Genomic DNA, 70574 nt, shown 5'->3' with positions numbered 1-70574 from the left:
AATCCCTCACCAAAAAAAAAGAAAAAAAGTCCTACTTTTCTCACGGGTCTGAAAGCAAGTGAAGGGATCAAAATTGATTAAAGACTTCTTGGTCATGAAAGAGCTTCTGATTTTAGAGTCTTCAAAAAAAAAAAAAAAAGAAAGAAAAAGAAAAGAAAAGAAAAAAAGCAATCTGTTGGAAATGAGAATAACTCTACAATGGAAGAACTACAATGCACTGAGATTCTGACAAACCAGAAATTTGTTTTCACAGTCACTGCAAATATACTCTTACTATTTAGAGCGCCCCGTGAAAATAGTCAAAGATATTCACCTAAATCTAAAGCAGTTAAAATTCAAATGTCTGTAGCTGTAGCTCACGCTCTCACGCTTCAAAGCATGTGACAGATTTGAAATCCTGAACCGAGAAAACTTAGCCCTGAGCTAAAATGGAAACGTGAGTTTCTAAGCTCCGACCTGAGGGAGGACCCCATGCCGCGCAGAGGAGATGAAACGCTACAAACAACATGACAATCTGAAACTCCCACCTGCATGGGGAGCGGGGTGGGTGGGTGAGGGGGTCTCGACTCAAAGTTCATCCTATATAACCAGGTCGAGACCCAGATAAAAACTGGCTGATAAAATGGCTAAATGAACCACTGAAGTGGTCCACAGTTTTCTAAAATTATGTTTACGAATGTGAAGTGTGTAAAAATTCCTCTTTTGTGTCTGTTTGCATGCTGTATGGTATGAACTGTGACATACCGCCAATGGGGTGGGGGGGGGGGGGGTCACACATTGTAAGTTCAGCCCCTCTGAGGCCATGGGAGGTTAACACAGTGGAAAATTACCCAGTCGCATGCAAATTTCATTCAAAAGTACCACCAAGAGCCAACATAACCAAAACTTACTTAGTGCATTCGAATTTAAACGGTCTGTGAATTCACTCATTTACATTAAACTGGAATTTGCCTTCAACAAAACATTAATTTTTCATTGTGGTAACAGAGGTAAAGCTATTTGAAACATTGTGCTCTCTCTCTCTCTCTCTCTTTCTTTCTTTCTTCCTTTCTTTCTTTCTTTCTTTCTTTCTTTCTTCTGTCTTTTTCTTCTCTGTGGATGTGAAACAGAGCATGAGTCCAGTTTATAACCAAGTCACTTGCTTGAGATAAAATTAATGAGAGAAAAATGGTTGACACAAAGAGAATGACGAAGGCACAGCTGGTTCATTGTCTTGTTTCTTTTATTTTTCCTCTGTGGCTATGCTTTATGAGGCCTGTGAATGTAAAGACAGCTTAACGGAAAGGTGACCTTTTCATTTACAACCACAACAAAAAACCAATTCAGAGATCAGGTGAAAGAACTGGCTCCTGCCCTTTGATGATTGATTGCAATCATGCTTCACCGGATTACTTACTGTAAAGTAACACCAACTTCAATGCAACACAGTCCTCAAACAGGGCACTGAAAGCCAATACAAAATGAAGAAGGGTATGTGTGGGTGTGTGTGTGCGCGCGTGCGTGCATGCGTGTGTGCTTGTGTGTGCTTGTGTGTGTGTGTGTGTGTGTGTGTGTGAGAGAGAGAATGAGTGAGTGAGCTGGGAATGAGATATGGGGGACAGCTGTAACAACCATTCTCTGCTTTCTTCCAGGTGCATCTTAGCCTTTCAATAAAAATTTTAATTAGTTTGTTACTTTTAAATTAGTTTATTATTGCGAGAAGCACAGCGTCAATACAGCATCCGTATTATTTTTAATGCGCTACGAAAAGCTCCATTCAGTTAAGCAACCGTGCCTCCCTTTACCCTGTTTACAGTAATTACAATACTGTCTGTGATGCTAAACGTTGGCAATCTAATTGTTTACCATCCTCACCTCAGCGGCTTTACACAGAGCACGTGAAATAATGAAGTTACACACTATTCTGGCTTTGCTTAAAATATGGCAGTAAAGTATCAGCCAGTTGAAAAGGGCTTGGCAGCCTGTTGTGAGTGCACAATCTCCCACAGGAACTGCTGTGGCCACTGTCCAAGATGCTCATTCTCCTAACAGAAACTTAGCACCTTGAAGATAACTCGATTAATGCAAACACATATTTCATTAACCTCAGGGTTAAAAAGCTTTGGCTTTTGAACAAACCTCTCTCCTAATCCCACGCACACGTGGCCCATTCAGAGGAATTCCGTCACATTCTGGATCGTTCCTCTGCTTTCAGAGAAAACACTTTGCGCTCACAGAATGACCAAAAGTTCAATTTCCTATTTATTTTATGCTTTACACTGCCAAAAGCAATCTTGCAATGACATCCTCAAGCTGAAAAACGCTGAAAAAAAATCTGCATGCTGGTACACAAGAAAGACTTTTTTTTTGGTATGTTTGTTTGTTTTCAAATACACGGGCGGTCTCCTTGCTCCATTCATCCCAAATTATTCAACGCCAAGACATAAAAAAAAAAAAAATTCAATTATTGCCTGTCAGTGTTTTATGTGTTCTCCCCATGCAATTAAACTTGAAATACCAACAATTTTTTTTTTCCACTGGATTCTGAAAACTAGAAAATTACAAGAGAAATTGCATGTGTGCCAATGGAGATAAGCAGAAAACTACACTCACCACACAGATTCAGCTGTACCAGTCATATGCCAATCACAATGCCGATACCCAACAAGAAAGTTAAAAATATCGTAAATGCCTGTTTGGTTCGTTCATTTACTGCTCCTGTGTTCCATTGTATGTTACACGTGACTAATCATGTTCCTTATGTCTTCAGCTGTTTGCCCTTGATGTTTCATGCTGAGGAAAAATGGAGAATTTCACCTCACAATCTCTTCAAACCAGACTGAGTGACTGTTAATTTGAAAAGACAGTGTCTCATTTATGTTGGATGTACTTGTCATTTAAATACTTTAGCGCACAGTTTTAAAGGAGCAATGCAAAAACTGTTATTTTGTTTTTAAAAAGTATAAAACAGCAACAAGCAAAAACTGTTTCGTAACCTTAGCGTGCGATAAAGAGAAAATGAGCGTGGATTTCTTTCTTTGGAGAGGAAAGTTACAAAGGGTGTCATGACCTTTCTAATAGGGTTTCTCTCTCTCTCTCTCTCTCTCTCTCTCTCTCTCTGTAAGCAACCTGCCTCTGTGTAAGAGTCTGTTTTCGCTTGCGTGCATTCCTTCACACTTTTTCACTCAGGCTTTTAAAAGGCGTCTATTCATCTGTAGCAATTGCAGCTGAAGCAGCCACAGCCTAAACACCCCCCCCCCTCCAAAAAAAGCTTTTGACAGAGAAGAACATGACCATTGAGAAGCTAGTAGTTAAACTCAATGTGGTACTTTTCCAAACAAGCACTCCAAACTAGAATGTTAATAATAACTTTTGACTTTTTTTTTAATTGTGTGTTCCTTAGCTCTGATGTAATAATGTCCTTATTTTCGTTCAGTTCTGTCCTTAGTTACGATTCTTCAGGGGGTAGTAGAATTAACAGAGCAGAATTATTTGATTTCTACTCAAAGAATCCAATAGCTGAAGTGGAGAAGATGTCTGCACTGTGCGTGATCAGGGCCAGAGAGGAACAGCAGCATAGATGGACAAAACCACACAGTACACTGAGTAGCACTTGAAGAGAAATGTGATCCTTGATTGGAAGAGAAGGTACAAAAGCTTTTGTCAGACACATGCTATCAGGTTCTCTTTCTACAGTGAGACATTGTTAGCTGACATGAAAAGAAGATGTATGCTTTATGTACCTTACTACAAATTTATTCTTAAGGGTAACTCACCACATTTTTACAAGGTTTGCAAAGATGACCAGCAATGTGACTAAGAGTAGACTGTAGGTGTCTGTAATATGATGACAGAATACTACATCAAATTTGAAATTCTAAAGGTGAGAAATTCCCTGAGAGGGCTGTAAATGTTATTTTCCAACAGTATTCCCTTCCTGTGCTCCTCTTATTTATAACATCTGTTGCCATGCTATGAATACCAAGTATAGTTATCTTCCAAACCCTCAAATTGTTTTTTTTTTTTTTGTCCTCATGTCCCAGATGCAGACGGACAAAGAGGAAAAGAGTGTCGAATGCCTTCATTACAGTGATTTGCATTGCAGGTACTGTTAACTTAAAATACAATTTGATTCCCTAATTTAAAAAAGTAAAGCAAAAGCATTGTGTAGGAACACCTTATTCAGTCAGCAGTTCAGGCTATTACTTAATTAAATCTGCATTTTATCTGACCCCATAACGGGTCACTAAATTTCCCAAAGCGTGTTTATGTCTGGTATTGTCAGTCCCTCAGGAAATGAGTCTTTATAATAAACACAAGCATAAAAGTGCCTTTAACTGGATCATATTTATGATTACCTGTACAGATATACTCAAATTCAGTATCTGATATACTTTCATAGCTTACATTATACTGACTGACTTTAAGACTTGGAACTCTTCTGAGACTCTCAGAGCTCCATTTATTTAGAGAGCATGTCAAGTCAAAAGCCACAGCGTATACCTGTGTAAAATGTTTGATCTGTATTTTAATTACTTAAATCATTGCATCAGTATACCATAAAGATTATAGCAGCTCAGAATCCTTAGGTCCAGGAATGACTATATGTACTCATAAGCAATGGCTGAACAAATAACATACAATTTTGGCAGAATTAGCAACACTTGACACCATGCCATGACCTCTGCATCTACACCCAGAATCTAGTCATTTATTATTCACTAGTCTAACGGTGTCTTATTTCATCTTGCTCCCTTTCTGACTCAAAATAAATGCAGCGAAAGAATATTGGTCATTTATGTGGAAATGAGTTTGCATGCTTTGTTTTCCATGTCTGCACATACATTATGACATCTAAAGAGTCGTTTAAGAGAAATACACAAGTAGATAATGGTGTAACTACTTTAGAAGTCCTACCTTTGCCGTAGTTGAAATGAAGTTTGATTGATTTTCCCTGGTTGATGTGAAGGTATGTGAACCAGATCGCGAACGTGAGCAGGACCAACAGCAAAAGGAGTTTGAATTGCTTCCGTATTTTCTTCACAGGGAACCGCAGCATCCTCGCAGCATCATCGTCCGCTCAAGAATCAAAGTGTGAGGCGTTTTATCGACCGCAGATGGAGGAGCAACAGTGCGCTCACAGAAAAAGAAAACTTCCAGACAGCGTCCAGCGCACCTGTCCCGAATCCAGTATCATTCCTCTCTGACGATGTTCAGACTCAACATTTTCGTGTTTTGCTTCGCAGCCTAACGTTTACCAGTCTACTTTACACGGCTTTGAACACAGTTTTGTAGTTAGTCAGCGTAGTTCAGTTGCGTACTGTATACAACTTAAACATAGGCTAGTTACTCCGGCATTTCATTAGAAGTAGTCGTTGACAGTAATGTTTTACAATTACGGAGATGAGTTGAATTTATGCCGCAGGATGGAGGTCCTCGGTTGACTTCTGAAGCAGCACGTATCGCACCCCTCTTCACAGTGAAATATAAGTCCCATTCCACTGTGAACACGATGCCACAATTCCAATAAGGTAATTGAGGGGAAAGACTAGAATGACGCTCCGCTGTAGGCTACTCGTAACTGCTTGCATTAGAATGAAGATGCGCAAAATAGCAGTGCGGTGATAATCTGATGAAATCCTCGCTCTGTGGCCTCACTGTCACCACAGCGCCGATTATTCTAACAGCCACTCTGATGAGGATCATCCCCTGGGTTTAACGCGTCCTCGCGAGCCATGCGTTTAACTTCTAACATTGTGCTTTTTACAGTTTAGTAAAGAACCCGCTTCCACCACTGCGCATTTTACAACACCAAATTAGGGTTATATCGATTGCGAAATCTGTGTCAGCTAAATCAAGTGATTACAGAACGCATTATCAAGTTGAACGCAAACTCGCCCTATAATAACTAACACAACTATAGACAGTAAACTAAAATGAGCATCACTCATCCATCATGCACAGTGTTGCGCTCTGGTGGCCAGCCACAGACATTTGTTTAAATGAGATCCCTCCTAAATAAATAAAATATTTCAGTTTTGTTAGAGATACCGAAATGACTCCCAAAAAACGTGACTTATACGCTTTTCTTTCTACACAGAATTTGGTGCAAAACGACAAGCAACTGAAGTTAACACTCTGCACACCAAACTGCTTTACAATTTGTTTGTTGAACACTAAAATCCAATTATTGATTCTATTGTTCATCAATGATTAGTCATTTCTGTGTAAAGCATCATAGGTTTAAATCTAGAACTTGTAGTCTGCTTGTTCAACTGACTCGAATTACATGGTCAACTATCTATACCAAACGGCAAGTGCGTTATCTGGTGCACTAATGCGCGAGGCAACCTCCTCAAAATGTAAGACCTGAACTCAGAACATCCTTGATCTATGGTCGCCAAGTGAGAACAGTGTGAGGCTACGGTATCTCAGTGCATCGTGACTCGAGACCTAGTGAAAGTGCATGTGCACCTATAACCGTATACGCCTTCTCAGTCTCTTTCAACTCAGAGATCAGATCTAAACATTAGGGCATTACGACGTCGCATACGTAGACCATATGAACAGACAATACTCTAACAATAATTTACTGAGGTTGAATGCTACCCGAGTGCTAGCATATAATGCAGGCTATTGGTTCCAGTCGTGCGCTTTTCAAACTGCCAATGTTCCTCCACACCAGATTTTCGTGATATGTATTTGGTGAGAATACCTCAAGTCCGTATTGAAGTTGACACGGAACTGATGAGATGTCTTTTGCTTCAAGTCCTAAAGATGACAAAGATTTTCGATCCAGTCCCGCAGTCCGCTCTGCTTTCGCTCTCCTCTCTCATCAATTGAGCATCCATAATGCTGCCGAGCAACCAAACTTGGGAGGAGCCGTAATGGGCAGTCCTACTATCCAACCGCCGGCTGACTTCCAGATGAGACCGGCGCAACAAATCATCATTGGAAGAGGCAGGATGACGAAATGCGTTCATTAACGTATTATCATACAGGGGCTTCAGAACAGCCACAGAGCAGTTACTTTATCCTTATTCTATTATCATAGCTTATTTTTGGTAGACGTGAAAATCTTAAATGCGATTGTAAACCAAATTCTTCACATAATGAATGAGACTAATAAGACTAATATCTCTTTAGGAGTAATGCATGGGACCGCTTGGTGCGGTGAACATGTCTTGTGTATGCGACCTTTGTGACCAGGTAGAAGAGAACAATGTTCAGTGAAATTATATAAATTATATAATTATACAAATTGTGTGTGTGTGTATTTAGTTATACTTCAGATTCATCTCAGTCACCTAAAGAATTACGTAATTACATTACTGTCATATTACTCTGACACTCTCAAGACTTTATTTCACATATATCACATATACTATGATTCTGTCTGGAAGAATGATGGCGTGTGGTAGTTCCGGTTCAACTACCAATTAAATGGGTGTAGAAAAACTCACAATGCCCCTCAAATAAGCGAGTTAAAACACAGGAATTTCTGTCGCACAGATTCAACAACTATCCAGTCCTAGAAGCCGTTCTACTGTCCTTTTCCTGTCTCATCAAATGAGCATCCATTATGCTGTCGAGCTCCTTTGCATTGCACTGTACTTCGTTTGTTCAGACCTTGCATAAACACCTAGGCCGATTTTCTCTCACCTTCAGTGGATCTTCTCCCAGTGCGCCGTCTGTCGGTTGTTAAATGAATCATTCGCAAGCACTCCTTGAATCCTGTGGGGATTTTGTTTGCTTTGTTATGTGTTGTTACCCTATTTTGTCAGATTTTGTAGATCGGAGAATGTATCCTGTTCATACATTTTTGTTTTACGTATTTTGTGCATAAAAAAACTCCCACTCAGAAGATTTTCCCTCTTGATTCATTTAATCGGTCTTAATCGGTACCTTGTGGCGATGTCATTCGTGATCGTACTCGTACGACAGTATTTAGCACGATAAAATCACAGGTGGACTGATGATTTTTTTTCAAAGTCGTTGCACTGCGATGTAATTAATATCACTGATGAAGTCACGCAGATTCACGTTTCAGTTGCACGTTGAATTCTATTTTACACATCAACAGAACACATTTTGAAGTAGCCCCGTACATCATTCCCACATTTCTATTTTAACTAAATGTTTTGGTATTTTGTTAATATCATGAAGTTCCTTCTGTAGCCTATTAGGCCAAAGCACATTTTGTAGTGCTTAGTCAAAGACGGATTATATAATCCAGCGAAAGTACACTGAAGATGAAAGGATGAAACTTTCATGCTACACTTTAAAGGTCCTTGTTAAATCATCTGATTAAGGCAAAGCTCATTTTATGTTGGGTCCTTTGTGTAGCCATTATATTCATGACCTTTACCTGCACATACTGATAACATATCACAGAGAGTGCTGCTGAAATTCACATCAGTTACATTACACAACTCACTCCTTAACATCTACAATGCTCTGAAAGTTACTATGATACTTTCAGTCATTTGGAGAAAACTGTATGAATCAGTCCCTCTTAGATGTCTCAACAAGTCATGACTGTCTCCATTTCAGTGGCTTTTACAAAACTGAAGCAAACTAAGTCATGCTGGGGAGAGGGGGCACCTCTGTCAGGAGACATTCTGGTAGCTCTGTCAACCTTCAGCACTGTCAGTCCTCACAGGGCATACTACTCTCTCCATCACCCTCAAAGACCAGGCATATGTGTACACTGTCTAAGGATGGATGAATGGGTAGATCGCAGAGAAACCCCAGCAGAGGAGGTTGAGACACAGTTTGATGACTCACTAATTAGAGGACGGTACATTAGCAAAAATGGAAATGGGAGAACGAGAGAGGGAAACAGAGAGAGAGAGAGAGAGAGAGACCCATGGCTAAGGCTGTTTTTTCTAAACTTAAAGCATATACCTTTTTTTCCATCAAAAATGATGTTAGCTTATTACAAAGAGAGTCTTCACTGCTTTTAGTGCTCTCTCTCTCTCTCTCTCTCTCTCTCTACCCAGCTCACAGGTGTAACATTACTCTAATCTTGCCAGCCTCCACTGAAATGTCAAGTGGATTAAGAAGACAGCCTTTTCATCCTTGCACCATTGAATCAGACACCGTTGCTTGTCCTTTGGCCAACAGGTGTCCGGCTGTTCCGCACAAGTATGAGTCATTTCCAGAGAGTCTATTAAATTTCTGTCTGAACATATTGCCACACTACATTTGAAATGAAGTAGAGAATAGGTAAAGGGAGAATGGAGTATTGAAAAAAAAAAATCACTTCTAATGAAAGCAGAGGTGAAAATGTTGTAAGATATTTCAAAACCGTTTATTACCCGAATATTAGTTGTAATTGCCCATAATCATATCAGCATTCTATTATGTACTCCTGTTCTGTATTTCTGTCCTCGGAGCAGCCGTGATCCAGCCAGATTACAGCCTCTACTTCGCACTTTCTTTGTCATGTCATATCACTGTTTCACTGAGTGTTGTCTCTTGTGATTGTGTGTACAGGCTATGTCATGTCCTTGATTTACACTGAGCTGGCCGTAAGACAGAGCAAGCGGTTTGTGCATCTTGCAGTGTTTGTTTCACTGACTTTGTTCTCCTTGAATGCCCTCCATTATATATATATATACAAACACACACACACACACACACACACACACACACACACACACACACACATATATATATATATATATATATATATATATATATATATTATTTATAAAACATATCTGGTTAGACAGGGAAAAGATATGAGGACAGTCAGGTCCGTTATGTTGAACAGTGTTGTGTAAGGTTGTTCTCATTTTATTCAGCTTTGGCCTCTATGAATTCATTCGGATGTTTTGATGTTTTTAACAAAACCACTTCAAAAGTGCAGTGAGAGACTAGACATAAAGCCAGAAAGTACATTCCGCACCGTATCAAACATGGATAATTGTTATAACCATATTTGTAGTATTACATCAGCACTGTTTCTAAATAAGGATGTGTTAAAAACATTTAACTACCCAAGAGAGTTTGGGGGCGGGGGGGTGAGGTCAGTTGTAATTATTTGCCTTTGTCTTGACTCCACCCACAATGTCCATCATCTATCATTAAATTCCCCTGTTCCTTTGAGGAACTCCAGAATATCTGCCTGCCTCAGGAATGAAATCCCCTTGCAACAGGTGATACTTCTAATTGCTCCCCCAAATAAGCCTGGGAAATGAATCTTTTTAAAGTCAGTGATCTCATTAAGAGCTCAGCATTTTAAGCATTTTTTTGGGGGGGAGGGGGGGGCTATTATATCATCATAAAAATAATTTTGTGGGTGGCACTTGTAATTTATAAGCTAAAGTCCAAGAATTGAATACAGCACTGATATTGTTCAATACAGTGCAATGTTTTTAGTGATTATTTTTGTTGTATTGTTATTCATGATATGATTTAATTCCTATGTATTCTTATGAATGTTGCCTCTAAAATGCATGTGTTCCTCGTCACAATGTAGCAGTGGTCATACACAGCACTAACTGTGTACTTACGATGAGCCACCCTAAGTGTGAATAAGATCCGACAGCACTGAAGAGCTCTGAAGATCCCATGAGACAGAACAAGGTCAGAAAACGTACAAAAAAAGCATCATAGTACATTATGGACCGTCCTATCCACAGAAGACCTCACCTTTGTCTGTGGTCCACATAGATATAATCCATCAAAATGGACAAACAGTTATTATTCTGAGAGAGCACTCGACTTCTTCATAGTCAAATAATTGACTATTTATCTAGAGATCTAGAGGTCATGGAAATTCTATGTGTAGTTAAGTGACAATGTTTGCGTGAATCTGTTATTGATATCAATGATCTCAAAAGATATCAAAGAAAAATAGCATTGTAGCATGATGTATACTTTCTAAACTCTAAGCTTCCAGCACAGTGATATGAGAATGTCAAACAGTGTCCAATAGCATCGAAATGGCCTCTGTATCATGACAATGGTAAAAACTTCCATTAGGATATTTAGTAGGAGATATCGAAGTATGATGCTGTCCTTGAATATTCCCTTTAGACCTTCTGAGTCCGCCGGACTTGATGAATGTGAGTGGGGTAAAACTGGGGTGGGTCATGAAAAGTCAAACTGACACAGGGGGATTCTCTAATAGCCAGACCTAGTCCTCCAAACTCACAACCTTATTTGTACAGTAACAACACTGAGCAGATGCTGTTGGGGATTCAATCCAGAGACTGAATGATCTTTTGAAGCACAAAACACATCAAAGTAAGCAGTATATTCTGGTGTGAAGACAAGCAGTTCTCTTTGAATCAGGTATGATCAAGTAGTTTTGTGCATGTGTATGTGTGTGTTATGTGCCTGTGTGTTTGTGCGTGTTTGAGTAAGAGAGAGAGACAGACGGACAGACAGACAGACAGACAGAAAATGAGAGAAAGAGCAAGCAAGTGAGACTGTTTTGTGCCTGAAGATACTCCACGAGAAATGAAATTGCTCTACTGTAGACAAGTGTGAAGTATTTTTAAAGATTATCTCAAAGAACATCCTTAACCTGGACTTTTGTGTCATTCCATTTCCAAGTTTTCTTTCTCACTCAAGTTCAAATGGAGATGAGAACACAGTTCAGGGAGACATTACCTCCCTATTACACTTTAACAAAAGGTTTTTCTCAAATTGTTAAGCTATAACCTATCAATTCTGGTTTGTGGACTGAAGGGCAAGGACACCAAGAATAAGATGATTGGAATTCTACTTCATATTTGAATTATGTTGACTGAATTGTATGCCACAGACCCTATGTGTTTCACTGTGATGAAAAACTTTTTTTTTTTTCATTGGAGAGCATTTTTTTTCTCTCACTGGTTTGATTAACTAATTTATTCTTTTCATTTGGGGGTTGTTTTTTTTCTGTTCAGCTGTGTGGTTCACTCATTTCCTCAGTTGTATTTACTGTCAGGGAAGAAACAGTTTGTATGTTTTGGTACACAGCAATTCTTTCTGTTAATCTCACTTTTGGCAACACATAATCATAAAATACACAGATGAATGCTTTTACCTCTTCCAACTCAAAGTGCCACCTCCCCCTTTAAGACGTTTGAAGCAAATGACTCTCTGACTGTTTGATGTCACTGTTGAGTGACATTCCAACTCATTTTTAATTGCTAGTTGCTGCTGAAGATTCAGTAATCAGCTTCTGAAATGGTGGTGGGGGGGGGGGGGGGGGGGCACAATTTTCACTTTCTTTTATTTACAACACACCACAGTCACCAGCGCAGCGGCTGAATGAACGTCTCAAAGACGGATTTACTCATGTATTAAAAAGAGGGATGAATCCATCTTTGTACAAATGCTTGTTTGTCTGTGTTCTTCTTGAAAAGCTCATCACTGAGAACAAGCATAAAATAGACAGAGAAGGTTAGAGGAGAAGATGAGTCATCCTCACACGCGCATAAGCCGCTGTATGAGAATAACCGAGAGCGAGTCATAGGCTTATGGATATGCCATTGCACGTTATCTATTTTTTCTCACCTATTCTCTTTGAAGCCCAGGAAGAACTGTAGTGCATAACAATAAAACCGAGCTTATGTGAGAAGTCATGAAAAAAAAAGAATAACATTTTTTTGTTGTTGTTGTTAGGAATGTAGGAATGTGAGCTGACATGACTCTTAGAATGTGCTTGTGTGTGCGCGCGTGTGTGTATACATATGTGTGAGTAAGCATCTTTGACCTTTTTCTTCTGTCTTTTTTGTCCTCTCCCAATGACCGTCAAACACAGATCTTTACAGAGGTCGGCTCTCAGAATGGACACGGCTGTGATTCAGAACAGTGAAAGTGTCATGGAGCTCCACTCAGGGTTCCACATGTCTTCCTCTTCTTCCTCTTCTTCTTCTTCTTCCACGACATTTACCATGACCTCCACCCAACTCCGTAAAGTCTCTCAGAACTCCAAGGTTGTAGATGGTAAGGACAAGTCTATATATATGCATGCAAGAGGTTTTTTTTTCTTACTTTAATGACAGAATAATGGATAGCAAACAGCATAAGGCTTCACCCAGCTTAAATGGCATGTCTCCATGACAACAGAGGATGACAAGAATGTTCCGACAACATTCCAGGGATGAGACAAGAAATCAAAGTGTTTTGCACATCTTGTTCTAAAAGCGCTCCACAAATGCTACTGGAAAACCTTCATTTTGAAATGGTGTGGGAGATGCTGAAAGCCAGACAAAACCAGACTAGCTATAGCATTAACCCTCATCATTACCAAGGTGCTGGGAACTTTTCCTGGACTGAGAATATTTCACAGGAGAAGCTAACTATCAAGACTGAAATGAGTCGTCTCTGCCGTATTGCCTCCCTGCAAACCTCAAAGACAAAACAGGAAATCTTCAGGAAACCTGAAGCAGGAACCCTGAATACTAGACGACGGGAGATAAATTATCACAGTCAAAAATATGTATTGAGAAAGTCATTGATTTATTGCAACAGAAACAAGTCAAATGATTGTCCTCCACTGCTGACATTGTGTCCTGCCCAGATGCGTTTTTAGAGGAATGTGTGGAATATATCTGTACCCATTTATACTTTCAAAGAAGTGCCACACACCACTGATCTCATGCATCACTTTTAAGGGCAGCTTTGAATTTTAGATCAAATGTAGCAGATACCCAGAATTTTTCTTTGCTTCAGCTTACCAGTTACATATGACAAGATAATAATTATATGGTAGCTCCCTTTCTTTCTTTCTTTTTTTCTTTCCTCTAACCAAAGCCCCCCCCCCCCTCTCTGAGAGTGACCACGGGCATGTGTATGTCTGTTATTTTGCCTTGTAGAGCATTCAGTTGTGCAGCATAAGACTTCTGCTGTAGTGGAATCATTTAAACTGGTGGAGAAGAGTTTGGAGATTCCTCCGGGAGAGTGTGTGCCGGTTTTTGAGGAAAGACCACGTCCCATCACTGCTCAGGAGGGTGAGGACCTCCTGCCTGTGAGCGGAGCTCTGCATTAACACAGTCATTACTATGGGGGCAAGCCACTTGTCTTTAAATATTTGATCTTTATTTCCCTGTTCGTAAGTGCACAGATCACGAATGAAAGACAAAGATCTCCAGACATTGTAATGTAGAGTTGGACTGAGTTATAACTGAGTAACTACTAATAATTTGCAAATGATCAAATTAAGAACAGGTACTGTGTGTAAACAAGTGTGTGTGTGTGTGTGTGTGTGTGTGTGTGTGTGTATGTTGTATCACCATGCAACTTTAGGGTGTTAAAAACTGTAGGACTTGACAGTAGACATTCTGGTCTTGTATGCATCCATCCTCAAATTGTCTTTTGGGGCTACGCTACCTACACTGCACTGCTGCTGCTGAGCCCTTCTGATGGAGCTATAGCAAGAGACCTTATGAATTATAGATTAGAAGAGCATCAGGACACACTGATGTTCGTCACGATATGAAACTGAAAAATAGTGTCCTTCAAGAACCAGTGTCCTCTCCTCTTGGGACACAGTAAGTCTAAGATGCTGCACATAAGAAGTGTCTGAACCCTGCACTGCTAAAATGCCTCGTTTTTCTGTGACCGGCTCAAACAATGTGGCTCTGCCTCTTGACATAGGGTTATACAAAACGTTATCATTTCCTCAAAATCGTTTTCGCTTAACAGCTTATAAACTTTATACATTTTTTCTCAGGTGATAAGGCCTCTTTCAAGGTCAAAGTGTCTGGGATGCCTGAACCCACAGTGACCTGGAAAAGAGAAAGTGGGAAACCGTTAACAGAAGGAGCTAATACTTACTTTGACAGTATCAATAAACGACATGTGCTGAAGGTAAGATTTCCAGGATACATGTTCTGATTGGATGAGCCAGACTGAAGAAACTATGACACCTTTAGAACCGCGTTTGACGTAGGTCCCCACAGGACTGCACAGTTTTTTTCTGCCTCGGCTCTAAGGAACCTTATTCAGTGAACAAGCCACTGTTGATCTATAAAAAAAAAAAAAAAGTGATGTTAAAAACAAGATCCAGAGCATTCACTTTAAACTTTTTCATGGAATTTTATTCAAAACCCTTCATTTGCATCAATGTTGAGTCACAAAGACTTTTGCATCAGTTCTGCAATGCATGGTTTTATCCATAGGGAATACCAAAAATGTGTTCTGTTCACATTAATGAATCAGAAAGAAACAAAGACCCAGTGATGACAATTCACTTGGAATTCTACACATTCCTTTAATCTATTCAACTCTAAGAGAACCTCAGAACTAGGACGTTCATCAGCGTGGTTTTTGATTAGGGATGCTATGCCAATTTGCTGCTTCAATTGTAGGATCTTTTTTTTCTTAATAGCTGTCAGCCTGGACCACAACCATTCATTATGCCTTAAACACATCCAACAACCATTTTGGGAGTTAAATGAATAGATTTAATGCTATTCACCATCCAAGCTAGAAACCTTTAAAGGAGCTTAGTTGCTGTTATTGAGTAATTAACATGCAGATGCTGACATACATGCCTCTCTCTGCCATCTGTTTTATGAGAGGGTCACACTTCAGTGCCTGCGGTATTAATCCCAAGATACTCTACTGCACCCTGCTGTCATTAAGCAGTATTGCAGCTGAATGGAGTACAGGTAGTCAATAAGGACTTTTAGATTTTTTGTGGTTTAGAGCCAATAACTGTTATTTCAGCTGTGGTTCAAAATTGCAGTACAAGTTGAAAAATCATTTGGTTAGGATCTGAAGAATCTGATTAATTTTAGAGTATCCAGTGGATACACACACAGAGAACCTTGAATGGACACCCACTCTTCCTCTCGATGTCTCAAAAATAACAGATCTATGCAACCCTGTCATCAGTTGATGTCATTATATTCCCTCTCTCTCTCTCTCTCTCTCTCATTCAGATCAAAAACCTGACTTTGGAAGATGCTGATGTGTATCAGTGCATTGCCTCCAATGATCATGGAGATGTCATCTACTCTGTTTCACTCATCATAGCTGAAAGTATGTCCATATGCCTAACTGTGTGAAATTTGTATCAAATGTCTCTGTTTGTTTGTTTTAAGCTCTCTTATTTCATTTCGCTGTTTTCATTAAAAAATGACATGATGGTTTATTGATTATGTTATGTAAGTCATCATTTAATTCCGTGTAGAATATATCACTCAGAATTTCCCTCCTCCTGGGACAGTGTCTATTTGTAATTCTTTTGTTTGTTTGTTTGTTTGTTTTTTCTTTTAAGATCCAACGATGGACTTCAAAAAAATTTTGAGGAAGCGGTAAATGTCCATGTGAAAAATCCACATCATTAATCAATACTCCAATGGCAAGATACAGCGGCACCTAAACCGTCCCAGACCTAAGAAAACGATATGCTTTTGCCAACAGGAGTATTGCGGCGAGTAAGAAAGAGAAGCCTCCGACAGAGGAGGAAATGCTGAGGATCCTATCCGGGGCTGATAAGAAGGACTACGAACGCATTTGTGCCGAGCACGGGTTCACTGACTTCAGAGGCATCCTCAAGAAACTCAAGGAGATGAAAAAGAAAGTAGATGTGGAGGTAAGAAACACACAGAAACGGATTGGTCTTTGACTGCTTTAAGAGGTATATCCAGGAGAAATAATCCAGGAGAAATATAAATAACCGATAGACGCTGTATTTGCATTTCTATGAAACAGTGTGGGAGTATGCTATTCCATGTTTCACTACGTTTTTATCAATGTATGTTGCCACACAGATGGTTAAAGTTCTGAAGCCCTTGGAAGACGTAACTGCCAAGGCAGACTCCACTGTTGTGTTTGACACAATTTTGGAGTTAAAAGACCCAAACACCAGGATGATTTGGCTGCAGGTAAATTTACTATATTTCTATAGTCAAGAAGAAGTAATGTTATATTTAAGTTAGAATTTAAGTCAAATTATTCATTAAAAATATTTCAAAAGCAGTAAAATTAAATTATATTATTTAATCTGTGCTAAAATTCAGATTTTTATTTTTGTATGCAATGTGTTCTGTCATCAGTACTTAAGCAAACATGCATTTGTGGCTGCAATCTGTTGTTTCCCTCCCAGGACACAGTACCATTGAGGATTCAGTACTCCCTTGGGAAATATGAGGCCAAACAGCTGGGAACTAAACACATGTTATGCATCTCTAGTGTTAGCTTGAAAGACTGTGGCACGTACACACTACAGGTTGGAGACAAGACCTTATCCGCCAAGCTCACTGTCATAGGCAAGTACGCCCTTAAGTGTTTTTTATTGTACTGCGCTCTTCAAAAGACACCACAGTGAGGATTACTCCTAACATAAGATCCTCTGACAGCCCCCCCCCAGCCCACCCCTTCAGTCTGATCTCTGATTCTTTTTCCTCTGATCCTTTCTCTGTCCAGATGAGCCCTTGAAGTTCCTGTCCGAGCTGAAGCCCATGCGTGTGACGGAGAGGCAGACGGCCATGTTCGAGGTGCGTCTCTCCAAAAAGACAGATGCTCCTCTGGTGTGGAAGTTTGGAGGGAAGGAGCTGAAGAGGAATGAGAAGTTTGACGTGTCTGTGTCTGAGGATGGGCTCACTTACGTTTTAAAAGTCAAGGACGTTCGTCCCACTGATACTGGCGACTACACTATAAGCATCGGAGACCTTACCACCACCGCTCCACTCTTTATTGAACGTGAGAATCCGCATCCATATTTTCATTAAACGCGGCCTCTATTGTCGTTATTTTTTTTTTATTAATTGAACTATCATAGATCAGTTATTAGTCAACCTGAGCACGTGCATATATATCTATGTTTATCCAATGACAGGAGAAAATTTTGTTTGCTTGTAGTCTCTAATTGTAGCCTCTGTATATAATCTCAGAGATAATGCACCCATCCTATCTCAGTGGGAAACTCAGTGGGAATTGACTTTTCAAGCTTTTGTTCCCTCTTAGGTATTCCAATCAAATTTGTAAGTCACCTTAAGAACATTCATGCAAGGGAAAAGGGTAAAGCATGTCTAGAAGCAGAGATGAGCACTAAGGATGTCTATGTGAAATGGCTGAAAGATGGGCGGGACATCACTAATGACCCCCGGTATGTCTTCCTGAGAGAGGGAAAGAGGGCAGAGGTTATCATAGAGGACTGCGACCTGGCAGACAGTGGTGAATACGCTATAGTCTGCACACAGGACAATGATGCCAAGGAGTACGTCAGCTCTGCCAACCTCACAGTGGATGGTAAGGAGTTCCGCACATTCCATTATGTGGATATGTGAGATGTTTTTCATCTAATTGCTTTACTTTCAAGATGAATTCCAACTAAATGCTGCCTGACAGGAAATTTGATTGACTAAACCAGTTAAGCAGAATTATCATATTACACTCCAAAAACGCAGGCTATTCCAGACTGTATCATTTTTTTCAGAGTATGCTTCTCATTATAAAATTACGTCCAGAGTGTTGCAGCAGCAAAAAGAACACATACTTAACCTTATCTCCTGAGGGGTATTCCAGAAAGCGGGTTTAGTGAAAACTCAGAGTTAGTTAACTCAGTGTAAGTAGAAAACCTCCTAATAGAGGAGCCCTATGGCTTCATTCTCCTAGCAGAACAAAGTGATAGAGCCCTTCTATTAGGAGATGTACGACTTGCCCTGGGTTAACTAACTCTGAGTCTTCACTAAACCCCCTTTCTGGAATACCCCCCTGGTCTTCCATTCATCTAATATGGTGTGTGTTTATTTTTTGGGTTATAGAACGCTTTGCTACAGTGAAGAGTGGCATGGCAGATGTTCAGTGTCCAACAGGTTCAGGTGCAGAGCTGTGCGTTGTTCTAAATGATGAGAAAGTAGATGGAGTTTGGTTTAAAGATGGAATAGTGGTAAGGTGATTTTCAATCTAGCAGTTTACCATGTAGTTTTAACATGTCTCCAGATCTCCAAATTCATAATGTGCAACTATTTTTCTAGGTTTCTGAGCTGAGTGGAGTGCAGGTGGTGAAACAAGGCGCGGTGCATAAGCTAATCTTCAGTGGAATTGGCACGGAGCACGAGGGGAAATACACCTTCAGGGCCAAAGGGGCTGAAAGCGAAGCCATACTCACTGTTGCTGGTGAGCATTATCCCACAACATCACTTAAAACCTTAACATGTAGGGAAGCCCGGTTCAAACCTACTTACTGAAACATATTTCTGCAGATCCTCCCACTATTGATCCCACCACACTGGAGATACTGTCTACCGAGCCTGTTACAGTGAAAGCGGGGCAAACTGCCACCATAAAGATCCCCTTCAGTGGAAAGCCAGTGCCCAAAGTGACATGGTATAGGGACGGCATTGAGGTGGTGGAGGATGGGCGTACCGTGGTGGAACGGGCTGAGGACTCCACCACGCTGGTGCTGAGTAAATGTGTGAGAGAGGATAGTGGTGCAGTGATGCTGAAACTGAAGAGCGACTGTGGCTCGGCCACAGCTAGCTTGCAACTCCTCGTGGTTGGTAAGTTCTCGAAAAAAAAAAAAAAAAAAAATCAGGAGTAGCATGACATCTTCTAAAAGTTCTGCAGTAAGATGAAACTCTAATATTGGTTTGTTTGTTCTCTTTAGTTCCCCTTTTCATTTGGTTCCCTTTGTTCTCTTTAGTTCCATTTTTCATTAGTTAGTTAGTTCCCCTTTTCATTTAGTACCCTTTGTTCTCTTTAGCTCCCTTTTTCATTGGTTAGTTTTATAATCTATATGTACACTGGCAGATTTAAACTTTTGGCATAATCTTGTCTTTGATTTTTCAAGAGCTGTACATACACACATGATAAGTGCAGCATTTTAAACCCGGACACAGTGAAGGTGACCGAGGTTGCTCTTTCTCATCTCAGATCGCCCCAAACCCCCTCAGGGTAAAGTGGAGTTCCTGGAGCGCAGTGGTAACTGCATTACCTTGAAGTGGAAACCTCCTCGTGACGATGGAGGGATGCAAGTGACTAGTTATGCCATTGAGAGACGTATTGCAGGGAAGAAGTCCTGGTTCAAAGTTGGGGAGGTGGATGGCAACGTTACCAAGTTTAGTGATGACAAGGTACAAGAAGGCAAAGCCTACCAGTATCGCATCAGGGCAGTCAACACGCAAGGCTTGAGTGAGCCTCTAGAGACTGAAGATGCATATGCTGGAGAACCAGTGGGTGAGTATCACAATTGTGAAAAAAACCCAAAAACACATATGTGAGTCCACACATCCAAAGATGGAGGCAGCTGCTAGAGAGAGCATAAATTTTCAGGATAGACCATCATCATGTATCCTGATTAATGTGACATCAGATGGAAAAATTTCACACTTTCCTTAAACAGCTTGTATGCGTGTCTCTTCTGTACATGGGGTGGACCATCCTCCGAGAGGTTTTGAGTCCTGATCTAATCTACAGTTAGATTTTTTATTTTAGAGATTTTTGGCTCCATATAATCTAAGAGCTTAGTCTAAGGACCTTGGTTAGTTGAATTATGTAAGACTGCATAGGGTTGGAATAAAAGCCTGCCTATACAATGGTCTTCCAGTTACACCACTGTTTACCTCTGAGCAACTTTATGACTATTCCAAAATTGTTAAGCTGATGATAAAAATGAATTTAAGAGGATCAAGTATGATGTAATTTTCATCTGTCATTTTAATCTCAGAGCCTCCTGGGATGACCTCACAGCCACAGATCACAGATGTGACCAAAGATATGATCACAGTAACATGGGCTCCACCAGCTCAGGATGGAGGTGCTCCTGTGTTAGGGTATATAGTGGAGAGGAGAAAGAAAGGAGGCAATATGTGGGTGCCCGTCAGTAAAGAGCTGATCCAAGGTGAGGGTTTTCTTCAGTTGTACCTTTCTGTTTGTTCTCAGCAAAAAGCCACTAGAATAAATCAGACACCATAATGTTGCTGGGATGCATAGCTAAGGAGCAGTAAGGAATCTGAAGGGATTAGTCTTAGACTAAATTACATGTATACGTTTTAGACAGAGAGTTTTCATTCAGGGCGGCACGGTGGCGCAGTGGGTTTGCCTCATAGCAAGAAGGTCTCTGGTTCGATTCCTGGCCAGGGTCCCTTTTGTGTGGAGTTTGCATGTTTTCCCTGTGTCTGTGGGTTTCCTCTGGGAGCTCTGGTTTCCTCCCACAGTCCAAAGACATGCAGGTTAGGTGAATTGGAGACACTAAATTGCTCCTAGGTGTGAGTGTGTTTGTCTGTGCGTCTGCCCTGTGATGGACTGGCGACCTGTCCAGGGTGTTTCCCTGCCTTTTGCCCTATGAGCGCTAGGATAGGCTCCAGCACCCCCCGTGACCCTAATCAGGATAAGCAGCTTAGATAATGAGTGAGTTTTCATTGAATGGACAGCAATTTAGTTCATAACAAATGCTTAGTATTTGTCTAAGAAAAAAAATGGTCCAAAGAACTGACAAACAGCAAAATTAAAAAAAAAACTAAAAAAAAAGCTTAAAATGCTTGCGAGTAAATTCTTTGAACCTTTACTTCTCCTGACCTTTCTCCAGACACAAAATGTACTGTTGATGGGCTGGTTGAGGACATGGAGTATGAGTTCAGAGTTACTGGTGTAAACAGAGCTGGACAAGGGATTCCAAGTTCAGTCTCCAATTCAGTTCTGGCAAAAGATCCAATCCGTGAGTTTGGTCATTTTCTGCCTTGTAGTTTTTGTTCAGAAACATTGGTTTTTACAGTTTGTTGTTAAGTTTTTTTCTGTCATTTTCATTTTTATTCTTTGTTCTCTCTTTCTCTTTCTCTGTGAAGGTGCTCCGGGCCTTGTGAAGAACCTGCACGTGAAAGATTCTTCCAACTCGTCTATCTCGTTGGGTTGGTCTCCTCCAGAGCAGGGTGACAAACCCTCAGGTTACATACTGGAGATACGTCCCGAAGATGCCAAGGAATGGTCCAAATGTTCCAAGCTTCCTATTGCTGGCATATCTTTCACTGTTAACGGCTTACAAGAACGCATGAAGTACTTCTTCCGCATTCGAGCTGTCAATGAGGGAGGCATTGGGGAACCCATAGAGCTGGACCAAGGAGTATTGGCCATGCCACCGCCAGGTGATATTTAAATGTTCTTTTGGCCAAAATACACTACAGAATTTAGGTGCTACCAAACTCAGGAGATGCTATCATCCCCAACGTAAACTCCCGCAATCGCTGGGCTTCCATTAACGTTCAATAATAAAATGTCTTTGAAATAATTTTTGTTCCTTCTGTGTGCAGTGCCTCCCAGGTTTGATCTGCAGGGCAAACTGAAGGGTCAGATGGTGCTGCGTGCTGGGACTGCACTTTGTCTCCATGTTACTTTCATGGTAAACTCAGCCCACCTTCTGGCACAATTCACTTATTCCGGGACAGATTAAAAAGTCAATTTTGCGCAAATGGAACTTTACAATCACAGTCAAGCAGCTGATGAGCTTCATAATCAACACAGCTAGAAGACATTGTGCCGGAATAAGAATTCTGGTTAAACCAAATGCAAAAAATAAGAAAAATGTCTAAAGCATTCAAAAAGTATCCAATGCTGTTACTCCTCATTCAGGGCTCACCTGCTCCAGAAATTACCTGGATGAAGGATGGTATCCCAACAAAGGGAAGAGAGGTTATTACAAAAGGAACAAAACACTCACAATTCCTCATAAGCTCCTCTCAGCGTTCGGATTCAGGAACATATCGCATCAACCTACGCAATGACTACGGGGAGGTCCACTATGATGTCAACGTTCGTGTTGCAGGCAGGAGCTCTCACTTTCTTACATGCATACTTTCTATTGTAAAAACGTCACATACCCAAAGGGACAACTACATGTTTAGTCTTATCCAAACTGCAGACTCACACTCCATTCAGTCTGGGATTTTTAATTTCAACTCCAATGTCTCAGCACGTGGAATGTGCTGTTTTGAAGATTCAGAATGAGACATTTCTTTTCCCTTTATTTCTTTGTCCTTGAATTGCTCTTCTTTTTCTCCCTGACTCAGATTACCCTCTGCCTCCTGAAAACCTGTGTCTGGTGGAGGAGGTTCCTGGTACAGTCACCCTGCACTGGGACCACACACCAGATTTGGAAAATGATGAGCAGACTCACTACGTCATTTTGAAGAGAGATACAAGCACAGCCACATGGTTCACAGCAGCAGAGCGTGTGTTCAGCAACAAGTACACAGTCACCGGTCTGCTGCCCGGACGCAAGTACTACTTCAGGGTTGTAGCTCGCAATAACATGGGAAACAGTGATCCTCTGGACTCAAAGGAGCCATTCAGCATTGCCAAAGAGAAAGGTGAGTGTGAATGGGGTAGAATGTAAAGAAGTGTGTCTATCCTAGATTTTGGGGTATGCAATCAAAAAGTAAATAAAAAGCTTTTTAGCTATTTTTTTTTATCATTATTATTCGAATGCTCTTCTCCTTACAGACAATTTCATCATGAGTGTGAATGAATACACTGCTAAGGAACGTTCAGTCAAGCCTGCGTTCATCTTGCCTTTGAAAGATCACGCAGTCAGGCAGGGCAATGACTGCACCATGAGCTGTGCTTTTGTGGGCACCCCAACCCCACAGGTGACCTGGTACAAGGGAGAGGTGAAGATTTCAGACAGTCCACGAATTTGGCAAACATCTTCCCATGGCGTGTGTACCCTTATCATCCCCTCCTGCGGCACTAAAGACAGTGGAGAATACACTCTGCTCTTAGAGAACCCACTGGGAGAGGCCAAGTGTAAATGCAACTTGGTCATCTTTGGTGCGTAGATCATGACAGGCAACATTCATTAAACTGTCATTTACAGGGGCGCTGAAACTTTGCTGCACAGGAGTGTAAGCAGCTGCAGCCATGTTCACCTTTTTCTTGTTCATTCCCTAAAAAACATCTCTCTGAATCATTCTGTGTTGCCTCTGGTTGAGTTTTCTTTTTTTTTTTTTTAATTAATGCTTATACAATAACTTGCAGTGGAGACTTCCGTCCACTAAGAACACTTTAGTGTTGCCTTTTGTTGACGCGAAAATATCTATCTTGTTCTTTTTGTGTTCAGACAAAGATGACAAAAGCTTGTTGGAGAGCCTGACAGAAGGTTCTGGAAAGGAGAAACATATCATCTGAGGAGAGTGTGAAGAAAATGCTGGCCCTTTCATCGTGCCCCTTAAGATACAATTATAGCTAAAGTTTAGGTATCACATTTGATAATAATCTGCTTTTGATCTGATGTGATTTTCATTGTCCTTGGAGTAAAGGTCAATATATTCCCCATCAGGTTGGGACATGTGCTACTTTGTCTTTAGTTCACTATTTTGACTTGTTCAGAAAGAATAAAGTTAAATGTACATGAATATACAATGGAGAATATAGAATAAAATCTATACAATTCTGACAGAAAAGTTTACATTCAAAAGAATGAATATTAACTTGAGGCAAAACACACCATGATAAGCATGATGATAAAAACACAAGTTTTATTTATTTATTTTTCTTTGACTGCTTTTTATTTTATATTCATGAAAAGGTCAGGACACGTTTCCCCCCAAATCATAGGTAGGTCATCATAATGACATTCATATTGACGTCTTATAGGTGACTCATCTGAGGAACTTGAAAATGTATATGAGGAACAAGGAAAACTTCTGTTATTTTTGATGAGGTGGCACATATGTCATGCATGAAACAGAAAGCATGTACAGACATGCTCAGTGTGAAAACATTTTAATGTACTAGATGGTCTCAGACTTGGTCACAAACTCAATGCGCAATGATAGGAAATCCAATCCAAATGCTGAATAAGAGTAAAAGAATTCTATCAAGTAAAAGAATAGAAGATACTGGATTTTAAAGCTGCAATTATTTTAATGAACACTAGAGGACAGACATGCTCTCACCCACTGTTTCTCCTTTATTAATTCATACCATGAGTCTCTTTGCAGTTTGGACTCATCAAAATTCATGTCACTTACACACAAGTCTTGTCCAGAGGTCCCAAATATGGCATCTTCCCCTTTAAGTGTCTCCCAGGAAGTCCAACACTATGCCAAACACAGTCCTCTCTGCCTGAGAGGAAAAACACTGCCGATTTTGTGTTGTCGTGGGCATGAAATTGAGAAATTTTCATGCTCTTTAACTGTCCTGAAACGAAAAAAAAAACCCGTCTGAAAAGCTCTATTAGGCACTGTTGTGAGGGTAAAAATCTGTTAAGGTCTTTTTGATGATTGAGTATCACTATTTCCGATTTCAATGCCAATTCTATTAGTTTTCGAATGTGGTAGACTGATAGGGTGCTTTACAATGGCAGGTCTTACTCTGTAATGTCCTGATAAATGAAAACCGAATGAGAAAACTGTTAGCACTTCCAGTGAACCGAACAGTCATTTCTTGGTATTTTAGTTGAAACACCTGTACCAAGGCAGTATGTAACGTACCAAATACTGTCCCCAGCTGTACCAACACTAGGCTTAAACATGAAAAATTTTCTATTACTAATTTTTCATTTGAGTATTAGAGTAAGATGATTTCCGGTTTCAGGATTCGACCACTATTCTTTCTCCCATGCAGCTGTTTGAATAACTATATTCATAAGGACTATGAAATTTCTATCAGCTCACAACTTGACTTGTGTGAAAGGCACAGCGCAAGCATGAGTCGAGCAGACAAAGAGCCTCTTAATTCAAGTCATATGACACACCGTCTCCAGTGAATCATTATTCATGCAGGGATGTCTGCGTCTCCATTCGACTCAAGAAAGGGACTGGGTGTTTTAATAACGTCTGAGAAAACAACACAGAGAACAGGTTTAGCTTGCATTGTTCTTGCATTTATTTCTCAAATAGACCAGTTCACATTCATAGCAGTTTCACTGTGGAAAAGGAATGAAATTGTCCTCATGTACATTACAGTAATATGGGAAATGAAATTATAATAGGAGGTTTTATCACTATAAGGCAAAATATTAAAACAGCAACAATTCAGCAAAACAGCATTCATTCACAACATAATGCCAACTGTCATATGCTATGGGCCATAATTTTTTTTTCTTTTTTTTAAAAAATTGCAACTTTATTAGTTTTAACATGACGATATAGGTAAACTCGTCTTTTAAAAACCAACGAATACTTCAAGAGAATAATTCCACAGTTTTCAAATGTCAACTTATTCTGTCCTAAAAAGTAGAGTCATGCCTGTCGGTTTCTGGTGCGTTTTACAGCGGAGAGATAGCTTATGAAATGAATGTCAACCATCATGGCAACCATCCCCTGTTTTGCTAATATTAAAAGACAGAGGTAACAAAAAGGATAAATGTGTCTATGTCCCTTTTTCTATCAAGCGTTTTACAGCAAAAACGTATTCTTTAAATCAGCTTTGATTGATCAACTGCACAAAATTTCCCAACATGTTGTATTTCATGAATATTGTCAAAACTGAACAAGAAACAGTTTAATAAAACAGCAAGAAACAGGTAAGCGAGAGGTAATATGAAGCAAACTGCAAAGGTAAAAGTGCATTTTGGCTAAACTAATCTTCTAAACTTTCAAGATTTTCAGCTCTGAACAGTAAGAGGTCTTTTAATTCTGCTCAATCTATTCAAAACTAACTATATCATCCATGAAATGTCAGAGAAAAACAAATATAACATCAGAGAAGAAAAAAAAAGTAATAATGCTAAGAATCCACATCCATTATCACTTGCAGGACAGAAAGAAGTTTTTCAGAGACATTATTCCAAATGTACTAAGAGCGTTTGCACTTGTTAACAACTCTAAGCACATGCAACACCTTAATATAGCCAATGGCAAGTGCTGCGACAATACCTTGACCAATCACAGATTGTGTCACAACTTTTTTTGCACAAGTTACAAATACTGCAAACACTAAGGTTCATAAAATCCTTAAGGTCTTTAACTGCGCAAAAACCCTCACGTTTCTCTCTTTTCGTACTGATACCTCACATTACAACTCAGCATTAGCACAGCACTGCCAAAACACTGTCATCAATACTGCATTCACCACGACCCTTTGTCCAAACACACAAAAGAGCAAACAACACAACTGTTGATGGGAGAGGTAAACTGATCAGTGGCACTGTAAAGTGAATAGGGTCATCTGTGTGAGAGTGATGGGATGAAAAGGGAATCTTCTTTGTGTTCTCTTCTGTCTCTTCAGCCACTTGGAGCTGAAGCCCATACAAAAGACTGGGTTTCAGTGAGGTAGCCGAAATGCACCTGTTATCCCCCCCCCAGCTACAGCTCACACTTAAACAAAAGGAGACTGAACAGAAAAACCTTTTTGTAATTGAGTCTACCCCCTAAGGGAAAATAAATGTGTTTTGGTTAATCTGTATAATGTAATATTGATGTGTGCTATCATATGACCGTGTCTGACTTATTTAGAGTGAGTTCTTTGGAGCTTAACTAACTATTGTACACATTAGACAAAAACATCTTTTGAAATTCTGAACACCACAGTATTCTGGCACGGGAAATGTTTGAGGAAAATAATCAAAGGGGATATTTAATACTATCTTTCAGAACAGCATTGCCCCAAAAGATTTTATCCATTCAACAACCATTCTGATATTATGATTACATCATTTCTGAATAAAAACCAGGGACAAGGACAGACATTTAAGCCCTCAAAAACTGAACCTGGATATACGCTTCATCTTTTGTCTTCTCTTCCTCTTATAAGTGGTACCATGGTGCATGTGATAGCCACAACGATACAATTTTTTTAATGACATCGCAAAAGACTAACGTGGTTTAGACTGGCTCAGCTGAAACAGTTTGCTGACACAGTGATTACTGAATAGAAAAGGGCATATGAAAGTGTGCATTAAGCACTGTACAAAATAGCTGCCTCAGGTTTGCATGCGGGTGAGTGCGTGCGCACGTGTGTGTGTGTGTGCGTGCGTGCGCGTGTGTGTGTGTGTGTGTGCGCACAGGAGTGGGAGGAGAGGGACTGATGCGAGAAGCATTAAAATGACTCCCTGTCAACCTCTGCCTGTGTTATGATGCAGCTGGTTCACACATATGTTTTTTTTATGCGTGGTCTCAGCACGTGGCCTGGTCTTAGTTGTTTAGACATGGCAGTTGAGTGATGCGCTCTGTTGTGTGTTTGCATTTATAAAACCCATTGTTACAGTGGTAGCTTAAGGGTCTGAGACTGAATGCACACAAGGCCCTGATGCTTTCCGCCATCGAGGTTCATTTTCCCCTCATTCTGCAACGAAAGGGTAGGAACACAATGATCCCTTACTGCAGGTCACAAAAATAGCAAGTACATGAAAACACCAGCAACAGCAACAGCAACACTTTGTGTGACAGCAACAAAGTCGGCTTTGTGTTGTTTTTTTTTCCTTCTTCTTTTTTTCCTCTCTGTCAGATGATTTGTCCCTTTATCATAGAGCCTCTGAGGTGACATTGTAAGAAAATTAATTAGACTGAGACTGAACTCAAAAAACAAAAACATTACTATTTTTTTGCTCACATAATAATACAGTCGGGCGGAGGGGGGGGGATACATTTTCAACACTCAAAAACATATTCATCTCAGCAAAACAAAAAACATAACTGAACAAAAAATGTTCACCTCACCCACCACTCTTTCTCCTCTGGAAATGTACTGAAAAGAAAATGAACTGACAGTATCATCTCAGGAGCTCCATATTTTATGATCAGCTCACAAATGAAAATTACAAACAGGCTACATCTGTTACCAGCATGAATCATTATGTGGTCATATAGCACGCATAGTGTTAGTCATGATATACAGAAAGATTACTTTGTCAGAACAGTGGCTTTGCTTCTTACATTTAGTGAAGGGCCCATTTTGGATATTTCAACACTGTCACTAGCACATGCTATAACGTCATATGATTTCTAACTTGCATATTAGAGATTTTAAGAGCATGAAGCAAATATAAAATGATGATTAAAAAAAAAAAGAAGCAGAAAACAATAACCTCATTAATATAAGTTATGGTTCAGTACGTGTGTGGAATTAATCAAGGGGAGCCTATGCTCTCCCCTGAAAGGGTTACGATCACTCAGTAGCACACAGAAGGAAAGCAGTTACGTTTCTCTGACAAGTAGTTGCTACTTAACGTCTTTGCCGCTCTCTATTTCTAACACAATCAGTATTAAAAAAAAAAAAAAAAAAAACACCTGAAACTTTGAAAGATACACTTAGGTTTGACCTGCAGTGATCTTGCAAAAGAGGTACTAAACATACAGCGTATCAGCACTGTTGTTTTGCATTGATTATTGATAGTGTATTCCCTTTTCTTTCCATGAGGGAATTTGGACCTGGTGTTGGTATGTGCTTTTCACAACAAGTGTGGATGCATTGGAAATAGTCACATGGTGTGTTTTAGCTAGCAATAAGGGCACCATAAACTCCTTCACGTACGGACAACACCATCTATGAAGGTGCGGTTAAACAGGCATGAGGGAATATTGTGGTTGTATTTGCGTTGGCCCAGATTAACGACAGAAAGTGATTAAAAAAAAAAAAAAAAAAACATTTCACATATCTCCAAAACAGGAGTAACATACAAAACAATTGACTGGACAATACTTAAGAGACCACAGACACACACCATGTGCACCGTTTTCCAAAACCACTGAAGTATTTAAATGATACCATCTGCTAAAGTCTAGAGCCTTTTTTGTCACAGCTCTGCTCCTTTAAAATACTCAGATGAGGGGGGAAAACCAGCTCCCAAATAATAAAGGAAAAGGAAAATGGAGCATACTGGAGTGTTAGTAATTACCTAGGGTACAGTCCAGTGACAAATCTCTCTCTCCTCATATTCCAGATGTATGTGCACAGTCTAAACTCCACAGGTGGCCACGGCACAAATGAGAAGGCATTGTGGTTATCTTGAGTGACGTAAGAGGGTTGTGGAACAGGTGGTGTGACTGTGGTAGACTCTTAATCCTTTAAATTAGACAGCAGCTTCCTCTTCAGTCCCCATTAGAAAACACAATGGTATGAGAAAAGTGCTAAAGATTTATCTTCTAAAACTGAGACAAAACAGAACACAGGCAGGATGGGTTAAGACTGACGGGTCAGGTAAGACCAGGTCAGGAGGTTGAATGAAATGGATGTTGGTCAGGAGAATTGAGACTACACACACACACACAAAAAAAATTAAAAAAATCCAGCGAGTATACTCTGACAGCAAATCAAGCCTGACAAAGCCTCAAACTATGGATTTCCCCCCTGTGATGATCATACCAGATGAATCACTGGCACCTGTGTTGAGAATGCTGGGATTAGGGGTATCCACGGTAACGAGGATGCAAGGCTGTTCCATTGTGTTGACAAAGGGACGAGGTGAAGGCGTTACCTCAGGCTCGCTTCCGAGCTACGTCAGCGTCTTGGCATTCCACGGCAGACAGGGCTATCAGCATCTGTGCGGCATAATAGGTGGCCATGATGATTGCTCTGGAATGAGGCACGGGGAAGCAAAACTTGTTGACAGCGATGGTGAGGTCAGAAACCATGAAGAGAACAGCTCCGAGGCAGGCCGACAGCTTGGTCCAGGTCCAAAGGTCGTTGGCCAGCTGCACTCCGGCGATGGCCCGCCAACCCATGAACCCAATGAGAGCAATGTATACCGCAACCAGGTAAGTGAAGGGACCAGACAGGTAGGGATACAGCAAGGTGTAGCAGAGTGCTGACGCAGAAGCGATGATCAGCCCGACTGACAGGTTGAGAGGTTTCATGCCGAAGGCAGAAGAATACAGGATGTGAGTGATGGCGAACATCAGCAGCCCTGGTCATGACACAACACAAAGCATGAACACAACACATTGACCATTCATAAGTCAGTAAAGTTTGAAGAAGTAAGTCTCTGACCTGTTTAGGTCATTTTTACAAGCATGGATATGACCGATTAGCATATGCCTTACAATGCACTGCAAGCAAACCAAGTCAGAAAGAAAGAGTGAGTATGTGATTATTAATCATAAGCCTCAACTGTGCTCTACTCTCCTACAAAAGAAAACAAAACAAAACATGTAATTTAGCTCTAAATGTTATTCACAATAAAATATCTTGTGGAAAGTGACAACAGACTCACACTGACAACTACACCATGCAGTAGAAAATTGGAAGGACAAGCTCACCATGGCTGAAGTATCCCTGCTCTTGCCAGATTAGGAATGCATCTCCGAGAGACGAGAAAATGAGCCCAGCCAAAATTTTTCTGGCACTGGAGTGAGCTCCCAAAAAGCTAATTCCATGGGCTAAGAGGAACACCCACAGGCAGAAGATGGGGAGACACTTGATGAGAGCGCTAAACCATGAGGGGCTGGAGGTGGGTAGCCAGAGGACAAAGTAGACACAAGTGGCCTTGAAGAAAGGCACCAGCTTCGGGCCTTCACTCTTCACCTACAGAGCAACAGAGCAGGAAAACAGATATTTGTTTGAGAAGAAAGAAACACACAAAAAAAGATTCACTGTTTATACAGACATGGAATTCTTACTGAACCATACATACTGATAATAGTGGATGTGTACAACATGTGACAAGGCTCATGTTCAGGGTTTGGTAAATAGTAGCTCATTGTTCTATTTACATTTAACTATTTTGGAGGGAGACCTAGTTCCTCCAATGACCCTGCTCTTGTTTTTATCTCTATTTTTCCTTCTTTTTTTTAAAGAGATATCGGAGAGAGAATTCCATGTCTTTGGTTCAAACTGAAGTTAATTTTAATTTGTATGTATATGTTCAAGTATCCACATGACTCTTTTCACATGACTGAACATCCTCCTTGTGTGTCTGGAATAAATTTAGAATCCATTTACATTAAAGATAGCAACAGGTGGATTCTAGACATTTCCATGGCCACATTTCAAGAGCCCATTCAGCAATGAAAAAGCGTACAGAGTTCTGCTGCCTTTAGGGAAATAAAACCCACAGTGTGTAAGAATTATGTGTTCAGTTCACAATGTTCCCTCTTTCAACTTCTCTCTAAGAGCAAACAGAGACAGGGCTTTCCAGCACAGGAGCCCTGCAGAGAGAAGGTTTAGCATTACCCGCAGTAATGTCTAACAACAATTCAACTGGATCCCGCAGGCTCACAAGACACAGGACAGCACAGTCAAAGAAGCCAGCAGCAGGGCTGCTTATATCCACAAATAATTCCAAAAGATAAAACATACAAACAAACAAAGACAGACGAATAAATTAAGAAAAAAAAAATCAACCTGGACAATCTGTATCATCTGACTGCTGTTGAACTTGTTTGCTTGTTTTACGTGAAGAGACTGTATGACACAGTCCTTATATCTAAACAGCAGATAAGACTCAAGTCATATGAAGCGGCCAGCTAGTGAGCAGATGGCGTTTGCTCCCGAATAGCATAAGTGCCTTTCAGTTTCTTTTTGCTCAGCCTTCTAGCTTAGTTGAAAATACATTCACAGGTCAAGACCCTTATATAGATTGAGCAAGGCTTAGAACCTTTTAGCCCTGGGTTAGTTTATCCCTAATGTAGAGCAGGGTTAGCACAGACTTCTCATGATTTAGCTAAGCATTCCAATAACGTGTTCTAGTTTTATCCGGATTCGTGCTAACATTAGATTGATGACTTCCAGCGCTTAAAAGCCCTCTGTAAACACTGTAAATCAGAAAAATATTGGTAGGCTAAAACTTGTGTCTAGGAGTGTTTTATTAACAACTTTGCTCATAAATCAACTTTAAAAGCCATGACTTCTGCTTGTTATAACACTCTCCCCTGGAAAGGATAATGTGTCAGCCAGTGGGAAACTCTAGCATTAATGTAAATGTTACAGCTCCGTGGGATATGTAATTCTGCAGTGCTATCTTTCCTCTTTAGCATTTCCCACGATACGACTCTGAACTTTGTACGGGACCATTGAGTCCAGTAGTCTTTCTGTCACTGCTCAATTCACAGTTCATATGAGTGTTTCATGTAATTTTAATTCCCTCTCCCCTGGTAAAGTAACTGAGACATGAAAGGTACCATCTGCTTAGCAAGGCAAATTACGTGATTTATCAGCGCATAGTATTTTTATTACTATTATTATTATTATAACAGTGTTTCCGTGCATGATACTGAAGCGCTTGTTCACTTTTTGTTTTATGAAACCACTGAGGAAACAGTCATAAAATAACACAATACTGTAACAGCTGCTGAGTGCGACAAAGAACATAGAACCTAAAAAGCGGCGAAAGCGACCGAATGTCCTCCGGTCTTGTCTAGCCGTGATGTCAACTTTCAGATATTCATTCTCAGTTTCATATAAAACAAATAACTAACAGTAACTGAAACGTAATATGAAGTAGATCTGTATTACATATGCTACTATAATACAGAGGATACAATGGTATTCCGTGTCGATATGGGTTCACTCCAGGATGGGGGAAGAGTGTCAACACTGCTTATCATATGAACAGCTTGCCTCTCATCAGAAGAGGGCTACTGAAAAGCACTAGATAGGGCCACAACGGTGCCGTAACAAAAATATGAACGAGTCTCTTGCGACTTTCATGGATTAACAGAATTTAAGTGGATTCTGTCGCAATTTGAGTTTGCGATAATATAACGGTCATTTTCATCACGGATGTCCTTAGTCACCTCCTGCGTGGTTTAAGAGAACATAACCCACTTCGGAAGAGTAGTGCCACGCACGTTTTTTGTTTTGTTTTTGCTGAATTGAATATTACTGCAGCGGGGTAAAGTAAACATGGATGAGCTTGTGAAAATCACGTGCTCTCTGTTTCCCCACCTATTATAAACTCGATGATGTGTACTGACATAATCGTAGTATAATACACAAAGACGTGTAGTAGGAGTTAATCGAGCATAGCACAGACTCGTTGTTTTACTAAGTATTTTTAGAGAGGATTTCAACATGAAGCGATGCACCCGTCATATTAGTACCCATAAACTTAAATCAGACGATGAACCAAGGGATTGTAGGTAAAAATGACGATACAAGTTTCACTGACAATATGGCAGCATGTCTGAAATCTGAAAACTGATACACTACACTTTTTCAGTTTCCCTACATTTGAACAAAACATTAATTGGACACATACCACGGTGACAGGTGAAACCATCTCTGAGTCTGTAGTCTTATCGCCGTGCCGATGTTGAGAGTAAAGGAATTAAATTGATGAGAACAGAAAACTCAACACACTATTCACGTTTCTTTGTGCAGTGAATTGTTTTTGTCTTGTTTTGAGACTGGCATCATATAGGAGGTGGAGAAAATCAGCTGTAAAAATGGGTGGAGATAAAATCTGAGAGCACAGATAGGATGTGGTTAAAAAATTTTGTCCAATCATATTCGGAGAAATTCTTTAGCGAATTAATACCGCCCAGATGGGAGGAGTCTGCGTTATTTACAAACCACAGAACAGCTGTGGTTTTGTAGCCAGTCTTTATATGTTACAGCAAGCTCATTATTGCTGAAATTTGATAGCCAACATTCTGTCATCCTAGAGTTGAGTGCTGAATATTACCTTTTTGTTAATTAAAGTGTTAATGACACATAAATCTAGAGTGGATACATTGCGACATTATTTAACACTAGTGACATATGTCGTGTTTTCCTCTATGCCATACCGGTTGAAAGTTAGTAAATCAACAGATACATTAATCTGACACTGCTGATGGAATTGCTAACATTAAGAAAAATATATAAGCAGCTGATTTTCTAACAAAATTTATCAGTATTTCTCCACAGCGCCGTTTACTTCCAGAATTCTCGACAGACCGGATATGTCGTATTTAGTTGAACTGAATGACGTGGTTAAACGCAACAGTCCATAATACTGCCTAGCGGAAAATGTCTTCCGAAATTAGGTGGATATAGAACAAAATTTACTCAACCTAAGTCAATACGTACGTTTATAGTTGGATATCAGCTAATTGGTTAAACTCAATGTCGTTTGCCGTGAAAAGTCATATAATTAGCCAACTGGTCAGCTGTGACTAGTAGCTCGAGGTTCGACTTGCTAGTTCACTTATTTTCAGGCGACACTGAGCAAGACAAGTTTTAGCCTGTGTTACTGGATAAAAGTACATCGTGGGGTTTATATCGCAAGATGTCGACGGAAGCAACAGTACTTTATCGTTGTTAATTCCTACATTCTTTTCCACTGGACATAACCAGCTGCTTTTAACAAGACGGGGGCGTTAAGTGAGATTAGTGTACGTTAGCTTAATAGCTAGTAAATAGCATTGGCAGTTGCCCCCGGCGTCGTTCAACATGGACTTCGACAGTGTGCTATCCATTGCTTCCCAAAACCAAGGCCTCAGCAGCATACCGGTAGGTTTCGAACCTCGACCAGTGGTTTAAAAATAAACATTATGTATTCTGTGATGTAATTAGTGGTCTTATTAATGTATTTATCAAGTTTAATGAAAAGATAGGCTTCTTTGTGAAAGCTGAAAATAGTTGGCGACGGCTGCATTATTTGTGAGCTGTTCGTAGCTAAGTTAAAACTGCAGCTATGACGCTTGAGTTACATTCCGTTTTTAATGTCCCAGACAACGTGGTCACACTGTTAACGCATTGTCAGCTTGCTCCATTGCTCGTTCGCTAATTATTTTCGTAGATCTTGGGCTAACTTCTAATCTGACATGTGGTGTTCCTCCAGTTTAAATAAAAGGAACTGATGTGTTAAGATTAGGGCTCTAATGTAGAATTTCTGTCTGAAATATAACCATTCTATATATATACAATCCATATTTAAGTCGTGAATTGATGATAGTTGTTGTCAACGCAACATTTTTTTCCTTACTTCACAGAAAAGGTATAGCTTAAAGACTGGGCCTCCAAAAAAGGACCCTAAAGTGAAAGGTGTTGATTCAGCTGCTGTGCAGGCCTTCTTGAAAAAGCAAAAGATGGAACAGCTAAAAAAAGGTATGGCTGATTACAGTATCACTCACAAAGTTAAGCATCTGTTAGACTTTTCGTATTAATGTAACCATACCATTTCCAATTTCTGTTCTTTTCATCAGACATACAAAGTAAGAAACAGAAAGAAGTGCTTTTGGCAAAGAGAGTGGAACTCAAATCGGACCGAAAGGCTCGTGCAATGGCATCAAGGACCAAGGACAATTTCAAAGGTTACAATGGCATTCCAGTTGTAGATCAGCCCAAGAAGAGACAGTCAAAGGAAGAGATGTCAAGGCAGGAGGCGCAAGGAGGTGAGGCTTTTGATGAGGACAATTACGAATACGTGGCAACTGATTCTGAATCTGAGCCAGAGCCTGAGCCTCTTAAACCTCAGTCCCGTGGCGACATGCAAAGCAAAGCCCTTAGTAAGATGAAGAAGCCCAGTGCTCCAGCTAAGCCTGCCCCACCACCCATGAACTTTGCAGACCTTCTGAAGCTGGCACAGAAAAAGCAGTTTGAACCAGTTGAATTAAAACCAACAAAAAAGACAGAGGAGAGGCTTCGAACAGCGGATGAGTTGAGAGAGTTAGAAATAGAGCGAAAGGTTAAGAAACAGGACAAAGTGAAAGATTCTAAATCAGAAAGACATGTGAGCCAGAAAGAAAGTAGATCTCAGTCCAGCACAAATTCCCATAAGAAAACCACATCTGACAAGGACATTAGGGAAGGGAAATCGCATAAGACCTCTGTGGAGAAGCTCTCATCTAGTAGTGCCAGTAAGAAGCCAAAGCCCCATGTGCCTAGTGAAGGATCTCACAGTTCTGCCAAGCTGTCTCAGGGAGACAGACCCAAACCCAGCTCAAGCTCCTCAGGTGCCTTAAATGCTAAGGCTGGCATGAAAGGTGGCTCTCAGACTCCAGCCAAACAGTCTGTCCCTAAGCCAGGACAAAAGCCCGTCTCCACAGGTGGCCTTACTCAAAAGAAAGGTAACCCCTCATTACCTCAAGGAATATCAGAGTCCTCTAGGATAAGACATGGAACTACCCCGAATTCTGCAGCTGCAAAACCCGCAGGTTTGGGCCAAAGACCGATCAAGAGCTCTGGACCAATCAAATCAAATCATGTGAACTCAGAGAAGGGGAGACCTACGGCAACTCTAAAATCTGGAAAGGGAGAACCAGCACGACCTGGAAATAATTCCATGCCTCGACCAGGCGTCAACGGTTCTGTTCGCCCAATGCCCAGTGGTCCATCTAAGCATGGAAACATCCCACAGCCAAGACCAGGAAGTAGTTTACAGGTTCGACCACCACCTGCAGGCGCCAGGCCCCCTACCAATGGGCCCAGCCGGCCCATAGGTGGCATGCCTGGGCGGCCAGTGACCAGCTTGGCCTCAGGTCCCGGGAGACCCAAGTGCACTGTTGTCTCTGAGACCATTTCATCAAAGAACTTTGCTCCTAGACCTGGAATGGCTCCTAGACCTGGAATGGCCCCAAGACCTGGAATGGCCCCAAGACCACCAGGCCACAGACCTATGATGAGACCACCTGGTAAGGGTGATAAGATGCTCAGAGTGTTCAGGAAGGCTTTTTGTAATCTAGTGTTTACACATGACATTTTTACCAAAAGATATCAACCTTCTGAAGCCAAAGAGATATTGTATTAGCAAGTTAGGGTATTTACAGACTGACTGAAACATTGACCACCAAATAGTAGTTTTAGCAATCAGAATGGATATTTGCAAAGCTTAGCTGTTCATTAGACAAACATAAACAGTAATACAGTCGCAATAATTCCTTAAAGTTTAACATTAAATCTGAACTTTTTAGTATTATTCATTTGAAACGCATTTAGTTACTTGGAAGAGGTCATTAAATGGAGTTTGAACCAGAATGAACCTTTGCAAATGACATTGGATTTAATCTAACATTCAGTACTTGATTTCTTCCATTAACGAATAACTGATTTTGTGTCTGAATCTTGTGTGTGTGTATGTAGTAGGAAAAGAAAGCATTTATATTACCATATTGTTGCTGGGTGACCATGTTTACATTGTCTCATTTAATTTATTAAAGGGGATCCTCACTGACACATTTGCTGGGAGCTATGTATGGAGATGAAAAGCTTTCAACATAAATCCTTATTAACACATCATAGATTAGAGTAGCACATCTTATTGAAAAACATTACACAGTTTGACTGCAGCCAGTGACATATCAAATGAGTTAATATACAGAAATAGTACAAGCAATGGTTTGCATGCTGTAGATACATTGTACAGTGATATTCCGCTGATTTTGCTGAAGGACTGATTAAATTCCTTTTTTTCCCCTCATACATTTTTATTTTGTGTATCGATTTTGTAGGAACAATGCTGCCACCAATTACAAACCCATATAAACGGCAATATGAGGATGATGAAGAACATGACTCTGAAATGGATGACTTCATCGAGGACGAAGGGGAAGATCAAGATGAAATTTCAAAACATATCAGGGAAATCTTTGGTTATGACCGGACCAAGTAAGCTACTTTCCGTTTGTCAGCATACTTTGTACTTTGACAAAATCTTGTAATTGCATAGTAATATTGTATTATAATAATAGTACTAATTATTTTTATATTGATGGTTAGAATGGTTAACTGTGTAACTGACATGGATAAAGGATAAATGAAATGTAGTGTAAGTGTCTGTAAGGGAGCGTGTTTTAAGGGAAAAAACAAGTAAACGATCGCATCAGTAAGTAATGACATAACTGAAACACATTTCTGAATGCTACTTTGGGCCATCTTAAAGTTTTCCCTGGAAATTTCAACATAGAAAGGTAGACAAAGATTTACTAGGCAAAGTGAGACCTGTGACTGCTTATAAAAGGCAGTTCAAACAAACACCAAGGCCTTAGATTAATCCTCAGACAGTAAGGCTTATCAATCATCAACTGAAACAATGCAGTGAAAATTAGCAAGTGTGAAAAAAACAAAATGGGAAATAATGTCAATGAATAATGGCCCATTAATGCTCATCAATGATTATCTAAAACAAAGTGACAATTAGAAAAGAAAACTTAGACTGTGTCATGGAATAGTCCGGTCATTTTAATGTTCGCCCCATTGTTCCAGTTCAGAGTTTGCATTTCACACTGTTTTTATTGTTATTACGATGCTTTTATTCCAAACAACTGCCATGCAGGTCTTTGCTGGCACCTTATCATTTTCCCATGATGAAAATTAGCGTGCTCTGCAGCAAATAGCCTACTTGAAATCAAATGAGATATAAGCATTTGGAATGTTATCTGTCAGTAGTGAAAGTGAACATTTACTATTAACTGAGCTTATCATTTAAACTTCTGAAAAGAAGACAGTTGTTTCGGAAGTTTTTGTAAATGTTTCCAACTCCGTTTCGTTTAACTGTGTAAATGTCTAACTCTTCACATCCCTAGTATTGATGTCAGCGTTTTATTTTTTTAATTTATAAAGTGATTCATTGCGTTTTCCCAGATATAAAGACGAGAGTGACTATGCACTGAGATTCATGGAGAGCAGCTGGAGAGATCAGCAGAAAGAGGAGGCAAAGAGGTAAGTTAACGAAGCGATGGCGTAATCACCGGTGTGCAGGCGTGGTTTTGCTTTGATCCGTTTCAAATTTTTCACGTCGCGGTATTTTCACTCCTGTGCTTTTTCTGTGTATCTGTGTTTGGTGGCGCGTGTTGTCATGTTAGCCTGAGGCTGGCTGTGCGTGAGGATCAGGAGGAAGAGCGCCGTGAGCAAGAGGAGCTCCAACGGAAAATGGCCAAAAGGAGAAAATTGACATGATTTTGCTGAGGGGTCGACACTTAATACCTCACTTCCTCTGTGCATTTAGGGATGAAGCACTGTTTACCTTAACACATCTTTGTGTTTTTTTTTTTCTCCGCTTCAGTTTACGACTGGGTATCAAGGAAGACGAAGAGGAAATGCGTTTGGAGGAAGAGGAAAGAAAACAAAATTTAGCTATGAAAGCAAAACGCCGAAAACTTTAATGAAAACCCCCATGATATGAACTGTTAGAGAGAGCGAGAGAAAGCTAGTGGCTAAGGGTGATAAGAATGCCTCTTGCTACTATGAAATGGTGTTACATTATTTATTTTAAAATCCTTGGAGGAGGAGGTTTGCACTATCACGAGCCTATTTTTCATCGTGCAGATGCAGAGAATATAATATATGACAAATAACTGACTGCATTTTTTGTATCAGTAAAAAACTCTTGGCATTATGTTAATGTTATTGCCCTTACACCACAGGCAATGACAGCTTCGATATTTGTCCGTTACAAAACAGAGATCGGTTGTCTAATTTTATTATTTGTATTTAATTGATGACAGAGAAAACTGCCATTTTTTGCAATGTATTGCCTTTTTTCTTGTTAAAGTGATTTGACAGAGCCTGTTGTCCTGTGGTTTTTAATTTTTTTTTTCCATATATATACGTACGTATGTATGTATGTAATGTTTCATTCCTACATGCTCCATCTTCATTTTATTCTCATTTTTCTCATTAGTTTGCCTGTTAGATCAGAAAGCTTAGCATTGTCTTAAAAATCCTGTGTTTAGTTATTACTGGATGAGCATGTCCTTAATTTGGAACACTTTTATCTTCTGATTTCTATTGTTGCTTTAGTTTTGTTTTAGTTTTTATGATTAAAAAAAATACTCTTTGTAGATGGCTGTATGGTGAATTCATCATGAGTTGGTATAGATTAATTTCACCCCAGTTATATAAAGTTATATGGCAGAAAATGATCAAATAAATGGTCACGAAGTGAATTAACTAAGGCAAATTAAACAAAATGATTTTCAGCACATTCTGTAGAGCCACTTTATCGTATTTCTCACACACACTGCAATAAATCCAAAAGGTATGACTAAGCAGATGGTTCCGTCCCAGGTGGGTGACTCGGGTTTCTCATTGTCCCTCCTCACAAATGTTATGGCAGAGAAATGGAGTAAACACGTTAAACACAATCACATATTCATATTTATATACTGAAATAGCCAAACTATATGGAAGTAGGAATAATTTAAAAGACAAATTGCGATAATAATTATAACAGTAAATAAGTTCTCTGGAATGAATGGTTTACTTAGCCTGCGTTGAAAAGATAAGAATCTTTCCTTCATTTGACACAGTAAAACGGGCACAGTTAAAAAGGAGTGCGCCTAGTGCATTTCAAGTACATTATTTGAATAATTCACCGCAGGAATCTCTCTCTCTCTCTTTCTCTCTCTCTCCAGCATGTATCTGAGGAATCTAAAATGACTTTTAAAGCTGAAAGCTCCTGTCGGCTTGCCGTACCTGCATAGAGACTTCCTTGGTAGTTGCGGAAGTTTGTGTATTGTTGTTAAGTTAAAGCTCTGTGTGTAGGTCTCTCAGTATACTTAGTAGTTTTAGTCTTCACAGCAATTTGATTTAAGCAACTGATGGATTTGAGTTCGGAGTCCGTCAAACGAGTTCTTGGCAAGGTAAGCGTGTATATGTTTCATGTCATAAAACGGTAATAAAACAAGAAAAGCTTGCTGAAACAGTCTATTTATGTGAGTGTAGAATATCGGACTCTACGTGTAATTACCGGTTTAACCTGTCTTGTAAATGAAGTGGTCTGTACCATGGCGTTTGAGAGCGATGTAAAAGTTAATTTAGTGTTTTAATGAAGTTCTACGAAAGCCAGAATTGTTTTTAAAATGGACTTTTCTCGTTTTATAGTACAAATTTCATGATGTCGCTGTTGAGGAGCTCCAGAAAGTCCACCGTATTTACCCAGACATGAAGCCTGTGGTTGCCACATACGGTGAGTGATATTAACTTTACAGCAGCCACGGTGATATTCATGTCTAATAGATGTTCGGTAAGGATATAGACTTCATACAACTGACAAAACGACTCTAAGACGTAAACAGACTTGACTGAATTTTATCTGAGCCTTTCTTCGGCTTCTATGGATTTCCTTAATCTCACAGCATCGACAGTGTATAGCCTAATACTAGCGACGATTCCAGTAATGTTGGCAGTCAAATTTAAGTGACTTAATTATTTAACTGCTTTTCACCACACGTAGCATCTCTTTCACTATGAACTATACTTTCTGTTCGACAGTTTTTAACGATAGTTCTCAGAGGGACCTAGTGAAGCTGGTTGGCAACATTCCTGTAAGATACCAAGGTGGGTATATGTGGCACTACCGAAAATTGCCAAGTTACTGGATTGATGTTATTTTACACGGTAGTAGGTTATAACAGCAAACACAAGGAATGTATTGTATGTGTTTCAGTTTGTAATAAAGTTCCCTTCTTATGTTTGGAAAATGGTTATTGATTTACAGGGCAATCATACAATTTACCCATCCAGCTATGGCTGTTAGACTCCTTTCCCTTCACACCACCTATCTGCTACCTGCGACCCACCCCTAACATGGTCATTCGGGAGGGAAAGCATGTGAATCCAAAGGGCAGAATATACCTGCCTGGACTGCACAATTGGGACCATGTAAGAACTGTTTGTTTTTGAATAATGGAATATGTAAATGTATTAAATGACCAAGATAACATCTATACTTTTTCCATTTACTGCATTTACTGTCACATATAAGCTCTCATGTAATTTCATGGTCATAACTATGTTGACTAAAGACAGTGCATGACGGTTGTCTTTTCCCTTCCAGCCCAAGTCGTCAGTGAATGGACTGTTAGCGGAAATGATTTCAAAGTTTGAGGAAGATCCACCTCTGGCTTCTAAGCCAGGTGGAGATGGCAAAGACACCAGTGATCTTCTCGCTTTTGTATCAAACTTGCAAATCAGTGAAAGTAAGTCATTCACCGGCACATGTAAGAAAAACGATTAAAGCATGACTGTTTAAACATAACTCTCCTCTGTTGTATGCCTGTACTGATTTTGATGTTTTATATTTTCATGTTTAATGGTTTACCCCGTAATTTGTGAAGTGTTGTTGAATACATGTAGGTTATATTGAGGTTAACTGCTGACAAATCAAAATGAACTACTTTGAATACTTTGTTTAATGCACCCCAAGCTGGATAACTCACAAACAATTTTTCTTTAATAGGAGGAAATCGCTTAGATCAGCCCGTAAATAAAGTGACTGTCATTGGAGGTGGAGACCTAGGAATGGCCACTGTGATGTCTATCATGGCAAAGGTAGTTTTGAAGTTCTTTAACAAAGCCCCTTGCTCTGTAGAATGCACTTTGCTTGACATCTTAGATGACACATTTTCCATTGGTTTCTCTTTCCATTCAAGGGGAGTGTGGACAAACTGGTTTTGATTGACATACCAGAGAGCTCTACCAAAGGCGGAACAGTGGATTTGGAGATCTTCAGTTTGCCAAAGGTTGAAGTTTCTAAAGGTATATATTCTGTTAATGGGCGGCATTTTAACTTTGCATTGCATACACTAGCCGTTCTGTTGACATCAGTGAATATTCTGACAGTATAAAGTTGGAATATGCTTGGTTAGCAAAAAAGAATGTATCATTTTAGACAGCCATTTCATATATGTATTTGTCCTTTTTTTTATGTACAGGTAGTGAATCTCTTTCAAATGTCAAACCCATCCAAAAATAGAAACAAACAACTACACAGCAGCGTCACGATGACAATGACTGATGCTCTTAACAATGCATATTGTGTAACTTCTCACGCGAAAGCCTGAAACTGACGCAACATTTCTCGGTGGCTCTTGACAGACCTGTCTACCTCAGCTGGATCAAAAGTGGTGGTGGTGACAGCAAACGCCTGGAGCAATGAGCAGTCTTACGTTGGCGTGGTTCAGACTAACGTCGACATGTACAGAGGCATCATCCCAGCTCTGGCTCGCCTGAGTCCCCAGGCAGTGTTTCTCATTGCCTCTCAGCCAGGTCAGAGGATGCAACGTCCAGCTTCCGCTCAGCGCTAATTCGCATTTCATTTTTCTTTGTCATTCATGGATCTTGTCCGAGGTGTAATTAGGATAATCTGAAGAAGAATTTATGTCAGTCAGACAAGCTGTGATGATGTCGTGGCATGTAAACCCATAGCCCTCCAGCGACTGTACGGGTTATTAAAAACAAGATGTCCCCAGTCGGTAATCTGCTACTGCCGTACTAAGTGATTAGGTCTGCGCTGTATGTGTTCCCCTCTGACATTATTAAAGCCCTTTGTCTTTGAACAGTGGACGTCATGACCCATGTAGCGTGGAGGCAGAGTGGGTTGTCTCCAACGCATGTGATTGGTGCTGGATGTAACCTCGACTCTGAGCGTCTCACTCATGTTCTCAACATCACGCTTTTGAGTGGAAAGACAAGAAAACCGGCCTGGGTAATCGGAGAACTCTCAGACAAGAAGGGTGAGCTCTACCTAACTGATTGTACCTGATTTTTGTTTCTGCACCTTGTTTTAAAAGCCTACATATATAATATTGCGTGCTGGATTTGTGCTGGGTTGCCTTCCAGCCTTACACCAACACATTCCACTTATCTGCTCGGGCATGCAAAAATGCAAGAGCAAAAATGTGATATCCATAGGTTTGAGATTAAGAAACACTGCTTTTGTCTAAGGGTCTGCATCTAGTAAGTTGGAATATGTGTGGTGTAATATGTGAGTACTGTAAGTACTATCTGTGATTGTGTATTAGTGGCTGTGTGGAGTAACAGAGGGTCAGTCAGTGACCAGCATCAGCCTCCTGATTTAGTCCCAGTGTCTAGCTCCACCAGGCCTCTTGTAGACAGGTAAGCTACAACATCTCACACCATCACTTTAGCGAAATGAAACCAAAGTGGATCAAGCCTTTTTCCCTTGCATTTTGTTTCTTGTGGTTGTGTAGATATGAGTAATATTTATGGGAAAAAGATGAAGAAAACATGGACAAACAGAATCATGCAAACAACATTCATGTAAAATAGGTCTTGTTCTTGGACTTATGTAATGAGAGACCCTGTATGATGATGACTGGCTTAAAACGAGAGTAAGCCATGTGATGACTGAGGTACTATTCTGGTCCAACCCACAGGGCATTCGAGATGCTGAAGGGGCGAGGTCAGAGGTCTTGGTCGGTGGGACTGTCCATTGCAGACATCACTCAAACCATTCTGATGGACCTGAGAAAAACACACTCCATTTCCACTCTGGCACAGGTATGACTGTTATGCGTAGATGGTTATTCTCTAAAGATATGACATGAATGCCTAAAGATGGTCTTAATTTGTGTCCTAAAACAAAAGGTCAGCTTGGTTATGTTTCAGGATGTTTATGGAATAGACTGAAAATCAAGTAAAATGAATCCTAATTGTTTGATCAATGAGCCGTAGTTTCTTGAGTTACAAATGTGCTTTAAGCTTATTGCGTCGAGGTATCAGCTGACCAAGTGTGTGATTGTACTCGAGTGTTGTTGCTGTCCTCTGATTGTTTTTTTTTTTTTTAACCATGTTTTACAGGGCTGGGGAGGCATTGGGTCAGAGGTTTTCTTGAGTTTGCCTTGTGTACTCGGAGCCAACGGATCGACCCGCTTGGCTGGTGTGAACCTTAACACTGAGGATGATGCCAAGCTGAGAGAGAGTGTCACGTCTCTTAGCAACCTTTTCATGCAGCTCAGAATTTAGATCCCACCACCACAGAAACACCAAGTCTACTACTGCTTCTACTGCTTCTTACAAAAGAGCATGCAGCTTCAACCAGGGCTCAGTTCCAGTCTGTAAAGCACTTGACAATGGCAACTAATAGCTTTATTTTTTTGCTCAGTATAGTTAGTTTAGTAGGATAAAATCAATTGCCATTTCTTGAGCTTGAGCAAAAAACACTTGTGTGCCACACTAAATGACTGTTTCTGGACTGCAACTAAGGCCTTGATCTATAAAGAAGCAGTCTTTGCAAGCAGTAGTGTCCTGACTGACAGTTGATCAAACACATGACATGTATCGTTACAGCCTTTAATGATGGTTATGGGTGTGTCATTCATAATGTATGTATTCTTGTTCCTTTTTATATACTGGCAATAGTTACTGTTTATGCAGTAAAAAAATGATACTAAAAAGATGCATTGAGCTGTATTTTATGGATAGGAGGATAAATAATGAAATATCCATTTGCACTTTGACCTCATGGCAGATGTGTATCACAAAAAGATGAAGTGACTTTATGATTAATTTAAACAATAACTAAAATATAACAACCCCCCCCCCCCCCCGGACAAATATTTGATTTAAGCAGCAAATATCTCCGTTTGGTAGGTAACACTTTGTTTTATGCTGAATCATGATTTTTGCACAGTTCTGTACACTATATGTACTGTCATTTAACAACAAACTGTAACCAAAATGTTTACATTGCCTCTCGAGTTCCAAAGGTGGAGGGAGTAAAGAATGTCCTGATGTGAAATACTCACTACTGTGGAATATGCACTTATAGTTAGGCTTGTCTATTCCTGGCTTTTTTTCTTGTGCCTTTAAGAAATGGATTATGCATTACGATGTGTTGTAAACTAAACACTGAACATGAATGTTACTATTGTACTTCAGGTTAAAATGACCTTTAAAGGAGGAATGTGCAATCCAAAAGCAATAAAATCACTATTAAATGATCTTACACAGTGGCTTTGAACTGAAGTAGATGATGTATTTGACTGTGAAATGAACACAGACATGTTTAAAGATCTTTTTTAAGCACTCATCCACCACCTCATAGTCTGTCAGCATTACATCTTTACAAACTTAAAAGTAACACCTTTTTTCTGGAATAGTAACACTGGAAATGAACACAGTAACAGTTTAACCTGAGAGGCAAACAAACTCAGACATCTTAAATATTTCTGACAAATAATACAAAGTGCAAAACAAAAATATTATAATTTAATAGCGCTACATGACCTCAGAGAAAGATTTTTTTTAGTAACAATCTGACTCTTAGCTGCTCTGCCATACTTCTAAATGGACTGACTAAACAAGTACACTTTGCTGCATTTCCACTAGGTGGGGCTATTGTACAAAGGTGACACTTTAAACTTCTGTTTTTCACTTCAGTATTTCAGAACAGATTCTTCAAAACTAACATTGCAGAGCGGGTTGAGAAAATAGACATTTCAGAAGAGGTGCATGTTGATGATTTTTTATATATATATATATATATATATATATATATATATATATATATATATATATATATATATATATACACATACACACAAAACACCCCCCCCCACATTCAGGCATGGCACAACTTCTTTAAAAACTGTTTTTTTTCTCACTGTTCTGGGGACATATTAGAAAGCACTTTTTCCTAACATACTACTAAAATACCTGACTGAGCTTATGAAAGGCTTGATGAATACAAAAGTTGAATCAATGTGTTAATACAGGATTAAAACAGAAATGTACTGAAAACGACTGAAATAATTCCCTAGGACTACAATGAAAAAAAAAAAAGCTAGCGAGAAATGCTTTGTTAAAGGCAGGCACAAAATATCAATTATCAAACAAAATAAAAAACAGCTTGGAAAAAAAAACCCACACACAACACTCACAGCAAAATATAAAGAGCAATAATGTAAACATGGTGCATTGGCATGTAATAATGGGTGGGACCCAAGCATACACTGAGAACAAAACTGATTTTCTATAACCTATGCTTATTTTTCCCAAACATCGACAAATCATGCTCACTTTTCAGTGGTGCTTTACATAGGAAAAAAGCCAACTCTTTTCAAACGAGGAAAGCAGACTAAACAGATTGTATGGGGCTTTGTCTGTAATCAGACCTAGAACTGATGGATTTAACTTGAAAGAGCCGAATGATGTAAACAGCAGTGATAGTAATGTCAAAGAAGAAGCATGATCCCACACAATGCATTCAGGTAGAACATCTCCTGAGAACAAGTCATAGCAGAACTCCCTTATACAGCTGATACTGCAATTCTCTATCTCTTTCACACACACACAAGCATATGCATGCTCGCACACACACACACACACACACATACACACACACTTTCCATATGGCTTTGTATATTTACATTTACAAGTACAGATATCAAATCTGACGCTGAGATTAGATGTCTTGAAAAAGTTGCTGATGTCACATCACAAAAGTTTAGAAAAAAAAAAAGTGTATAGTTTCACTTAATAATAAAAAGTATATGGCTCATAAGGTACTATTTGAAGAACTCTAGCCTAACCTTCACAGGTAAGAACATGGCTTTGTTATTATTGCATCACAGCACAATACAGGCTGTGGTTTTGGAGTTTAGGAGGTCACAGACTTTGACGTCTGATGGTTGGGGACATGCATGCGGTAAAAGTCCTGTGGGACTGTGGACTGTCCAGCTGGTTTTAAGAGTTGGGCTCTCAGGGGCCGCCACTGGCCCTGTCCTTCTTTTCCCTCCCCACCACAGAGCTTCTCTGAACTGCCTGAGTAAATCTGGTTTAGTCGAGTCTTCTGTGGACGAGGGGACGGCACTGGGGAAGGGTTTGGGGAGAGTCTGTCGGCAAAGCTAGGTGGAGGTTGTGAGAACACAGAGTCAGAAGTAACCCAGCTGTCCGGTCCATTATACTCCGTCAGAGGTGGAGGGGGAGGAAGGGGGCCTGAATCTGGGGTGTAGAAGAACATAGGTGGAGGTGGAAGAGGGAGGACACTGGGGTCTTCCACTATCTCTGGAGGAGGAGGAGGTGGTGGAGGGAGCAGAACTGAGAATCTTTGGTTCTGAGGGAGAGTGGCGGCCATTTCCAGCAACTTTTCCACGTTCTGATCCTCCTCGATGTCCCCCTCGGACAGGTTGTCGTAATGGGAAGTATTGGAGGGCCGGCGGTCGCCGGTGGCTGGGGGCACGTAGAGATTAACAGGGAACTTGCTGAGCTGCCGGTGGGCTCTGTAAGACGACGGAGACGCGGTTGGGTCCTCCAGGATGAGATCCAGAGGCTGGGCTGGTGGCGGGTAGGGAGGTGGGTCCTCCTCTTGGGGTAAAAGGTCTTCCCCTGATGCTTGATCCAGAAAAGGAGGGGGTGGTGGTGGAAGCTCTGGCAGGTTCAGTGAGTGCACACTGGATACGTCTGTCTCTGGAGGCAGGTACGGAGGAGGCCAGTCACCTCCATCTCCTTGTGATAGCCTTTGCAGCCTTCCACCCTCTTGGGACAGGGTTTCCTGCTTAGCAGGCAGGGGCTCCGGAAGACACAGAGTTGGCAGCTGTTCATTCCTGCTCATTCTTGGGGTCCCACTGACAGAGCTTGTGTCTACAGGCCTAGGTAGGAGCAGATCACTCTGAGAGGGCTGAGCCTTGTTGTCTACTCGCTCCTGCTGTGGAGAGGGGACAGATGGCGTTGGGGTTTGGCTTTTACTCTTTGCATCCTCTCCGTGGGTCTGGGGAATGTCTTTGGTCGTTTGAGAGGGCGTAGGCTCCGAAGAACTAACTGGGATGAGTAACACTGGACGTTCAAGGCCAAGAGGATTCTTTGGAAATTCATCTGGTTTTGCTGGAAGGGAAATGCACATTATTTCTTTCACAATATCACAAAAAATACTGTCATGAACTTAACACCCAAACTCACTATGCTGCACATTTCTGTGGTCTGTAGTGACAGTCTTATGTTAATCCATCAAGGCCGGATGCAACATTTGCGTGATACCTTTAAGACCGTGTGTGTGAGGTTTGCATGATTCTCCCTTTAGAGCCAGACGCGATGTGAGCGCGTTTTAGATGATGTCATCGTTTTCAAGACCCGTGACCGATGAAATGCATTGATTTGCTGACATACACGTGAGGAGGGCGAAATGCTTTGTTTATTTTTAGCCCGTCTTAGCCTCTTAGTCTCTGCCTGGACCGAAAAAGTGTTTCTTAAGTTGCACTTCAGACAGTGAAAATGGCTGATGACCTGAGCAAAGGGAGAGACACTGATGCGCTCCCCTTGCTCAGGAAAACAAGCGAAGCATTTTGTGCTGGAAAAAAAACCCCAAAAAAACCTAAAACAAGCACTTCGCCTTGACCACGTGTATCTCAGCGAATCAGATGCATTTCATTCGTCACGGGTCTTGAAAACGATGATATCATCTAAAACACGCTCACATCGCATCCGACTCTAAAGGGAGACAGATGCAAACGTTGCACGCTGTCTTAAAGGGATCGCGCGAATGTTGCATCTGGCCTTAATGGGTTAAATGCACTGAACCAAATAGGGAATGTGCAGAATAATTACATAACGAACCTGGAGGAGGGAGATCCAGTTTCATTCTTCGTAGCTCTGTCATTGCTGCCTGGAGCTGCTCAATGACACTGTCATCATTCAGGCTGAAAGAGGAGGAAATTTTCTCCTGCAAAAACTCTCGCAGATCCTCCAGAGACATCTTCAGAAGACGCTCTGTGTACAGGCAGGTAGACAGGAGAGGACAAAAGTGGGAGAAAGGGTTGGATTAGGTGTCCGTGTTAAAGGATCTGAAATGTGTCATATCTCCTTGACAGTTTTGTGTTATTCTTGGCTATGTTACAGCTGTATTACATTCAGCATCCCCCAGTAGTGGCCCTACATATTTAGTGTAGAAAGAGGGCAGTCTACATTCCACCCTCTCTCTTTAGTGTAAATTTAAAGTATTTTCCAGAGCAAGGGTCTGTGCTTACTTTTGTGCAGTTTGAGGGCAGTATAGGCCATGGCAGTGAGGACTTTCTCTCCTTCCAATATGTAAATGTCCCAAAGACGCAGAGTAAGAGTGAAAGGAGTCTAATGGACAAGATTGGCACAGAGCTGTTAACTACAGACATACAAACCAAATACAAATGACACACTACAAAAAAAAAAAAAAAAAACCCCACATATAAAAAACTATAATAAAAAACAGAACCCCCCCCCAAAAAACCCACTTAAAGTAAACAAAATGTGATTTGAAAAGAGTAAGCATCGCTACTCGTTTAACATTTCTCTGAGATTATAAAAATTAAAAATGGCAAAAATGTAAACTGAGTGAGGGAAAAACAAGGAGGAAAAAGGACTGCCAAGTTGCTCTTTTATTTTCAGTGAGGTTTCAGATACGATTTAAAGTAAGCACTGTTTACTTTTGTTTGAGGTATGTTATGTAATATACCTCCAAATACCCTTCACATTGTAATTTTCCCTATACCGTTAACAAAGGTGATGCCCTGCCCATTTTCTGGCCTTCAGTCAAGACGTGTTAGGTAATGACAAAACAGGAAGTAGCTGTCTGAGGAGACAGATTTAGAACAGAAAGAGTCAACCTCTTTTCCCATTGCTCAAATGCAAGATAAAGACTGTGCTATGCCCCAGCAGTTGCCTTGTATATGTTCTAAATCACAAACAAACAACAAAACCCCAAGATACAGAGATTTCTCACCCTGTCAATGAAACACTGTAGGAACCATTTGGTGGTGTATATACCAGTGGACATCTGCTCCTTATCCTGAGGATTAACAGAAAGTTGAAAAAAAAGTGTACTTATCCGGAAGACATATCAGCGTTCAATCCAAAATAATATTTACTTAAAAGCAAGCCAAAACAAAACGAAAAAAACTCTCACCAAGTGCCTCTTGAGCTTGGGGAGAAGCTTGGACAGGATTTGGTCGTGGTGATTCTGAAAGCGTTGGAGTTTGGGAAATCCAGGAATGAAGAACCCTGAGGACACACAAAGAGAACAAATATAAGGACTTACAAGCTTTAACAAATACACCCAAAACAATCATCAGTTATTAAAGACATAACACCACAGAACACCAGGTGGCGCTATCCACACTAACACAAGGGATGTGAGGACTCTGAACATGGAAGACTACTGTCTCTGCACACCAGACTCTCTCTCTGTCTGCTCCTGACGCACTCACCATGCATGGCATGTTTCTGATTGGTCAGCAGCTGAGACAGAGCCCAGAACGCATCCTCCTCATTCATGTACATGAGTAGCATGGCTGCGATCTGGCTCATCCCCTGGCAGTAGCTCACCTCCTGGAGGAAACACACATCAATGACGGGTTACACCCAAAAGGCACGTCCATCTGATTCTATACATACATCTGGTCATGATTTTGGCAAGGGCTGTAATAAATGTGTGAAGCATCTTCATCGCTGTTGAAATGATTTCTCTCTGGGTATTTCCCCCCGTGTCAAACTCTACCCCCTCTCCCAGTTGACCCAGTTTCTACTCCATACTGCTGTAGTGGAGAGAAGGATGGCACGTGCTCTGAAACCTCCAAATCAAAAATTCCATTCCCCCTCCTCCCAGACAGAAATTTGAGATGGGCCTATTTGTCTGCATCTTTGTGAAAGAATCACTTCTATTACCATTAATGGGCCTATCCCAAATGTTTAACTGTGTCTGGCACTTCGACACACATTCCACTCGTCACTTGCTGATTTTCAGGTCACGTTAATAACCATTACGCTGCTATTAACATGCTCCCACACAGTTAAGCCAACAGAGCAACTGTCGGGTGACGTCAGCCCCCCTGCTGAGGAGCAGCTTCAGTGAGGGTGACAGAATCACTAGGCCTTGAACAGTGTGACCTCTAAACGCTGTACCGGCCTCTCTCTGAGTGTTTCCATTTGGCTAATCCGCCCTTGTAAATAATGGAGAGAGCAAAGAGGCCTGGCCACGGCTGAGCGGTGCACTGCCAGGGCTTTTCTGCCTGACTACTCACTGCAGCACGCACTGTTCTGGATTATGTAACCCATTCACACTTACCGTGTTGTATACTGAGTAGGCCGCCAGCACGTGGAACAGAGCTTGTTGTCTGTGGGGAGAAGAATGATGAGCGCTGCTGGTCAACTCAGTCATGTTACCACAAACTGCATATTTTTAACACTAAGGACCCAAAGGAATTTCTAGAGTGGTCCTTTCAAAGTCGTGCCAACGAATACGTGTTCAGTCAGTGAAGAGAGACAGTTAACAGTGGCATAATATTCCTGCATTAAACAAACATCCACGAAGAGGTCACATTCATAATAAATATGTAGGAAGACAGTGGTGTTGTCATTGTCATGGCTCTGCGGCGGCAATGAATGCGGAAGAAGGGTCAGGAGGCATACAGTGTACCCACAATGCAAACAGTCACACTTCTAGCTTAAGCTCCACAGAGCAGCTCATCAAACCACAAAATCCCAGGTGTGCCTCAGCTATTACGCTCTGAAGTCACATGCATGAGAATATGTGCAGCTGTACATACGTCTTCGTGTTATTAACTGATGATAATCAGGCGTATTATGCCTGTAATCCTTTAGCCGTATAGGCATAAACATGACTTTAGTAGTAACCGAATTACATTAAATTAGTCTGTCATTAACCGTTTATCTATAATAAAATACGTGTTTTAATTAGATAGGCCCTCCAAAAGAGCTTTATCAGTTCTGTAACATGTACACATTTCTGTATTTGCCTAATTTGGACAAGAACTTTTTATCTGAGAAAGAAACGCAATACTTAATATGGCTCCACATAAGGTAATGCAGTGTCACTCTTGAAAACAATGGAAATCGTTACTAAGAGGCAGTCTGTGTGAAAACATAGTATTATTCTGAGCTTAATGGCACAGGGTGGTGAAGCCCCCACTTCCTGTGAGGCCTCACTGAGTCACAGGAAGACTAACAAAAGCTTTGGCAGGGAGGAAGCAGCTCTTGTTTTGGTTCAAGGTAAGTGAGTTAAACCTGGACACAAGTGAGGCTGAAAAACAGCAGAACAAAGCATAAAAGGACCACAGTGCCACTAAAACAAACAAGGAACAGAAACAGTTAGCTTTGTGAAAACCAGGAAAGAAAACTGTGAAATAACATGGGGATTTGTTGCTGTTGTGAAGCACAGAGAACTTGGAGTGACCGCGGTGTCTGTTTGTAATGCACTGCTGGCTTACTTGACTCCGAAGCGATCCATAAACATTACATGGTTCCTAAAGGTCCTGTTGACGTCTAGGTCGATCTGTTTGATTTCTGTTGAGTATTTTATAGCTTGCTCTTTCATTTTCTGCAAAAGGTCAAACAGAGCAGCTTGTTTACCTGATTGTAGTGGACGTGTGAGTACATTGAATCAAGATGGTTGAACAAATAAATAAAATAAAAACAACCTACAGCTATCCAAAGACTTCAGTGTTATGAAACATGATACATGAAACATAGTTACAGGAACAACTATGAATACAGAGTAAAGATCAGTAGTTTCTCTGACCTCCCGACCAGTGTGTACATAAGCGGAAACTGCCAGTAGTTTAATCATGCTACTGATGAGAGCCAACACTATCTACTCATCTGCCTGAGGCACATGACAGCCTGAGCAGCTACATTTTCACATGTCTTTTCTGGCCAAAACCACATTGACCACATCTTAATTCTGCTTTTCATTTACCATTCGAAACCGTTAATGTCATGCTCCTAAGTTGTTCATTAAGATGTTAGAGTTGTAGAGACAAGTCTTCTCCTAAAGTCCCTTATTCATGTATCATCTACTGCACAGAGCACAACAAACCAGTTAAAGAGATAACTCAGAATATGGTGTGTTTTTATACTGGGAAGTAAAGTCAGTTCTTCGCGATATATTTATCGGCCTTCTAAACTGAGGCTTGCGCTTTTTCCGATGTTTACAGAGTACAGTGTGTTGAAACATTATGACAACTATAACCTTTTAACCTTTCCAGTGCTCCAATCCCTAACACTAGTCCACAGCAAGCCAGTCTGTCCCACAATGCATGATGGAGTTAGAATAACGGCTCTGGGTTTACCTTGTACTTTCCCTCGTTGCTTTTCTTAACCTTATTCACCTCCAGAAGGAGGGCCCAGACTTGCCCCCGCAGCTGCAGGGGAATCCCCTTATAAACTCTCTTCATCATCTGGATAAGAGAATGAGGAGGAGGGAGAGGAGGAAGGAAATGTGTGACAACATTGTTTTTGTAGGTTTGTGTGGCCATAGCTGCTGGCGACCTCTTGTTGCGTATGCTTGAGGAGCCATTGTTTTATTACCTTGTCACTGTTACTGTACTTATCCCACTTCTTAACCATCTTCACCCATTTCTCTGTCCTTTCAATCTCTTGAAGCTTATGCTGTTTTGAGGAAACATGACGCAAACATGCGTGAAATAGAAAACGGAATATTTCTGTTATTAAATAGAAAAGCTTAAAAATAAAGAATGTGTAGACTGAGTCAATGAATATAAATTACGGTGGAGCAGACTGGGGTATTCATGACTCTTACCTTCTCTTCCAACGCGCTTGGCATAGGCAACTCCTGCTCACTACAGACAAAAAAGAAAAAGTTAGCTTTAAGTGGTCAGTGAAATGTCAAAATAAGCCACGGTGCTGGTTAGTGACAGTTTCAGATGTATTTGTACAATGTGCAGTTAAATTTCCACAGAATTTAGCTGAGGTTGCTCGTGCACCATAACTATACAAAACATGCCCCAGTTAAGTCAAATACAAGCGGTGGGGGTGGGTGGCATTTGTCCAATAAGCTGTCACTGCTGATTGCCGGTGCAGGTCTTCCCTTCATTCTCTTCTCTGTAAGCCAGTGCTAAAGTTGCCTGGTACAGTAAATCAGCCTGGCTCAGGTCAATGGAGAATAGGCTGTGTTGGATGACTTACTGCAGGAAGCCAAAGCGGTCCATGACCTTGTAGATGCTGCAGTCGGCATCCTCCCAGGGGTAAATGTGCACGCCCTCTTGCCTGCCCTACAACCATTCAAACACAGTCTTCAGGGACAACGAGCAGGGCAAAGGAAAGACCAAACGCAAATGGAAAGACAATTTGTACTAGGGGATAAAAAACAAAACAAAACAAAACAAAACAAAAAAAAAACTAAGGCATGCACATTCAGATGAGAATTAGGCCTTGTGTTCTCTGGTAGGAAGAGTCCATTTTAGGGTTGTGAAATACAAAGTTAAACATGAAATGGTTCAAAAGAAACTCTTCATTTCTTTCTTGCGGGCCATCATTTGAAAACAATGATTCAAAAATGTAACGATAAAGTAACAAGAAAAAAATAGACACAGGGGAAAAAACATGCTTGAGTAGTAACAGCATACGATGCTATTAAAAGGTGAGCTTCAGGAGAAGAAAAATGAAAAATGGTAACACAAGCAGTAATGGTTACCCCTGTATCACTGCAGTATATCCTGTGTCCCTACCCCTGGTCAAAGATCAGAGGCACATCCTAAAAGTGTCCCTGTTCCTGAAACAATCCTGATGAAGGATCACAATGTACACTAGACTGTCACTCAGTGAAAGTGTGCTTTGATCAAATTAAAACTGGATTGCATTAAATCTGGCTTTGCTAGTGAAATCCCTCATCCACACTCCCTCATGTGTATCATGCAGCTCCAGGGAGAGCAGCATTTTCGACATAATGACCAGTCACTGGCTGGCTCTAATCTCTGGTAATGTGTTCTATTGGCAGACACTGTGGCCACAGGCTGTCACTGATCAATGCTCCAATTATCTATTTCCTGTTTGTGACCTTAATGAAATCCAGTCTACCTGGATTCCCAGACAACACGCAAATCAATGTTGGTTCTCTAATTTGGCCTTTGAACAGCGTTGCTTTTGTTACTCCATGCAGACTACATGCGGATAACACACAAAGGTCATCATTATTTGCAGTGCACCTGGCATTCGACAGCACTGTGCACATTTGAAAGTTCTTTAAAGTACATTAAGCTCTCAGGTCTTATGACATGTCGGTATAGAAAAAAAACTGTCTCTCCTTGCATACTGTCTTTATGTCCTGGACCGCTTAATCAGTTTTCATCTGGCTGAGTCACTAGTCTACTTGTAAAAAGCTCACCTTCTCATATTTTGAGATGATCTCCGCACGTTCTTCAGCTATGTACGTGTCCACGTCCTTCTTCATCTCAAAAGCTAAAAAAGAAAATGTAATGAATAAGTGGTGGTGATGTATAGCCCCATGAGAAAAGGAACGGTTTGAGCTTCAGATGTGCCCTGTCACAGTCAGCTAACTCAATGTCGAAATTCATCCCCACAATTCACTCAAGCCACGTTAACAAGTGTGATGAAAATTCTCGACTAAATTAAGGATTAGATCCAAGAATCACGCAAAACTGCAATTTTGTGGTCGTATTTCAACGACACACAGGTGGAAAGAGGTGACTACGTGTCAGAGGGAGAACAAGAGCTTTCTCAATGACTGACAGTACAACGTAACAATGTATCAAACACATTCTGACGGTAGCAGGACTGCTGGTGTGGACTTAAACAGTTTTTAGATTTGTGCGGTGTGATGTAACAAAGCTATCTCTGGCACTAAGACAACTGTTGAGAAAGGTCACAAACTGTTGTCAGGTCTCAGCTGCCTGCAAACACTGTTCACGTGGTTTCCTCATCAAACATGGTTTCTCTTGACGCTCACTCAACAGCATGAAACCGGCCAGGGCTCTGTGGTTTCCAAAAACGTAGGCAAACGTAGTGTCCGGACGCATTCATATTTTCCAGGCAATGCATCTTACACATATCAAAAATACACGAATAGTTCACAGACTCAAATATCTGGCTCAAGAGGCACGCTGAACTTTGTCTTTCTTACAACAGTGCACCACTTCAGTCTTGACATTTCTACAGAGATATGGCACAGAAGCTATGTAAGGCACTCTGGGTAATCTAGTAGGCACATACCAAACAGACATGAAGAATATTTGGAGAAGAACAGGCTCTACTTAAAAAAAAAAAGAAAAAAGAAAAGAAAAGAAAAGAAAAGATCTGCAAAAGATAAACAGACATGAGCCTACCAGTGCTAAAATAAAGGGAAGTGTTGATGTAACATACTTGAGGATTCCCCAAAACCATAACCTAGATAACCTATGCTCAGTGAGCCACCAATGACTAAGGGTGGAGCACGGTGTTGACTGAGCAAGACTGCAGTTGTTGACATTGGCCAACATGTGTCCCAGCAGGTCTTCATTTCAACATTCTCTTTTTGAACAGGTGTGCACCAGACCAAACAACAGGCCTCTGCTCTTCTTCACATGCTTTACTGAAATAACATCCACTAGCAACTGACACCTGTCTCCTTTCACTTTCTTCTTCTTCGTAAAAACGAAGTCGCTCTGTAAATCTTTCCACGCTTACTTTCTCTTCAAACTCATGGCTTGCAGAGCCAGATGACCTTGCACAGATATTCAAACTGATGCATTAGCTATGAGTTGCTGTCAGAAAGGGAGTAGCAAGTTTCCTGTTCTTTATTGTTCCAGGGGGCATGGGGGCACACCAGGGCTTTTAAAGTGTGTAAGTGAGTAGCTGAGCTATATCTCAGTAAAGATGAGGGCAGCACAGTGGCCAATATATTTTCATTTGTCCTCCACAAATTAAGTAACTGTTGACCAAGGCCATCACTCTCTATGTTAGTGTATGATGAGATTAAAGTTCAACAGTTAGCAGTTTTATCTGACCTAGACTAACCAAGTGGAGGAGCTCTGAGACATCTGAAGCTATAGATCTAACAGGACTGAGCATCTCAGTATTTCCCTATTTGCATGCTACACACATAAAAACAAAAACCCTGCTATCTTCACAGATTTGGTTTCTCACGAACAGGACTGCAGGGTTTGAACTGACTCAGCAACAACTAGCTGGCCCTGATTATTCACCAAACGCATGAACCTGAGACATCAAAAGTATTCGAGTTAGACCAAGGGAGTAGAAACACTCATGAAACTTGGAGCAGAAACACTCATGGATTTATCCAACACTGTGCAATGGACATTTGTGGTAGAGATACAAGATTAATAGAATTCCCTGTAACATGTTTAAAGGCAATGACAGAATGACAAAAATCTTTAGACGATACAACTGAAACGCAAAAAGCAGCATGCATCGTACATGCTTTTAATTGATCATTACATGTTAGGCTACTCAAAAGGAAGGACTTTCTGTTAGTCTTTCCAACCCCTCTGCACAAGGTTTCTGTGCAAGAGTCATTTCCCTGTCCGTAGATTGTACTTGAAAGCCTGAGCTAGTCATGACAGCAGCTTGAAACTCTCGTGACATTTCTGACATTTCTTATTCAGAACCGCTGGGTGTGTTTAGGCAAATCTTGCCAGGAATGTTAAACAGAGCAGAGAGGGAGGAGGTCATAGCACTGCAGGCCTCTGCAACGGATTTTATTTATCCAACTCATTTCTGCAGATGCTTAAACAGGAGAGCTGAGAAGATGAAGGCATGATAAACCTCCACCAATCAGAAATGTCTAGCACAAAGTTAACCATCATTAGTTTAAACACGTTACCTATGATTCACTGATAACTACAAGACGAGCAGCGTTCATCGACCACAGCATTACCACAATGGGCAGTTTAGCAGTGTAGTGGGCGGTGTACATCACCACAAGAGTGAAATGCTACAAGTTACAAGAATAAAAGAAGGACACACAGCTGTAATGAACAGCAGTGCATGTGACCATTAAGAAATGTGGTGGAACTGGTTTTCTTAACACAACAGGAAAAAAAACCATGCTGAATGTAATGTATTAAGCCCTAAACAGTATCACCAAACTGCAGCTATGCATCTATCTCATACCTTACACAGAGCTAAGAAGGGGGAGATCACAGAGACTGATCTATAGCGCAGGAAGCAGCCCTAACAAACAGCCGCATGTCTTTAATTAGCAAAGGACAGACAGTCCCCACCTCCCCAGATCAGATCACTAAAGTTTATTCTGAGTCTCTGTGAGAGTCTCTTTTCTCTGGGTTTCTTTGTTCTTTACACTCTGTGCCATTTATATCTAACAACAGTTAAGCGAAACAAGAGGTCTCTTACGAGAGCCACGAAATATGGAAACCGTCTTATCTTTTAACCTTAAAGTCCCGTTACTGTCAAATCATTTAAGATCCGAACTGCCATCTACAATCCCGATTAAACTGTGTAAAGGGCATTGAAAATGCCAACATAACAACCACAGATTTGAAAAGTATGCCTTTAACTATACACTATAGTTAAAGTGGCTGCTGCACTTACTCAGGGCATGCCATGAACTATGGGTCAGCTGTGGCATGACAGTTAATCTGTTAATCTACAGAGAGCCAGCACCTCCTCACAGACTTCATAACAACCAAGCAACACATAAGCTTGTGTGTTAAATGTTCTTTTCTTCTTCAGATTTTTTTTCAATTGTTTAGCCTTGTAACCAGGCCACAAAGACTCATCAATTAATCCTACTACTAGACACACAGACTAAACTAAAGCCAGAATATAAGTGATGTATAGGCATAACTAATTGACATTGATCACTGAAGAAGTCATAGCAAAACAGTCTTTCACTGATTGTGTGACGGTGGCCCAAACACTGATTTACTTCCAGCGTGACAGTCTGTGCAATGAACTAAAAATGAAATGTCTATTCCAACAGTTCAGGTGCACCACTGACTCCAAGACTGGAACCACAGCTGAATTACACTGAGAGGTATAAGAGCTGTTTCCACCAAATATAAACTTCACTTCACTATTCATACTGACAAATATGTTGATTTCCAGGAACTTTAGCTAAACAGACCCAGTGCTTTTTTAAATTTTTGTGTCTTTCTGGCACACACAGAAAGGTAGAAAATTGGTTTTAGTTTTCAACTATTTCAGTCTGTGTGACCTCATCACTTAGGCTAGGTTTATGAGCTCCTTGCAAGAGACAGAGACAGAGAGAGAAAATGTTCACAACGGCGAGGCCAAGAATAGCACTACCACCTGGGCAGTGTGCGCCGAATGTCACGTCACCTCACAGTGCTCAGTGCACTGCTGGAGGCTCAAAATACCATTCTACTCAAAGTGATGTAAGAGAGATGAAGTTTCAAGATCGTTTTCAACTTCCTCTGGTCAACAAGTGCTTGGCAACCAATCTGTCACAGGTCAAATCAGAGAACAACAAGAACTACAAAAGAACTATTCAAACAGGATTTGTCCACATTGAGGAGGACCTGTATCTCAGCAGTCTTTCATCAAACTGTTCCTCATCTTTACAGATAACAGTTTTGTGACGACAAATTGAGAGCCTTAAGAAGAGAGCAGTTTTATTAATCACAGATAGAAAATCACCTGAGGACCCCCGAAACCAACAACAAAACACTCCCTGTGGGTCTAACTCAGATAGTCTTGGCCCAGTTCTGGCATGGGTATACACAGCATTCTCTTCTGCACAGAACATAGGAAACACTGTTTCTCACCTCACATATTCAGCTCTGCCCAAACTCATCACAGGACAAGACTTTGCATAGTTGTATGAGAATGTCTTCTATTAAACTTGCCTAATAGCATCATATATTAAAACGTCATACTAAAAAAACGCTGTGTGAGTGAATGATGAGGAAGCTGTCCAGCATTAGGCAATGTATCATCATTAATTTTACAAAATGACGCTACCGCAACATCTGACTCAAGAGACATCCTTATTCAGATCCACATTATAGCAGTACATATCTCAGTATGATCTACAAGATCAAACAGTGATTAAGCTTAACCTAGACATAAAATACAACATCCATAGCAAGCACTGTCTCTTTCACATTCACTTGCGCAAGGTAAAATAGCCTAAATTATTAAAAAGGAAAAAAAAAAAAGCTACAACGGCATGGGGCTTTGTTGAGAAGCACTCCGCTTGATACAGACAGTACAATGGGGGAAACCATTTGCAAGAGCAGATAAAACAAATGAAGAAAACCCAGCACTAAGGCTTGGACAGTGGTAACACCTTACTGTGCTCTTAATGCTCCAGAGCTAGGCACGGTGTACACTGAATATGATCTCCAAAAAATACTTAAAGGCCATGAAAAGGCAACCCCTGTTATCGTTAAGCTGGAGACCCACTTAGGATTCAAAACAATGACTGCCTCTTAACTTATATTAAATGTATGAAATCATAAACCACATGACACAAGTCGTCACTCTTTGTGTTGCAATAACAAATGGCTGCTTGCTCCATGCTCATCTGTAAAATACAGGAATGACTCCTCATCATTTCGGAAAATCTGATCAACTGAACAGGAAAATGAAGCAGCACAATGCTATTTTTAGACCTTCAGTAAAAGAACTGGATCCACTTTAGCTCATTTCAAGACAAAATACAAAAAGAAGGCATTTTGGTATCCAAAAAGAGGAACTTGCTTCAATACACTCATTGCTGTAATTCTGGGCTTTCAGTCTGCTGACTGAAAACTCCACTGTACTGATGACTCGTCAGTGTCAGAGACAGACATAGAGAGCAAAAGCATGAACAAAAGAAAGAGTGGAAGAGAGAAAGAGAGAGAACACTGACTCAGTCTTGATTCACTTCAAAACAAGACATGATCTTCCAAGTTCTGACAAACAAAGAGAAATGCAGCTCTCTCTATGGCGAACGGACTATTTCTGAAATAGTTACTCGGTCCACCTTGGTACGTTTCACTTATGTACTTAGTGGGTGTTGTTCTTCTGTCAGTGGTACATAATCTAATGTTAAACTTCTCTAAGACCTGATTTGTAACCTCAGGTAAAAATGATGCAGAGAGATGCTTTCAGTTCATCCTGAGGGACAATTTCAGCACGTGCATGGGACAGACGGCCTATTTCTGATTGAGGACCATCTGTGATGCTGGGCAGGGAACAGCACACTAGTCACAGTTCATTACTGCACACTCACCTTGTTTGAGCTTAATTTTTTATTCTAACGAAGCGCAAGAAAAGCATTAAATGCACAAGAAATTATTCATTTTAATGCTATTATGGGTTGTACATATAAGTATGCTTATGGTGAGACATATCATTGCACAGTATTATTAACCAAGACTATACACTACTCTAAGGCTCCTAACTTCACCCTTTATGAAACTAACGTGGGCCACACCCCCTCAGCTGAAGAGAGCATAGGTGGGGAAGTAGGACTGGTGTAAACCACAACGCATCCTGTCCTACAATATTTTGCATCTAGCCAACATACACTTGAACTGCTGGATGCTAATGTAAGTATTACACTTTGTCACGGTACATTGCGGCCGTTTCGGTATACGCTGTGTGTGTTGGCACGTATGAGTTGGCATGAAAGTGTACGACAGAAAAAAAAAAGTTTTCTAACTAGTGCCTTCAGGAGGACACAACTGTCATTTCGATGAACTCCTTCTGATTTATCACATCAGAATCACTCGTTTTAAATTTTATGAGTAAACACTACATTGACGAGATCAAGACACATCTGCTTGCTAATCATCGAAAATGAATAAATACACTACAGTTTTATCACACTTAAAACAGCTAGGTTTCTAAGGAAACAAAGAAAGAGGCCATTCACAATAAAGCTAGCCATGGGTGTCGCAAGCTTAAGTAACTTTTTCAGCTCAAGTGAATGTGAAGGTTAGAGAACAACTTCAAGGCATTTTACGGACTAAAATACCAGTAGCTAACAAGAAATGTTATATACTCAACACTGTCAACCGCTGCTCTTTTTTCCGTGAAAGGGGCAGCATCCTAAAAAACTTTAAAAAAATGTCTGGTATTGAAATCATCAGACCTCTAATCAATACTGTACATGAATCCTTGCTCTCATTAGACATGTGAACGTTAGCTGTCTCGCGGGCTGATGTATCGGCGCACATTTGATAGCGTGTATGCAAGCAGAAGTTTTCAAAACTAACCTAAGAGTAATTTTGTTAAAACTCATAAAATATCGATATAGTTTCCTTTCACTTTCAATGAGAACTTACAGACTCTTCATATCTAACACCTGGAAAAGTAGCACCAAGACTGTAATCACAAAGACTTTGGTAGCTACACTGCCATCAGTTGACAGTGTTCTTTGAGTGCTAGCTGAGTTAGCTTTCTATATTGTCTTAGTTGACCAAACGTTCAAAAGTACGTTTACCAGGTGCTGTCTTACCGTTAAGGAAGAAATTTCTGCGCTGTACAGGCAGTCATTAAATAATCTATTTTCATTATTTCGTCGTTCATAAACCGGTGGACTTCGGAGATGCCGCTGAGAACACCACCCAACACACCAGCTACCTCTTTATACAGATGAAAAACTGCCTGTACTCTCTACGCGCACACGCAGGCGCGCACATACACATAAGACATACGGTATTGCTCGCTCACTGTGCTGTACATCAGCTGTCAGATACGATGTACGTGCAGCAGTGTGTTAACTAGCAGAACATTTTTCTTCTCAATTACAGACTTAAATTGAGTGCCATGATATATCATAGAACACAAATCCTGCCGTGCAAACTGAAAAAGAAAGGAGGTTATACAATTTTCGCACACGTCTCTTAATGCAAATCAATTCATGGTTTTATTCAAATGAGTCATTTAGCGTCCCAATCAACTTGGCGTAAAGTCCTGACTGTTAGCATGTTTCATGAAGAATGATGAATATATGCGATTCAAAGAAGCTATTTGCGTTTCAAAACGCCTTTTGTCTTTGTAGTTTTAAATTAAGAATTGCGTTACAGTGATGGTCTGCAGGCGCCCTCCATTGGTGGATCAACGCTGTTGTAACAGGTACTGAAATATGCACGTCATTTTTCATTGCCCTTTAAAACAACGTTCATTTTTGACATTCATCATCATTTTTTCAAAATCAGTTCAGCCTCGGCCTCTGATGAAGCTGGACAATGTTCACACTACAATTACTGTGCGTTCAACTCTGCACCAAATTTACAGAACAACAAATGCGTAAATTAACCATAGAAAAGCTGTTTGAATAAGAACACAAGAGTGTCGTTTTACTACGCCCCACAAGAGGGCTGCATTCTACCATGAACCACACAGTAGCTAGAGGCTGGGGCCATGCAGTAGAACAGTGCTATTCGAGTTCAAATTCAGATGGGTCAGATTTCAAAACCAGGCCTTGGCTGAATTTTTTGTAGCCTATTTACATATTAATATTTATTTCATTGACTCTGTGTGACTAGCAAGATGTTTATGGTACTGCAAAGTGGAATGATGTGGTAAAACATCCCAGTGCTATTACTGTGTATATCAGCACTCATGGTATACCTCTTATCCAATCAAACTAGATTGGAACTAACTGTTGTATAAATTTGATTTGATTTGATTGCGATTGCCTCAGGGTCTCTGGAGACTGCTTGTAACGTGGAGTAAATTTGTAAACGTACAAGTATTGAAAAACTCAGTTCTGTAAGTAAGGTACAGTTATTACAAACAGTCAATGTAGTTCTCAGACATTTGTAACTATTTACATTCCAACTTTTGGCCCTCCAGTTTCTGTGAACACAAACATAGCACACACAGCACTTATACCTGCTCCAGTGATCATGTGTGAGCATGCTCATGACATAAAATTACCAGGTTGATATTACTCTTGCAATAAAAAGTGTCAAGCACACATAATAGCAAACATCTGACTTTTGCTGAGTGAAGCAACTGGTTACACTTCTTGGAGAGCAACTATGACACAGTCCGGTTTTGCCCCAGCATCACACAGTTCACTCTGGAGACTTTTTGGAGCAAGTCCGCCGATTTAACCATCACACACCATAGCTAGTTAAATACATTACAAATTGAAGATCAAAAAGTTAACATATCATTGCTTGATGCCTGCTAGGCTGTTTCTCTTAAACACTGCATTCAAATCATGCTTCACTCATACAGTCTGTCTTCTTACTGTTCACAGAGTGATCACTGGGTCTGATGCATGTTTAATGTCTGACAGTTTTAAGGTTTAGGATGTGTCATAAACACAATGGAGTGAACACTTAAGAGCACTAACACAACCATAGAATAGATACCCTTGAAGGAGATTTTTTGGGGGGGGGGGTCTCAGGTGCTATCTCAGGTTCAGCCTGATGGCTGTCGGTACAAAGGAGCGCCTGAATCGCTCCGTCTTGCACTTGGGGGAGACAAGCCTGTGGCTGAAGGTGCTCTCCATCTGCCACAGCTCATCATAGAGGGGATTGGAGGAGATGGTCCTGATTTTATCCCTCATCCTCCTCTCCACCACAGTCTCCAGACTGTCCAGTTTTAGTCTAACAACAGAGCTGGCCTTTCTCACCAAGTCTGTTGGTCTCCCCAGCCTTGATGCCACCTCCCCAGCACACCACAGCAAAGAATAGTGTGATGGCTACCACAGACTGGCAGGTGTTCTGCAGTAGTCTGCGGCACATGTCAAAGGACCTGAGCCTCCTAAAAAAGAACAGTCTGCTCTGTCCGTTCCTATAGAGGGCCTCAGTGTTGTCCTTCCACTCCAATTTATTGTTCATGTGCACTCCCAGGAAGCTGTACAAGTCCACCATATCTATTTTCTCCCCCTGGATGGTAATGGGGGTTGGAGACTTCCCGCTCCTTCGGAAGTCCACCACCAGCTCCTTGGTCTTACCGATATTGAGCTGGAGGTGGTTCTCCCCACACCATCTGATGAAGCTCTTTACCACCCGTCTGTACTCCTCCTCTTCGTCCTCACCGATGCAGCCCACCATAGTGGAATCATCAGGGAACTTCTGGAGGTGGCATGTTTCAGAGTTGAAGCTGAAGTTGGAGGTGTAGATAATGAAAAGAAATGGCGAAAGTACGGTTCCTTGGGGTGCGCAGGTGTTTCCCATGACCACATCTGACAGGCTGCCCTGCAGCTGGATGAAGTGTGGCCTGTTGATGAGGTAGTCTGTAATCCAGGCAACCATTTCATGGTCTACCTGCATGGCTGACAGCTTCTTCAGAAGCAAAGGGGGCCGGATGGTGTTGAATGCACTGGGGAAGTCACAGAATGTGACTCACTGTGCTTCCCGGCCTCTCCAGGTGTAAGCTCTGTGCAGCATGTAGATGATGGCATCGTCCACGCTAATTTGAGCCTGGTACACAATCTGCCAAGGGTCCAGGGAGTCACTCACCAGGGGCCTAAGGTGCTGCAGAACCAGTCTCTCGAAGGTCTTCATGACATGCGATGTCAGTATCACTGGCCTGTAGTCGTTGAGAGTTCTTGGACATCCTTCCTTCAGTGCTGGAACAATGCAGGGAGTCCTCTACAGCTGGGGCACCTTCTTCAGCCTCAAGGAGAGGTTGAAAAGGTGCTGGAACACTCCTGCAAGCTGTCCGGCACACACCTTAAGCACCCTGGGAGTGACGTTGTCTGAACCCATTGCTTTGTTGATTCGAGCTTGGGTAGCTCCCGTCTTACCTGGCTGGATGTGATGAATGGGCTGTGTTGGGGGAAGGTGTCAGTCGTGAGGTCATCTCCAGTGGCTGGGGGTGGGGGTGGGGGGGGGTAGTTGTGCCTCCAGTATTGTCCTCACTAGCAGAATGGGGGCATGGAGAGGGGAGGGCAGCAGCTGGGGTGCAGGAAAAACAGGTTTAGTGGTGAAAAACAGGTTTAGCGAATTTGCACATTACTGGCTCCCTTACACGGCTGAACCTGATTTTTTATGTCCAGTGATCTTCTTCAGCCCATCCCACACCTTCTTGGTATTGTTCTTTTGTAGCTTGCCCTTTAGCTTCTCCCTATAGCACGTTCCTGGCCTTCCTCAGCTCCCTCCTCAGCTCCTTTTGGACTGACCTGACATGACTCTTCTTCCTGTTTGAGGAGGGCTTTAATGTCCTTGTTAATCCATGGTTTATTGTTCAGGAAACAGCAGACCTGCTTGTTGGGTACAACGCTGACCTCATAGAACCGGATATAGTCTGTAATGCACTGGGAGAGTCCCCCAGTGCCCTCCATGTGGTCCTCCAGGAACAGGTCCCAGTCCGTGGTCTGAGAACAGTCCTGCAGGGCTTCCTCAGCTTCTCTAGACCACCTTCACTGTCCTGGTGGTGGCAGACTGCTGTTTGATTACAGGCTTGTACAGGGGTACAAGATGTATCAGGCTGAGGTCTGATCTGCTAAAGGGGGGTGGGTGGGTGGGTGGCTGGGGCGGTGGTGTTGTACGCCTCCTTCATGTTGGCATACAGCACTACGGGATCTTGTGCATCAGTGATCCAGACTATTGAAAAGAAGTAACAATTGCCAATTCATCTTTGAAATACATATAACTGGGAAGACTTTGGGTCAATTTTCTTGAATTTCAAGGTAAATATAGCTGCATGCACAAGAGGAAGAATTGAAAGAGCATATTTTACTACACATAAGAACAGTAATAAATCTGCAGTACAAAATCAGCGTTTCCTGAATACCAAATGTGAACTAAGGCATTGGTACTCTATTGCAGATGACTTTCTGAGTAAGTTACTGAATATAACATGTTCTTTTGTAGGAGAACACAGTTGTTTAAGCCTATGATAGTCTGGAAATGTGCGTTTTGGACCAAAATTAGTCTCCTGTGATCTAGGTGATTACTGTGGACAAATGGTGAATTGTTTAACTGCTTCTTTTATTATGGTGCTGCAACATTCCAAATGTAGTATGATAAAATAGACTTATATCAACCCTGGGATTGGAATCCTACATTGGTAGGGAACCTGTCTAGTCTTGCAATGATAATCTAGCAGCTGGGATTTTGGAGATATTATTGAGCTAAACTGGTAGGCTACAATTTACGTGTTGTCATCTGATGCAAGCTGACACTTTGTATAACCAAAGATCTAGTTAGATTGTGATGTTTTGAGTCTTTGTGCTATTATTCCACAGAAATGTCTGCCTCAACGCAGTTGCTGACATTTGTGAGTGACTTAAAGTGCAGAAAGGCAAACATCCCCTCTTTTCTGTCTCACAGTAAGTTCCGCAGGAAACTGAAAACCCACCTCTTTAGAGCACACCTGTCCCCCAATGCCTAACCTCCCTTCCCTAGAGAAAAAAAAAAACAAACAAACAAAAAAAAAACCTTTGTCTTGTATTTCTGTTTGTAAAAGTATTCCAGGGGCGCAATGCGAAAGGGCAATTTGACGCTCAGTCTTATTATGATCTCTGTTGAAGGTATTAGAAATCCGACTGATGCACCAATTGTAAGTCAAAAAAAAAAGCGTCTGCCAAATAACTAAATTGTAAATTGTAAATTGTAAATTTCTTTCAACTGTGCTTAGACTGTTGCTATATCAAATACTCACCGATACTGAATAGATTTGTGGAATTTGTGAATAGTTTGAAACTGTTAGTAATAGGCGTTCGTCTTTTAGATATAGATTTGTGCTACAGGGATATATTCTGAGTGATTTAATTATTTTGAATGATATTTGCTCCATCACATGTCATTTTTAATCTTATGCTGTGCAGCCTGTTATTATTCAGTTCTGTGCCTTTCACTGTTAAATATGTACCATCTACAGTGATCTATCAGTATTCAAACCAACTGTGACTCAGCCATTCTAGTCCAAGACAGCTGCTGTCCAGCTTTACCTCTGTCAGTGTTATCTTTCAATATAGAGAAGCAAATCTGTGTGGAGTACAATAGTACAATATTTACTGGATCAGGAGCAAGACTCACATGCCATAAAACAGATGAGTCACTTATTAAGCTGATTTATTTTCAGAGGTGGGTAGAGTAAGCAAAAACTGTACTCAACTAAAAGTATTTTTACTTCATAATAATAATGACTCAAGTAGAAGTAAAAGTACTCATCAAAATAATGACTTGTGTATGAGTAAAAAAAGAATCTCATAAACTGACTTCTCAAGTAGTGAGTAAATTCATATGATGATTTATTACATCTATAATGTATTACATTCAAATGTATCAGAATATCAGTTATGCCCAAAATAAAAACAAGAGACAGAGACCAGAGGATGCAGGTGGACAGCTTACTAACAGTTTGGAGAAATGTCCGAAATCTCTTCTCCGTCATTGATACGAGTGCTGTAGCAACACTCTTCTGTGTTTCATGAAGCTCAGTTTGCTGATGCTAACTATATCCATGCTCTCTCTCTAGCTCATAATGCTACTGTGTTAATACTGTGTGTAAGTACTGTATACCAGTGGAGGGGTGCGGTTTATTCAAAACAGTGAGCCAAGCATAGTCGTGAAAACGTGTATCAAAGCAGTCGACATCGTAGAAGCTGTGTGCATGTGAATAAAAATAATTTAATAAATAAAAGTAGCAAGGAGTGCGTAGTCTACTATAACGGAGTATAAATACATCTTTAAAATCGTAAGTGTACTCGAGTAAGAGTGAAAAGTATTGCGCATTAAAATTACTCCTATTAGTACAATTTATTGGAAAAAGTACATGTAACAGAGTAAACGCATCATGTTACTACCTACCTCTGTTTATCTGGGTCGTAACAGGTGGTCTGGAGTGTGAGTAGAAGCTAAACAGTTGCATATTTACAGTAACCATACTCAGCAGTTGCATATTGTTTTAAGTGACCATACTTTCCAGTGCTGGGTGGACAGTTGTAAGGCTTCATGCTCAGAAATTCGATTTGCATGCCAAAAGGTAAACTGGCTTAAATCTAGGCCACCTAGCTCCTGTTGAGCAACAACACAAGTTCAGGACTCAGAGAGAACTTTCTAAAGAGGATATTGATAACTGTTACTCAGTGGTCTGACTTTCAAAAGATCTTCGGGAGATCTGAGAACTGAGATCTTACAAGCAATCATCGTCCTGAAGGTAGCTGTGTTGTGCTGAGTAGCTGTGCAGCTTCCATTGCATTTTCCTTGTTGGACAGGGAGGGAACAGAGGCTATCTGTTACAACAACCTGCTAGTGCCATAGCGATGTCTAGTGACACTCTTCCAGTGTCCAGATTTGGCCAAAGACATAGAACTGTGTGATCCACAGCTACCTGGGAAATAACTTTTTTCCCCAGGACTTCAATGTAGCTCTTTCTTATCACTCTGAGGCGTATATGTTGGGCAAGATTCTGCTTGTGGTTGGAGACTTGTGAGACTCGTTTTTGGACTGTCCATGGTTTTCTGGAAAGGCAGCTGGAGC

General features: G+C 40.8%; 6 protein-coding genes across 7 annotated transcripts in view; 3 read left to right on the top strand and 3 right to left on the bottom strand.

Moving 5' to 3' along the window:
- Positions 1–5038, bottom strand: part of b4galnt4a (beta-1,4-N-acetyl-galactosaminyl transferase 4a) — an 80157-nt gene extending 75119 nt beyond the window's left edge. Inside the window, exon 1 of the mRNA XM_030790609.1 lies at positions 4897–5038. Within this exon, the coding sequence (XP_030646469.1) occupies positions 4897–5038 (142 nt within the window). The remainder of the gene's footprint in view (positions 1–4896) is intronic.
- Positions 5039–12767: 7729 nt separating this feature from the next.
- On the top strand, positions 12768–24054 carry LOC115826732 (immunoglobulin superfamily member 22-like). The gene is made up of 22 exons (XM_030790616.1): positions 12768–12927; positions 13800–13934; positions 14657–14793; positions 15870–15969; positions 16208–16244; positions 16357–16525; positions 16704–16817; positions 17039–17201; positions 17359–17634; positions 17899–18183; positions 18699–18823; positions 18912–19053; positions 19140–19436; positions 19810–20112; positions 20603–20776; positions 21464–21592; positions 21720–22016; positions 22182–22270; positions 22501–22693; positions 22938–23237; positions 23371–23697; positions 23987–24054. Exons 1-22 carry the CDS (start codon positions 12768–12770, stop codon positions 24052–24054), a joined length of 4020 nt encoding a protein of 1339 aa, XP_030646476.1.
- A 6010-nt stretch (positions 24055–30064) lies between these two features.
- Positions 30065–34027, bottom strand: tmem86a (transmembrane protein 86A). The gene is made up of 3 exons (XM_030790205.1): positions 34007–34027; positions 31068–31332; positions 30065–30715 (listed from the first exon to the last, which is right to left on the bottom strand). Exons 1-3 carry the CDS (start codon positions 34025–34027, stop codon positions 30288–30290), a joined length of 714 nt encoding a protein of 237 aa, XP_030646065.1. The 3' UTR covers positions 30065–30287.
- Positions 34028–34759: 732 nt separating this feature from the next.
- Positions 34760–40226, top strand: spty2d1 (SPT2 chromatin protein domain containing 1). Of its 2 annotated transcripts, none has more exons than XM_030790640.1 (6): positions 34760–35241; positions 35724–35838; positions 35937–37364; positions 38181–38337; positions 39313–39390; positions 39734–40226. In XM_030790640.1, exons 1-6 carry the CDS (start codon positions 35182–35184, stop codon positions 39831–39833), a joined length of 1938 nt encoding a protein of 645 aa, XP_030646500.1. In that variant the 5' UTR covers positions 34760–35181; the 3' UTR covers positions 39834–40226. The 2 variants fall into 2 exon arrangements, with proteins under 2 accessions (XP_030646500.1, XP_030646501.1); XM_030790641.1 differs by having other exon boundaries at positions 39534–39821.
- A 1044-nt stretch (positions 40227–41270) lies between these two features.
- On the top strand, positions 41271–45666 carry uevld (UEV and lactate/malate dehyrogenase domains). The gene is made up of 12 exons (XM_030790693.1): positions 41271–41312; positions 41554–41638; positions 41944–42009; positions 42170–42333; positions 42509–42650; positions 42911–43002; positions 43104–43209; positions 43549–43719; positions 44013–44186; positions 44475–44568; positions 44850–44973; positions 45274–45666. The coding sequence occupies exons 1-12, from the start codon at positions 41271–41273 to the stop codon at positions 45436–45438; spliced, it is 1425 nt and encodes a 474-aa protein (XP_030646553.1). The 3' UTR covers positions 45439–45666.
- A 2407-nt stretch (positions 45667–48073) lies between these two features.
- On the bottom strand, positions 48074–56650 carry LOC115826731 (USP6 N-terminal-like protein). The gene is made up of 13 exons (XM_030790615.1): positions 56582–56650; positions 55384–55469; positions 54998–55037; positions 54766–54846; positions 54528–54635; positions 53667–53776; positions 52505–52553; positions 51648–51768; positions 51347–51441; positions 51164–51229; positions 50436–50535; positions 50026–50178; positions 48074–49296 (listed from the first exon to the last, which is right to left on the bottom strand). The coding sequence occupies exons 1-13, from the start codon at positions 56645–56647 to the stop codon at positions 48074–48076; spliced, it is 2298 nt and encodes a 765-aa protein (XP_030646475.1). The 5' UTR covers positions 56648–56650.
- Between the last annotated feature and the right edge of the window lie 13924 nt (positions 56651–70574).

The sequence above is a fragment of the Chanos chanos genome, chromosome 13 (genome assembly GCF_902362185.1).
Source record: "Chanos chanos chromosome 13, fChaCha1.1, whole genome shotgun sequence".
Classification (NCBI taxonomy): domain Eukaryota; kingdom Metazoa; phylum Chordata; class Actinopteri; order Gonorynchiformes; family Chanidae; genus Chanos; species Chanos chanos.
The sequence above is the reverse complement of the archived record's forward strand: the minus strand, read 5'-3'. Positions and strand labels throughout refer to the sequence as shown.

Excerpts from the sequence above, each read along its gene's own strand:
- LOC115826732 (XM_030790616.1), top strand. The coding sequence starts at position 12,768 with ATGGACACGGCTGTGATTCAGAACAGTGAAAGTGTCATGGAGCTCCAC. Across the intron at positions 22,017-22,181 it reads ATTGGCCATGCCACCGCCAG|TGCCTCCCAGGTTTGATCTG; the intron begins GTGATATTTAAA and ends TTCTGTGTGCAG. Across the intron at positions 23,238-23,370 it reads CAGCATTGCCAAAGAGAAAG|ACAATTTCATCATGAGTGTG; the intron begins GTGAGTGTGAAT and ends TTCTCCTTACAG.
- tmem86a (XM_030790205.1), bottom strand. The coding sequence starts at position 34,027 with ATGGTTTCACCTGTCACCGTG. Across the intron at positions 31,333-34,006 it reads TGGTTTCACCTGTCACCGTG|GTGAAGAGTGAAGGCCCGAA; the intron begins GTATGTGTCCAA and ends GTTGCTCTGTAG. Across the intron at positions 30,716-31,067 it reads GCAGGGATACTTCAGCCATG|GGCTGCTGATGTTCGCCATC; the intron begins GTGAGCTTGTCC and ends TGTCATGACCAG.
- spty2d1 (XM_030790640.1), top strand. The coding sequence starts at position 35,182 with ATGGACTTCGACAGTGTGCTATCCATTGCTTCCCAAAACCAAGGCCTC. Across the intron at positions 35,242-35,723 it reads AAGGCCTCAGCAGCATACCG|AAAAGGTATAGCTTAAAGAC; the intron begins GTAGGTTTCGAA and ends CTTACTTCACAG. Across the intron at positions 35,839-35,936 it reads GATGGAACAGCTAAAAAAAG|ACATACAAAGTAAGAAACAG; the intron begins GTATGGCTGATT and ends TCTTTTCATCAG.
- uevld (XM_030790693.1), top strand. The coding sequence starts at position 41,271 with ATGGATTTGAGTTCGGAGTCCGTCAAACGAGTTCTTGGCAAG. Across the intron at positions 42,010-42,169 it reads CATTCCTGTAAGATACCAAG|GGCAATCATACAATTTACCC; the intron begins GTGGGTATATGT and ends ATTGATTTACAG. Across the intron at positions 43,720-44,012 it reads TCTCATTGCCTCTCAGCCAG|TGGACGTCATGACCCATGTA; the intron begins GTCAGAGGATGC and ends GTCTTTGAACAG.
- LOC115826731 (XM_030790615.1), bottom strand. The coding sequence starts at position 56,647 with ATGAAGAAGGACGTGGACACGTACATAGCTGAAGAACGTGCGGAGATC. Across the intron at positions 53,777-54,527 it reads GCAACGAGGGAAAGTACAAG|AAAATGAAAGAGCAAGCTAT; the intron begins GTAAACCCAGAG and ends GACCTTTTGCAG. Across the intron at positions 52,554-53,666 it reads ATGGATCGCTTCGGAGTCAA|ACAACAAGCTCTGTTCCACG; the intron begins GTAAGCCAGCAG and ends TTCTCCCCACAG.